At 45.1% G+C, this 72,089-nt stretch overlaps 4 protein-coding genes across 5 annotated transcripts; 1 reads left to right on the top strand and 3 right to left on the bottom strand.

The window, feature by feature from the left end:
- Positions 1–37,762: 37,762 nt before the first annotated feature.
- On the bottom strand, positions 37,763–39,355 carry LOC121005819 (E3 ubiquitin/ISG15 ligase TRIM25-like). The gene has a single exon (XM_040438580.1). It carries the CDS (start codon positions 39,353–39,355, stop codon positions 37,763–37,765), a length of 1,593 nt encoding a protein of 530 aa, XP_040294514.1.
- An 8,825-nt stretch (positions 39,356–48,180) lies between these two features.
- Positions 48,181–50,505, bottom strand: LOC121003874 (E3 ubiquitin/ISG15 ligase TRIM25-like). Its single transcript, XM_040435812.1, has one exon. The coding sequence runs from the start codon at positions 50,470–50,472 to the stop codon at positions 48,892–48,894; it is 1,581 nt and encodes a 526-aa protein (XP_040291746.1). The 5' UTR covers positions 50,473–50,505; the 3' UTR covers positions 48,181–48,891.
- Positions 50,506–50,644: 139 nt separating this feature from the next.
- TMEM220 (transmembrane protein 220) lies at positions 50,645–55,433 on the bottom strand. 2 transcript variants are annotated; one of them, XM_040435813.1, is made up of 6 exons: positions 55,210–55,433; positions 54,124–54,153; positions 53,337–53,397; positions 53,125–53,251; positions 52,387–52,446; positions 50,645–51,259 (listed from the first exon to the last, which is right to left on the bottom strand). In XM_040435813.1, exons 1-6 carry the CDS (start codon positions 55,342–55,344, stop codon positions 51,127–51,129), a joined length of 546 nt encoding a protein of 181 aa, XP_040291747.1. In that variant the 5' UTR covers positions 55,345–55,433; the 3' UTR covers positions 50,645–51,126. The 2 variants fall into 2 exon arrangements, with proteins under 2 accessions (XP_040291747.1, XP_040291748.1); XM_040435814.1 differs by lacking the exon at positions 54,124–54,153.
- Positions 55,434–60,248: 4,815 nt separating this feature from the next.
- ADPRM (ADP-ribose/CDP-alcohol diphosphatase, manganese dependent) lies at positions 60,249–68,125 on the top strand. Its single transcript, XM_040437017.1, has 4 exons — positions 60,249–60,348; positions 65,441–66,040; positions 67,292–67,408; positions 67,575–68,125. Exons 2-4 carry the CDS (start codon positions 65,470–65,472, stop codon positions 67,919–67,921), a joined length of 1,035 nt encoding a protein of 344 aa, XP_040292951.1. The 5' UTR covers positions 60,249–60,348; positions 65,441–65,469; the 3' UTR covers positions 67,922–68,125.
- The last annotated feature ends 3,964 nt before the right edge of the window (positions 68,126–72,089 follow it).

The following is a 72,089-nucleotide window of genomic DNA, read 5'->3' as shown; positions in this document are numbered from 1 at the left end:
CTGCCTTCTAATTTTTAACAGATAGGTTCTCTAAAAGTTGCTTAAGCTACTCCATTTTCTTCTCAAGTGCTTCATTCAATAAAGCCACCCGGTGACCTCTGTGATCTCCAAATGCAAAGCAGGATACACAGATGCAGAGAGATCTTCACAGCAGACATACTTTAAAAGCCCATTATGAGCTAAGCACTTCTGATGGGCCATGGAGGTGGTGGGTTCTGTTAGGACATATTCTCGGGACTTAATGTGGACCTTCAGATGGTCATCACGCAGAGAAGCTTCACACATCAGGCAAGATTTTACAGCAAGCACAGGCAACTGAATACAGTAAGTACAGAGAATTCCAGTTTTCTTTGAAGGGGATGACTCTCAATTGTTGATTCCAGGCTCTTCTTGTGTTGCCATATTACAGTCAGTGCAGTCTTGGTAGAGGTGGCATCCTCATCTCTGCATTGTAGGTTCTGTATGAAAGTTCTGACTGGTGAAGCAGATCACCTCCTCTCTCAGATCAGCAGATGCCATAGAAGAGAAGTTATAGAAAATGTTCAAAAATGTATATGGAGAGCTAGTTCTTCTGTTTTTCACATTGCAAGTTAAATGTCACCATGTAATTGGGCTTGTCGTAGATAAGCAGGTAGATGTAGGCCCTGATTGTAGAGGAACGGTATGCATTGTATGCTCAGAGACATGGGTGTAGGAACCCCCAAAAATCTGGGGGGGACAGCATTTTTGCTCGCCGGGTATATTCTTATTCAGTAAACTGCGAGTTGTTTATATCGTTAAATTTTAAGTGTGTGTGTGGGAACCCCCCCCCCCCCCCCCACACACACACTTACAGTTCTGAAGACTCAGGGGTGCTGGCTTGGCCGGGCAGAAGGAGTGTGGGAGACTGTGAGGCCTTTTTCTCCAAGCTGCTCCGGATCAGTGCTCTGGGCAGCTGGGCTCCGGGCTGGAAGTGGGCACAATAAGAAAATAATATTTTTCATTACACCTCAGGTCAGACCACCAATCAGACCCCCAATGTTAATCAGACCTCAGCTAACAGCCCCAATAAGATCCCCACTGTTAATAAGACCTCAGATCACACCTCAGCTCAGACCCCAATATGAATGTCTGCAATACGCCAGACCTGCAGGGTATTGCGATTGTGAGGTCACGGTGAACAGCAAGCGAGGGTTACTCACAGTTCTGGAGGGAAACCCTGGGCAGCGTACAGCAGTGAAGGAGAGGCTGGCACAGGAGTCCTCTGGGGCACGCTCTGTATTTAGGGACCAGGCCTGGTGGTGGATGAGGTGCCCTGGATGTTGAAGGTGTTTTATGTGCCTGGGGCAAGGTCCCTTTAAGGTTCGTGACGCCAGTGCCTGTAACGGTGGCACACCGGTTGGTAGTATTAATAAGTGAGGTACACAGATGGTATGGTGAACCAAACTTTGCTTTACTGTGATCAATTCAACTTTATACAGTTGGATGTCAACTCAGTTCCACATATCAAGTACACTTCGCAAGCAGGCTTTCACAATTATGGCAGGTATACTGTTTCCTTACAAGATACTCAGAGGGTAAATAACAACACACTCAGAATCAGGCTGTACCTTCTCCTCGGAGAACGTGTACACTGTTCCTTAGAACTCCTGTCTGGTTTCAATCCCAAGGCCCGGATGCCTCAATGCTGGCTTTTATCCTTGGTAACAATCTTCCTCAGGTACTCATCCTTGCTTTACATTACTACCCTTTCTGCCCTTCAGCTTACTTGTACTAGCTGGACATGCTGACTCTGCTTGACTTGGTGGGAACTGCAGGTTTTCTCCCAGGAGGCAAACTCTTCCCCTGGGGTGAATCTTCTGAGCTAACCATGGCTCTCTTGATCAGCAGGTAGGCTAGGATCCCTCTACTAGCCTCCTGATAACAACTAGAAGCCTGGGCTGTCTAGTTGCATGTCAGGAGAAGGCTCTGGCTTGTGCCTTCTAACTTGCCTCTGCAGACTCCTGACCTTGAACTCCCACTCCCTGTCTGGGCCTGGACCTTTATACTAGGGGTTCTCTAACTCCCTCTAACGTCTGGGATGACTACAGTAACTGCATCCAACTAGGCCTGCTATTGCATATTACAGGGGAACATTGCATACAACAATTACATTAGAAAATACAAAAGATGCACAATTAAATATGACATTTCTGTCCCTAGTGAGGATGAGTAACGTACACACCAATTTACCCTTGTGTAGTGCCCACGCCTATCTAGTGGGACACTACATACCACCACGCTATAACGTTGCCCGACCTCGGCGCAACATGGAGGGGCCCTGCCCAGCTGGATACTGCACCTGAAAAAGAGAAAACAACGCAAAGCAGGAAAATTTCATCTACATTTGCAGAAGCACATTATATGCATAAATCAGGCAGTTCCACTGGCTTAGGAACAAGTGACGGTGAAAAGGGGCGTCGTTCTCTTCTCTCAGGATAGTGTGAGGGAACAGGGGCGCTGACCTGGCACAGCGTAACATTATAACCAGGATAGTCCATAAGTGCAAATTGTCCTTAATAGAACAGCAGAAAAATGTAAACAATTTAAAAGTTCTTGGAGGCTCAAGGAACAAATATGAGTCCGTACCCAGGTTCCTTTCTTATTTAGTGTGAGTGTCTGTCACCAGCAAGGTAAGGTAGCAAATCACAGAGGCTCGCTTACAGTGGAGTCCATCTCTGGGCACATTTCTTTAAAAGAGCAAAAATCTCAGAGGCTCAGGTGCTTTTGAGTCTATCACTGGGCACGTTTCTTTAGAATTAGGTTGCACAACAAAATGACAGCACATAAAAGATAGCTCATCCTTTCAAATGGCGCAATATAAAAACAAGTGCTGTAATACCCTTAATCAACCTGAAAAGGGGGTAAAAGGGTTAAAGGTGCAACAAAAACAGGCACAACTTGGTGTGAGATCGTAGAAGCAGGCAGGAGGTCCTGGAAACAAGATGGTTTTGCTGACATTTTTATTTCAGTGGGTGACCACTACTACTGAGCCGTGGGTAACTGGCAGCAGCAACAAAGGACCAAAACAAAGGACTCCTGTCCTGGAAGGGTTAAATTTTCAGAAGTAATCCCTTGGCAAAGAAAATAAATCAAGGGCCTAGCAGGCTAATTCACAGGGGAATATCATAATCACCTGGCTCTGCTGGCAAATGAGGCCGGTAATAATCCTCCACAGGTGGATGTGCCCACAACACGGTGTTAGGGGGCAGCTGCAGCATGAAGGGACCCCTAATAGGTATTGGCCCCATAGGCCTAGGGGTAACGACAGTTTGGGACCACACCGGTCCAGGCATAATTATGGTAGGCTGTGCTGGCCTAGGTACCGCCGCCGCAAGGGGTCCGGTGGGCGCTGCGCAGCAAGTCACAGGGTGAGAGGACCTTCTTGATGGCCTTGATGCAACTGTGGTAGCGGAAGGTGGCCGGCCGGTAGGGACAGGTACCCTTACCTCTTCCTTCTTAGGCGGCGTCTGGATCCTGGCGGTGGCAATCTTGCGTAACTCCCGCAACTTCTCCTCCAGACGGACGATCTGGTCCTCCAGGCTCTCGGTCTCAGGATCGCTGTCCTCCGCTGTCGCCGCCGGCACAGGTACAGTCGATGATGCATCGGACGCAGCCGCTGCAGGCTCCGGTGCCGCATCAGGTCTCTTACCCTTCCGGATATTATCCAGGGTAACGCGGAGTCCTTTCAGCTTCTCCATTTCTTGGATTGTTTTCTCCCGGCGAGGCAGCTCGGGGGATGGATAGGGACTCACCCATTTCTCTAACACTGTTGGCTGCCAAAATACGTTAGGGCCAATGAAAGAGCCCCGCTCTTGGAATGCGTGATGGGCCGGTTCTGGAGAGCGCGCTGGTTTGCACTCGCAGCCAGAGTAGTCCTCATCTGTGTCGGGTATTTATTTCATATAAGATATGAAATCATAAAAATTATGATTTCATATTTTTATGAAATATGAAAAATTAAAAATTTAAATTTTTATTGGCGGACATATAAACGCCAGTTCTTTTATTGATGAGATCTAAAGTTAATTTGTGCAGATAATGAAACAGGGTGCAATTAATTATATAAAATATAATTTATTACAAATAAATACATGCAGTAAAAATGGCATACAAATGAATACAAGGATAATATCAAAATTGACCACAAAATGATGCTCCGCCGTTTACGCCGGGCTTACTTAATTTAGTACACCAAGTACAATACAATGTTATTCAAATTATTATCAAATTATTACCGATTATTAAAATATTATAATGTAACAATAACAACAAAACAATAGAAATGAATCTGTGGAAAATCCCTTATGCTCAATCAAAGAATATGGCAGTAAGAGACATCTTATAAATACGCCCGTTGGCCTAACTACGGATAATAAAATCCGATCAGAGATTCCACTCTGATAGCAATATTACAGGAATTCTAATGATGTGCACGTTCATTAAAATTTCCCATAAAATTATTGTTTTAACACTATTGACCCACTAATAATGGGGTCTTGTTATGTCCCCTGGACACTCTGTGTCTCTCAGGTGCCGCTGGCAATGCTGCCAGTATCTGCTCAGCAAGTTACACGCACAGGCCGATGTACTACTTAACCAGAGCAAGGTTTATTACCCAGAACATTATGGCATTCTTACATGGAGGAGTCTTATTCCAAACAGCTTCTGTCCTTATCAGATGCAATCCCTTCTCAGCCTCATGTGTCTGCTTCCGGTTCCCCTCACACACTGTCTGACTTCCTGGTACAGCTCCTCCTCCCCCATCATGCATCAGGAGAAAGAGGGTAAAGGTCACAGTGATCTATCACAAACATCACACCTCCTTTCCTTCCCAAAAAAAAAACAAAAACATAACAAGAGAACAAATGTTGAACACATAACATAACAAGGCAAGCGAGATCAGTTCAGCAAGTAGTATCTCCAACTCAGTTCTGTGATTTCCGCAGCACTTCATGAGCCCTTTGTCTCTGTTCCCTGACCTCCAATGTGTCCCGTAAGATTTCAGCACTTTGCCAGCGCGGCGTTTGACGTCTTTGACGGGTAGACTTACGCAGAGGCACAGCACCGGGAGGGATAGAGTCAGTCAAAGGTTCTGGAGATGTCAGTGGGCGTCCCACAGACAAATCAGTCTCTGTAACTCCAGGCACATGTCCGGGCTCCTCAGGAATATGGTCACCAACCGGTTCAGGGTTTGGTTGTAAACTTGTGGGATCATGCCAGACACCATGCCATATGTCACCAGCAGAGTTCAGAGTAGACTCTGGTGGGTGGTTAGAAAGAGGGGTCGGTTTTGTCACTAGTGGCCGGCAAATGCGTTTCCTCAATTGTGAAAGGTGTCGCTGAACACAAATGCCTTCCTCCAGGCGGACAAGGTACATTCTTCTGCCAAGAGTTCCATCAATAACGCCAGGAAGCCAAGGAGGCAAAGCTCTGTAATTCCGAGACCATACAAGATCACCGGCACGGAATCCCAGACGGCCCGGCGGAGGAGGCGTTGGTGACTGTTCCTGCGGACGAACTAAATCAAGTTTGGTGCGGAGATGCCTGCCAAACATAAGAAAAGCCGGTGACAGCCCAGTAGTAGCGTGTTTCGTGTTACGGTACATGATCAAGAATTCCAGCAGCTTCTCTTCTGACAGTCCAACCTGGTCCAGAGTGGACAGTAAGTGCTTCTTAAATGTCTGCACAAATCGTTCTGCCAGCCCATTTGAAGCTGGATGATAAGGAGCTGTTTTGTAGTGTTGGACGCCCAAGCCACTAAGGAAGGATTGAAACTCATGCGATGTAAATTGAGTTCCATTGTCGGAGACTATGGCTGTTGGCAAGCCATATTGAGCAAAGAGCTTCCTTAAGACTAGAATGGTAGCAGCTGAGGTAATAGAAGGCATTTGAAAAACCTCCGGCCATTTTGAATGCGCATCTACCACGATCAAATACATTTTACCCTGGATGGGGCCAGCAAAATCAAGATGGAGTCTGGACCACGGTTCTGTTGGCCATGGCCAAGGTTGCAGGGTTCCTCTCTTTTGGGGTCGCTGGGCTTGACAGCACCCAGGACATTGAGCAACATAATCTTCAATTGCTGTATCCATTTGTGGCCACCAAACATAGCTCCGGGCTCGCTGCTTCATGCGCACCACACCAGGATGGCCTTCATGCAGTATCCTTAGCATGGTTGATTGCAAGTACTGGGGTACAATCACTCTATTGCCCCATTGTAGGCAACCAGCATTAGTCACAAGCTCACATTTTCTGGCAAAGTACGGACGAAATTCACCTGAAATTCTCTCTGGCCATCCAGTCTGAACATAAGAGAATATCTGAGACAGGAAAGGATCTGTGGCTGTATGTCTGGCAATCAGGGAGGTGGACATGCAAGATTGTGGCCTGTGTACTTCCACTACACGTACCTCTCTTAGTGGGTGGTCATCTCTTAGTGGCAATCTGGAAAATGCATCTGCATTTCCATGGGTATCATGGGAGCGGTATCTGATAGAATAAGCATAAGCTCCTAAAAATAAAGCGTACCTTTGTAAGCGAGATGCGGTTGTTGTAGAAATTCCTTTCTGAGGGTTCAGTATTGACAACAGAGGTTTGTGGTCAGTGATAAGTGTGAACTCCCGACCATAGATGTACGCGTGAAATTTTTTTGTGGCCCATACAATGGCCAAAGCTTCCTTGTCAATCTGGGAGTAGTTTTGTTCTGCTGAGGTTAAAGACCTGGAGGCAAAAGAAATGGGGCGCTCCGTGCCATCCGGCATGACATGGGAAAGCACGGCACCCAGTCCATAAGGCGAGGCATCACAAGCCAGGATGACGGGTTTCTTTAAATCATAGTGGACCAGAACTCGAGAAGACAGAATGAGTTCTTTAGAAAGCCGAAAAGCTTCTTCACATTTGTCTGTCCATATCCATTTAGCTCTTGCATCCAGTAAGCGATGTAATGGGTAGAGCTGGTGTGCTAGGTTCGGCAAGAAACGGTGGTAGTAATTTAGGAGGCCAAGGTAGGACCTGAGCTGGGTGACATTCCGGGGGGTAGGGGCATGGGTAAGGGCTTTAACCTTTTCTTCAGTAGTGTGTAACACATGTCGGTCCACCGTGTGGGCACAAAACTCCAGTTGAGACTTGAGAAATTCGCATTTTGAAAGATTGACACGCAAACCATACTTTTGGAGTCTCTCTAGCACAGCTTCAACATTCTTTCTGTGTTCTTCATCAGTGGGACCAGTGATGAGCATGTCATCCAGTAGACATTGGGTGAAAGGTATTCCTGCCAGTACCTCATCCATGATCCGCTGCCAGATGGCTGGAGCTGGGGCTATGCCAAAAACCATGCGGTTATACTGGAATAATCCTTTATGAGTGTTAATGGTCAACAGATGGCGTGAATCTGGGTGTACTTGCAGTTGCAGGTAAGCTTGCTTTAAGTCTATTTTTGTAAACTTTTGCCCCCCAGCCAGTGAGCCAAATAAATCTTCAAGTCGAGGCAATGGGTATTGATCCACAAGAAGTTGGTTGTTCAGAGCTACCCTGAAATCACCACAAATCCTAATGTCTCCATTCTTTTTCTTGACAGGCACAATTGGTGATGCCCATTCACTTCTATCCACTTTCGTTATGATCTTTTCAGCCAATAGGTGGTCCAGCTCTGCTTCCACTTTTTTTCGCAAGGCAAAAGGTACTGATCTTGCCTTACAAAAACGAGGTGTAGCACCAGGCTTCAAGAGGAGGTGGGCCATCTTTCCTTTTACGGTGCCCAAAGAGTCCTCAAAAACCTCTTTAAAACGTGACTTCAGGGATTCCACCCAATGGTCTACTTTAGAAAGCAATGTACATTGGGCAATGGTAAAAGGAGGCATGCCCAGGGCTTTGATCCAGTCCCTTCCATACAGCGGAGGACCTCCATTCCTTACAACATAAAGGCGTAGACTTTGACTGCGGTTGCCTAATGTAACAAGGGGTTTTACATAACCCAAGGGCTGTAGTAGTTCCTTGCTGTAGGTTTGTAGTGTGAGCTTTGTAGGTTTTAGCGGCAGGGACAGACCCGATGCCTTTAAATCAGTCCATGAAATGACAGACACAGCTGCCCCTGTATCAACATCCATGGAGACAGGACAGCCATTGAGTGTGACATCCACTTTAATCGCAGGAGTACTCCCAGCTACTTGAAACAGTCCAACATGCTGGACACATGTCTCCTCATCAGAGCTAAAACCGTTATTGTCCATATCCACACGGAATGTCTGTTTACGTCTATCTTTTGTGGTAGTGTTCGGGGAGCGAGAGCTGCGGCAAACGCGCCCAATATGACCAGTCTTTCCACAGCGAAAACAAACGACATCCTTGAACTTGCAAGCAGGCGCACTGTGAGTAGTGTTACCACAACGGTAGCAAGTCGGGGTCCCAGAGACAGAAGAATTAGTGTGGCGAGGTTTAAGCTGAGTGGCAGGGGACGGCCGTCTCGAGCGTTGAGTGATAGCGGTGTGGAATATTTCCTCACACTGGCTTGCAGGAGTTGTAGGTGGTGCCTTCAGTAGGGTGGCGTCCCGTGTTGCCAACTCCATGACCGTAGCAAGGTCAGTGGCTTTCGTCAGAGTCAAGTCGGGTTCTGTGAGTAAACGTTTCTGTATGGCTGGGTCGCAGAGTCCCATGACGAACATGTCACGGAGAGCCGTCTGTAGGTAGTCTCCAAACTGACAAGTGGCAGCTAGTTTACGTAAAGCAATGATATATGTCTTTATATCCTCCCCGGCCTGCTGCCTTCTACTGTAGAATTTAAACCGCTCTGCGATTTCTAACGGCTTCGGGTTGTAGTGTGTATGTAGCGTCTGAAGTAACTCAGGCAGGGACTTAGAGGCTGGCTTGTCTGGAGAAACAAGGTCTCTGAGGGTTCCATATGCAGCTTGACCCAATGCAGTGAGAAAAACTGCAACTTTCTTTTCAACAGTCACATTATTTGCTTCCATATACTGTTCCAGCCTCTCCACCCAGGAGATCCATGACTCAGCTGCAGGATCAAATGGTTGAATAAACCCTATGAAGGCCATGTGTGCTAAAATCCACAATCCTCGTCGCCACTGTTATGTCCCCTGGACACTCTGTGTCTCTCAGGTGCCGCTGGCAATGCTGCCAGTATCTGCTCAGCAAGTTACACGCACAGGCCGATGTACTACTTAACCAGAGCAAGGTTTATTACCCAGAACATTATGGCATTCTTACATGGAGGAGTCTTATTCCAAACAGCTTCTGTCCTTATCAGATGCAATCCCTTCTCAGCCTCATGTGTCTGCTTCCAGTTCCCCTCACACACCGTCTGACTTCCTGGTACAGCTCCTCCTCCCCCATCATGCATCAGGAGAAAGAGGGTAAAGGTCACAGTGATCTATCACAAACATCACAGGTCTCAACTATATGCCAATTGGAGCGATTTATAATTACTGCAAATGAAATAAATTATACATTACCCCTGGCTTTGGGATAAAGAGCTTTTAGAATGGACTCAGCTTTCCAAGGTTCAGATATGTCCCGTCCTATGGTATGTTCCTGACGTGTGAAGTGATGCTGATAAATAAATCTTTGTAAAGAGTTCCGTTGTGAAGAAGTCCTTGTGAAGTCTTTGAAGTGTCCGTGAAGAAGTTTCTTTTTCTCCCAAAAACTGGATCAGATATCCCCCATCCTTATCTATGCCCATCCCCTCTTGGAATAGGGATTACCAATTAGATAAGGTGGGTGTGACGTATGTTAAACATGGGGATGATGTCACTAATTGACATTCCTAAGAAACTTCTGCCCATCTACCACTTGATGGCACTGTTGTATCATATAACAATTTTGAATATTTTAAGAATTAACATATATACAGATTGTTTTATTACTACTTAAACTTTGCCCTTTCACACCTTAAATCAATTAGGAGGGGCTCTTTCTGACACTTTGCTCAGACTGACTGGCGGTATCAGAAGTTTCCCTAATCCCTGAATTTATGGGGCAGATAGGAGTAATGATGGTTTTTCTGGTTTGTGTACCTTAACTGTCTTCAGCTATTGAGTAATGATGTTTGAAATAACATCAGCTCCTCTAAAATAAACCCTATTTAAGAAAATTCTATATCCCCTAGAATATATCCTCTCAATGAGATACAGACACATAAAGATACATTAATAATATTTGGTTATAATACACCAATATTGCATAGTATATATGAATCATTAATAAGTTCAAACGCTAAATAAATGCACACAGGAATATATATCTATATGCAAATATATGAATAGATATCTGTTCCACACCAGATGTGTTTTATGGACGTCTCTTATCAGATCATGGTTTAGCCATGAAACACCCATTGTTCCTCAGACAGACAAGTTTAGAGAAACCTGTGTAGATAAATCCATGTCTCTAAACAATAATAAAAGTATAGTCTTCTCTATATATTCACTTTTAACACATTGAACTTGCTATGAACCCATCTTGGTTTTTTTCAGGTTCATGCTGATCACATGTTGTTAAAGGCAATGATCATCCATATTGAATATGGTATCATCAGATACATTGTACACTTATGAAAATGCACAACAAATCCCCCTTCATTCCAAAATATTCCATAAAATGTGAATGTATTTGGAATGCTTAAAAGGGCTTTTCATATATCTTCTTCGATGCGTAGACTTGGCTTATAATGTTCTAACCAGAGTTTGACTAAAGTTCTTCTGGAGAACCTTATCTAACGCATGACTTGAATGGTCAACAAACTCAACCATCCCATAGATCCTGCAAAACAGGATATAAGTTCGATAAAGGTTTGTTTTGATTTTCCATCTCCACGTGAATGTTTAATAGGTTCCTTTTCAATGAACCAATTTCAAGTTCCAATATCTTGATGGAGATGGAATTGGCAACTGTCATACCGGTAGTAATAACAGTGCCCACTACGCCAAAGATTATGGCGGCTACGACTGCAAAAACATGAATCACTTTGGTTTGTAGAAAACTGTTCTCTGGTCAAAGTCTTCCTTGCTTGCTCCAGGATTTGCGTAATCCGCTCTTGGGAATATCCGATGTGCATCTGGTACCAGGCTTGGATTTCCGGGGACTGGATTTCGGACACGTTGAATTGCCTTTCGACGAAAACGCGTGGATCAAGGCTGATGTAGACCTTCTGGGATAATATCCTCTTGTTCGTCAAGATGAACCCCGCTGTATCTTGTAGCATGATCCCCGATGAAGGACCTGGCACAGCAATCGGCTCAGCATGGAACTCCTTCCCCAAGATCAGGACGACGTAGATAATGGCAATCATCTTTGATGACATCTTACGCCTATAAAATATTATATGACACATATGAGTATATACATTTTTTTTTACTTTATCCTTCAAGAAAAGAGTTACTAATACCATATACCTCTGATTGGCATAAGTTCTTTTCTTGAACAGAGTAAGTTCTGGTTTCAGAGGTGAGTTAGGAGACATTTTGTTACAGAGGAAACATACATCAGGATGGGTTAGTATGCGTTAAAGATGTAGAATAACAGATAACGTTTTTCCGTTCATACGATACCAATCCTTATTTCCGTCTTTAGCTGGAACCATAAAGTCTTTTCACCTCTTTTCATCCAACTCCTTCAATCTCTCGAAGTCGTGCACTGGGATGACAAACACGTAGCTGATTAATGTGCACCCATTTTTCAATAAATTCATCCCCCTTAGGGATTTTGATCTTGTAGACCACTGGAGATAATTTGTCAGTGATGACATAGGGACCTTTCCAGGAAGGTAGGAATTTTCTCTCCTTCACTTGATCCCGAGCGAAGTTATAGAGATATACCCGATCGGAAATTTGATACTCCTTCTGTGTAGTCTTCAGATCATAGTATGTCTTAGCACTCACTGCGGCTTTCTCTATATTTTTCTGGGCGAACGCAAAAGCATGTTGAAGGTGCTTGCGTAAATTTTCCACATACTGATGCGACGTTGTAGCATTGATCAAGTTATGGTCTGTTGTCCTGTAAAGTAAATGCTGGGGTAACACCATCTTCCTTCCCGTGATCATCTCGAAGGGAGAAAGTTTAGTTGCTGCGCTTGGGGTGGCTCTGATGGCCATAAGCACCAAAGGCAACTTGACATCCCAGTCCTTACCAGATTCATTGACAAACTTTTTCAGGATGTTCACAATGGACTGGTTGTAACGTTCTACTCCACCACTAGAGGCTGGTCGATAAGCTATATGTAGCTTCCTCTTTACCCCCAGGATTTCCCACATCTTTGTCATCACCTCACTGGTGAAGTGACTTCCACGATCGGATTCGATGCGCTGGGGAAGACCAAATCTAGAAAATACATGGTTAATGAGTAGAGATGCACATGCGCTTGAACTGCATGTTTTGCACGGCAAACATTCCACCCATTTGGTGAACAAACAAGTTACGGTTAACATATACTTGTTGCCTCTTGATGAGGTTGTTACTGGTCCAATGAAGTCAATTTGGATGTCTGACCATGGCATGGACATCCCCCTTTTCATCAATGGTGCCCGATGAGTGGGTCCTTGTGGCTGGAATTGAGGGCAGATTAGACATCCCTGACAATATGTTCGCACATCTTGCAGCATATGTGGCCAGTAAGCGTAGTCCCGTAGTAACTCGTACGTTATTTTCTCACCTCGATGACCAGCTGTTGGGGCATCATGTGCATGTTGTAACATCAGACCTCGGTATGCTGCAGGTACTATCCATTGTGTGATACCATTCTTAGAGGTTCTTATCAGCAGTTCATCCTGTATTGATAATTGGGACTTACCTTTCATCAAAATTCGTAACTCCTCCTTACCCACACAGTCTTCCGTGGTTATGGGATAGTTGTGTGGATCCTCAATGTGCTTATAAAAGAGACCAATAATTGGATCCCCCTTTTGGCTTGCAATGAGATCCTCACTAGGGGAATTTTGGCTCCACTGCGCCACATTGGCTTCAGCTCCCTTTTGGGCCTGACTCCTTGTCATAGCATCCACTTGGATAGTTCCCATGAGGTCATCAACGTCAAAGACTTCTCCATCAATGGTTGCTTGCTTGGCAAGGGAATCCGCTAGGTCATTCCCTTCTTTATCCATGCCTGGATATTTTGAATGACCTCTTACCTTCTTCCAATAAATAGTAAGACTGTGGGCGGTAATCATCTCATCAATTTTACAAAACATCTTACCATGCTTCACTGGCTTGTTATTACTTCTCATCCAGTCTGACCTTTTCCATCCGGGAAAGTACTCCACAAAGCTGTTACGAATATAGTCAGAATCTGTGATGATTACAAATTCCTTAACATCATATTCGATAGCCATTTGTACGGCTTTGTATACAGCAGTAAGTTCTGCAACTTGGCTGTTTTTGGAACCAATCTTGTATCCAACGGATACATCCAGGAATGTATTATTCCATACGACTCCAATACCTGCAACCAATGTACGTTCGGATCCTTCATCGACATGGAAGGAGCAGCCGTCTACGTACACACATGGTAACAATTTGCAATACTCCTCTTCATAGGATTTATATGGTGATGATGATTGTTCATCCAGGAAATCATTTTCCGTTGATTCACTTTTACGTTCCGTATGGATACAGTCATGGAGGTCTGCTAATCCTTGAGCAACTGGGTTTTTATTATTTTGTTTGTACCTGATTTCCAATGGCCATCCCATTAAGGACATTGTCCAGGCGGTTATCCTGCTGTTTGACAAGTTTCCATCTCTTATACGATCACTCTGCAAGTATTGCAGTGGCTGATGTGCGGTCTCCACAATGATCCTTTCGCCTTGGATGAAACTCCTAAAATATTGTAAAGCCCACACAGTTGACAACAATGCTTTCTCACAATCATTGAATTTTACCTCAACCGGTGACAAGGACTTGCTGGCATAGGCGATGATCTTGTTTCGGTTTTCCTGTTTTTGGAAAAGAACTGCACTTATGCTTTTATCAGTGAAACCTGTTTCCACAAAGAAAGGTTTTCCCCCTTCTGGATAAGCAAGGCATGGAGCCTGGATAAGTTTGGCCTTGAGCTCGGTTACAGCTTGCTCATGACGCTCACTCCATTCCCATTTTACTCCTTTCCTTAGCAACTGTAAAAGAGGTTTTGTAATTTCGGCATAATTATCTATGAACTTACGTGAGTAGTTCATCATGCCCAGGAATGATCTCAACTCCTTGAGATTTGTAGGAGATTTTGTCTTGGTCACTGCTTCCACCTTCTTTTTCTGTGGGTTAATTCCATCCGCAGTGACTTCATGACCTAGGAAATTAACCTTGTTCCGGCACCATTGAGCCTTTTGCAAAGAAAGTTTTACACCTGCTTTCCTCAGCTGGGTTAGTACATGCCTCAACTCCTGAATATGTTCCTCAAAAGTTGTACTTTTTATCAGGATGTCATCCACATATGATAAGGTACCTCGTTCAGTGGCATCAGGCATTGCCTTATGCATGAACACTGCAAACTCATGGCCCGCATTTATGTACCCGAAGGGCAGTCGGGTCCATGCATACTGTCGTTTGCCAAATGTAAAGGCCAGTTTGTACTGATCCCTTTCATCTATCTTAATCGTCCAATATCCTTGTGCACAGTCAAGGGCAGTGAAGATTTTGGATCCTTGTATTTGTGCCAAACACTGGTCAATATATGGCACGGGCCATCCGGACATATAAACACGTTTGTTTAACTGTCTTAGGTCCGAACAGAGACGAAATTGACCGTTAGGTTTGAGGACTCCAAGTATCGGATGATTGAATGAACTGTGTACTGGACGGATGATACCCTTCTTCTCCAAGTTTTTGACGATTTCCGATAGTGACTCATAAGCCGCCAGCGGAAGTCGGTATTGTTTGACAAAAACAGGGGGTGCATCGGGATCTGTCTGGATTCTTGTAACGTGTAGGTCTGTTTCCCCACAGTCATAAGAATCCTTGGCGAACATCTCCTGGAACTCTGTGAAGAGCTCCTTTAGCCGTTGACGCTTTGACTCATCGGAGCATGCATCGGCCATGGAGATTTGTTCTTCCACCCGCTCCTGAAATTCTGGGAACATCTCAGGCTGACTTAACTCGTAAGCTTCTTCAAGCTCACTAGTTAAATCGTTCTGGGTGTAGCATACCTTATCCTTTCCTTGCTGGTACGATTCATACTCTTTTTCATCGATCTCATGGTTGAAAACCAATGATGATTCTTCGATGTGGCATGTACCTTCTTCAGAGCTGAAAGGATAAACAGAGTGGATGTTAAATAACCCCTCAGGGGTTGAGGAAAAATGCTGTTCCACGGTTTGTTCCTCTGTCAGGTATTCATCAGGAATTATTCCAATAACATCATTTTGGAATCCAAATGTGTAGTATTCCGAATCCATAGCCAAACCAATTACGGTGTCCTTTTGTAGGGATATGCTATGGGAAACCATGTTATGAATTACCATATGTAACGGATCCTGATGGATATTGATCAGGGGAGTAGGCTTTACCTTTAGGCCGAGTTGCTGTATTCTGTTGGATAAACAGATCAACGCGTCTGTGTTCTTCAGCTTCTGTCCCTTCTTTATTTTAATGGGTAGAAGAAATGGTTTGCATCCTTCAGGAATTTCAACTTTCTCAGCAACCATGATACTTACGGCATAGGGCATCTGTTGTCCCCATCGTAAGGCGTGTTCTACATCTTGGAATCCCTCTGGGTTTCCCGGCAATCTGGACCATAAGGTGTTATTCACCAGGTCAATCTGTACGGCAAATCGGTGCAGAAGGTCATTACCTATATACATTTGATACCGTGGTTCATTTATCACGATGAAAACGTGCTCCGTAGTTTTGTTTCCTATGGAGATAGACAAAACGCATCTTGCAACCACATTATGACTTTGGGAATCTCCATCCAGATCATGAACCCATTGGTCCTGTGGAGAGAAACTTTTAATCATTTTAGGATTGGTGATCTGTTTCAAAAGTCCTAGGCTTATGTAACTTGCTTCGGATTTCAAATCCAACTTGGCAAATTTCACCCGGGCTATATTGTTTACCTGTACGGGAATCAATAAATTGTCATTGACCCTTTTAATCCGTACCATCGATTGAATGTGCCTTGTCAGGTCCGCGACTTCGTGATTCCCCCTTTCAAGAGAAATGGTTAAAATATCATCATCCAGAGTTACCTTTTTGATTTTATCCCTCTGGATGGTAATGATGTGAGCGGCACCATCGACATCTTCCTCGGGCTTACCATTCTTCAGGATTGTGACCTCCGGTGTTTGATTGTTCCTGAAATGCACTTCAATAGAGCTAGGTTTCTCTTCAATCACATGACAACTGCGTTGTGCTTGTGTGTTGCAAGAGTATTCATAGGCAATGGGTGCCTTCACCTGAGTCCATACTGCTTCATTAATGAAATCAATTATGGGACTCAATCTTTTTAATAAATCGATTCCTATGATCATCCGATCATATGGAAGATCCACAATCAATGTGGGATGTCTAATTGTCTTCTTGCCAATCTTAAATGTCAACCAGGATGTTCCTTTTACCTGTAAGGCATCTCCACCTACACTTATCAAAGATCCATCAAATGACCTTAATCGTGGCTTCTTTGATGTTAAATTCAAAGTCTTTTGGAAATAACTGATAGATAAAATGGTGGCTTGTGATCCAGTGTCTATTAATCCTTTGATTGGTCCGATAAGTTCATTTTGGAGATATATCTCCACAAAGTATCTGCCATCCACCTGGAACAAATCACAGAGAAAGTTAGGATGTTTACCCATCTGCTGTCTGAGAGGTTGACCTCTTTGCAGCTCCGTGACCTCTGCATTCCTGAGTCTCTCAGGACAAGCTGGAGGAGCAGCGTCAGCCCCCCCCTTTGGGACAAGCTGTGTGACACCACAAGTCACAGCTGGCTCACGGCTATATGCTGGAATGATGGGATTACACACTGGAACAGACATCTGGTCATATGAACTGACATCATTAGACTGCAAGACAAATGACATATTAGACATTTCCCCCCTGGCCCTAATTTCAGGGTCAGGGGTACTGCAAGGAAATATTGAATTATGAATCATATCAGATTCTACCACAATCAACTTAATATCCTTACAGTGGCCTGGGTTCTGACCCGGCCCAATTTGCTTTATGATGTTGAGCTGGGACCTGGAGTTGCCCCTAAAAAAGGCTCAGGCTGTTTTCCTGGAGATACCAACTTTCTCACAATGTCACTCAACTGGGCCACTTGTTCTGCCAGCTGATCAAACCTGTTTGGTCTGGGCACATTTTGGTTTTGCTGGGCACCCTGGTTATCGGTAGGTGACCTACTCCTGGGTGAATTTGAGGATTCCTGCCTATCTTCCCTCTGTTGTCTGGGTCTATTATCCCAGCGCCTGTAACCCTGGTAATTCCTATAGTTATAGGGCCCGTACCCCTGGGGGCCTCTATTGTAATAGGGACGGTAGTTAGACCTCCCATTACCTGAATTATTCCCCTCTGATCCATTAGTATTTTGGGGTTTGGTCTGTTTGGGCGGTCCTACCTGTTGTTGCTGGGCTTGTTGAGCAGGTCCTGTAGACTGAGGGAACCTTCGTGGCTGGCTTTCAAATCCCAAACTAGGGTTTACCTTAGTTTCAGCTACCTTTTGCTCTGGGGATTTTTTAAACCTTCTCTCCTCTGTTGCATGGCACTCACTGATATTATACAGCGTGGTGGCAGCAGTCACCAACCAATCCAAGGGGGCATCAATATCCAGATCTCTGGCTAAGTTAAATTTGATCTGGGTTGGCATAGCATCATAGAATAACTGTTTGAATTCTTCAGATTCCCATTTTGGGGATCTATATGCTAACCCATAGGCATTTTTGAGGACAGAGAGGAATTCACGGGGACTCTGATTGGGTCTACACGTAAGGCTATATATGTCCCGTTTTGCAGCGGTGGTGGTTCGGTATGGTCCGAATTCCAATTTAACCTCATGCAAAACACTTGGCCAATCTTGAATGCCTCTCTCCCCAAATGAGGTAAAGTAATGACGATACTTATCATCAAATGCCCATGGAAGGAATCTGATCCTGTCAGCATCAGAGTATAATTTTAAAGAATCCATAGTGGATTCATATAGTTCCAAGTGATTGGCTATCTGAGAAGAACCTTTCTTAGAAAATTTGGATACTGTAGTATTCAAAAACTTAATTATGCTGGCGGAGCTCTGATCCTTATCTGAATATTGGGAATTTTTATTCCTAGAAACCACTTCAGCATATGTTGGTCGCCTGTGATCCTGTGGCAAGGAATAAGTCACATGCTTACCCACACCACTGTCAAACTCACATGCACCTTCACAACTTTCATGAGACTTATACGGCACAGGTGATTTAACCCTAACATCTCTTCTCAGGGGAACATGTGGAGAGGAACTTCTAGGGGCTTCCCTGTTATTGGCATCTAGTAAGGCGGTTGCAGTTTGGAATGCCCGACTCAATTGGGTGAATGCCTCCCGTGTAATCATGCCACTTTCAGGTTGCTGAGTATCTTGGATTGGGTCTGCTTTAAGAGCATTTGATGGCATGTCTGGATAGTGGGGAGTAAGACATGGAGGGTCAGGATATCCCACAGCGTTAGATGGATCCCTTTCAGCATTTACTATATTATGGGCTGATCCATCTGTCTGTTTAATTTTGGAATACTGGAGATATAAATCCTCTAAATCACTTTTTGCCTTTTGGTATGCATCATGGCTGTGACTAAGGTTGTACTCTAAGTCTTTGATCTTCGCTTCTGCGGATTGTAGTTCTGATTCTATCTTGGATACATATATTTTTGTACCCATTATAGACTCATACCTAACTTTTGAGAGAGTACTGACAGCCAACAATGCATACAAAACAGGTGGCAATGCACATAAGAGGTGTTGGTCCCGCTTGGTATTATCAGTTGCCAAATCCATATATGTCAGGTATCTATCAACCATGCCACCTAACTTCCATATATCTCCACGTTCTTCATAGGCTCTTGCCTGCAGCTCATTAGTCCATTCATCTATATTTTTATCTAACTTCAAACGGGAATAAACATATTTGATAACCTTAGAGATTATCTTATCTGGGTCAGATGGACTATCTGCTAAAACCTGGCCATTACCTGGGTCGCTGCCTGTTACACTCATGATTTTGATCAATAATCAATAACAACAACAATTTGACTTGCCAATAAGGATTAAGGAATATTTTCATTAATTGCACAAATTGGTTATAGAAATATCTCAATCAATCTCGGTGGAACCTCCAAATATGTCGGGTATTTATTTCATATAAGATATAAAAATCATAAAAATTATGATTTCATATTTTTATGAAATATGAAAAATTAAAAATTTAAATTTTTATTGGCGGACATATAAACGCCAGTTCTTTTATTGATGAGATCTAAAGTTAATTTGTGCAGATAATGAAACAGGGTGCAATTAATTATATAAAATATAATTTATTACAAATAAATACATGCAGTAAAAATGGCATACAAATGAATACAAGGATAATATCAAAATTGACCACAAGATGATGCTCCGCCGTTTACGCCGGGCTTACTTAATTTAGTACACCAAGTACAATACAATGTTATTCAAATTATTATCAAATTATTACCGATTATTAAAATATTATAATGTAACAATAACAACAAAACAATAGAAATGAATCTGTGGAAAATCCCTTATGCTCAATCAAAGAATATGGCAGTAAGAGACATCTTATAAATACGCCCGTTGGCCTAACTACGGATAATAAAATCCGATCAGAGATTCCACTCTGATAGCAATATTACAGGAATTCTAATGATGTGCACGTTCATTAAAATTTCCCATAAAATTATTGTTTTAACACTATTGACCCACTAATAATGGGGTCTCAACTATATGCCAATTGGAGCAATTTATAATTACTGCAAATGAAATAGATTATACATTACCCCTGGCTTTGGGATAAAGAGCTTTTAGAATGGACTCAGCTTTCCAAGGTTCAGATATGTCCCGTCCTATGGTATGTTCCTGACGTGTGAAGTGATGCTGATAAATAAATCTTTGTAAAGAGTTCCGTTGTGAAGAAGTCCTTGTGAAGTCTTTGAAGTGTCCGTGAAGAAGTTTCTTTTTCTCCCAAAAACTGGATCAGATATCCCCCATCCTTATCTATGCCCATCCCCTCTTGGAATAGGGATTACCAATTAGATAAGGTGGGTGTGACGTATGTTAAACATGGGGATGATGTCACTAATTGACATTCCTAAGAAACTTCTGCCCATCTACCACTTGATGGCACTGTTGTATCATATAACAATTTTGAATATTTTAAGAATTAACATATATACAGATTGTTTTATTACTACTTAAACTTTGCCCTTTCACACCTTAAATCAATTAGGAGGGGCTCTTTCTGACACTTTGCTCAGACTGACTGGCGGTATCAGAAGTTTCCCTAATCCCTGAATTTATGGGGCAGATAGGAGTAATGATGGTTTTTCTGGTTTGTGTACCTTAACTGTCTTCAGCTATTGAGTAATGATGTTTGAAATAACATCAGCTCCTCTAAAATAAACCCTATTTAAGAAAATTCTATATCCCCTAGAATATATCCTCTCAATGAGATACAGACACATAAAGATACATTAATAATATTTGGTTATAATACACCAATATTGCATAGTATATATGAATCATTAATAAGTTCAAACGCTAAATAAATGCACACAGGAATATATATCTATATGCAAATATATGAATAGATATCTGTTCCACACCAGATGTGTTTTATGGACGTCTCTTATCAGATCATGGTTTAGCCATGAAACACCCATTGTTCCTCAGACAGACAAGTTTAGAGAAACCTGTGTAGATAAATCCATGTCTCTAAACAATAATAAAAGTATAGTCTTCTCTATATATTCACTTTTAACACATTGAACTTGCTATGAACCCATCTTGGTTTTTTTCAGGTTCATGCTGATCACATGTTGTTAAAGGCAATGATCATCCATATTGAATATGGTATCATCAGATACATTGTACACTTATGAAAATGCACAACATCTGCCTCCCAGTCCTCCGGTTCTTTCTTGGGACGGGTCACGGCAGTAGCATATGGACCTCGCAGGCTCTCGGCAGGGGTGAATTCCACTTCCTCTCCCTCGCGGAGGTTATGCAGATGCTCGGGGAGGTAACCCCGCTTGACGGATCTCCGGTTTACATATAAGTCTCTGCCGGTAGTATAGTCTTGTATGAACCCGTAGCCACGGTTCTTATCGAAGGACACAACTAACCCCTTCCTCCTTTCCAGGCGGGGTTGGGCGTTAGTGTGGCGCTCGTGAACGGTCTTTGCCAGTTCTTCGTAGTATATCTTGGTCTTGGTATTTTTCTTTATGGCAGCCTCCCGAATCTCTGCCATTAGTGCTGACCACTTGAACGAGGGCTGAAAGAAGTCCCTCCAGGAGCCATAGTAGTTCTCCGGTTGCGTCCCCAGTGGCGGGCAGGCGGGCTTTTCCGGTCCCGGAGAGTAGGCCGGTGGAGCGTCCTCTGGTTCTACACCAACATCATGCATTTCCAGTAAATCAGGCGCAGACATCCCAGCAGAGCAGTCTTCACTCTGCAACATGCTCGATCCTTCTCTGGAGAGAGACAGGGTGGCGCCCATAAGTTCAGACAGATCCTCCCATTGCACTGGGAGGCCGCCCCCCAGGTACTCCAGTATGGGGAGGCGGAGTCCATTTCTGCAGACATGCAAATGTCCAGACAGGGCGGTGGCGCCGACTTTGAGCCTTTTCCCGCTCTTCTCAGCAAAAAGGCGCCAACTTTTACCGCCAATTCAGGATGAAGATGACGCAGCAGTAAACTCAAGCAAGCTCAGCGGCCATCTTTAGTAAAACGCTGTCTATTCACTGACAGCAAGCGGTGGCTTAAACAAGCAGCAAATAGTCCAGAAAACACTATCTTCACACCACTACTTAGGACAGTCCTTTGGGCCCATCAATTTTCAATAAAACAATTAGGGCTTGTCACTTTAAGGTAGTCTTCAGCACACAGTTTTATATCCGCAATGGCGCAGGAATGTTCCGTATCCTGTTCGTGACGCCAATTTATGCAATACGCCAGACCTGCAGGGTATTGCGATTGTGAGGTCACGGTGAACAGCAAGCGAGGGTTACTCACAGTTCTGGAGGGAAACCCTGGGCAGGCGTACAGCAGTGAAGGAGAGGCTGGCACAGGAGTCCTCTGGGGCACGCTCTGTATTTAGGGACCAGGCCTGGTGGTGGATGAGGTGCCCTGGATGTTGCAGGTGTTTTATGTGCCTGGGGCAAGGTCCCTTTAAGGTTCGTGACGCCAGTGCCTGTAACGGTGGCACACCGGTTGGTAGTATTAATAAGTGAGGTACACAGATGGTATGGTGAACCAAACTTTGCTTTACTGTGATCAATTCAACTTTATACAGTTGGATGTCCACTCAGTTCCACATATCAGATACACTTCACAAGCAGGCTTTCACAATTATGGCAGGTATACTGTTTCCTTGCAAGATACTCAGAGGGTAAACAACAACACACTCAGAATCAGGCTGTACCTTCTCCTCGGAGAACGTGTACACTGTTCCTTAGAACTCCTGTCTGGTTTCAATCCCAAGGCCCGGATGCCTCAATGCTGGCTTTTATCCTTGGTAACAATCTTCCTCAGGTACTCATCCTTGCTTTACATTACTACCCTTTCTGCCCTTCAGCTTACTTGTACTAGCTGGACATGCTGACTCTGCTTGACTTGGTGGGAACTGCAGGTTTTCTCCCAGGAGGCAAACTCTTCCCCTGGGGTGAATCTTCTGAGCTAACCATGGCTCTCTTGATCAGCAGGTAGGCTAGGATCCCTCTACTAGCCTCCTGATAACAACTAGAAGCCTGGGCTGTCTAGTTGCATGTCAGGAGAAGGCTCTGGCTTGTGCCTTCTAACTTGCCTCTGCAGACTCCTGACCTTGAACTCCCACTCTCTGTCTGGGCCTGGACCTTTATACCAGGGGTTCTCTAACTCCCTCTAACGTCTGGGATGACTAACTGCATCCAACTAGGCCTGCTATTGCATCATACAGGGGAACATTGCATACAACAATTACATTAGAAAATACAAAAGATGCACAATTAAATATGACATTTCTGTCCCTAGTGAGGATGAGTAACGTACACACCAATTTACCCTTGTGTAGTGCCCACGCCTATCTAGTGGGACACTACATGTCCCCCAATCAGACCTCAGATAAGAGCCCCAGTGCCTCTCATCAGCCCCCCAGTGCCTCTCATCAGCCCCCCAGTGCCTCTCATCAGCCAGTAATAACAGCCCCCCCAATCATGTGCCAGTAATAACAGCCCCCCCAATCATGTGCCAGTAATAACAGCCCCCCCAATCATGTGCCAGTAATAGCCCCCCCAATCATGTGCCAGTAATAACAGCCCCCCCAATCATGTGCCAGTAATAACAGCCCCCCCAATCATGTGCCAGTAATAACAGCCCCCCCAATTATGTGCCAGTAATAACAGCCCCCCCCAATCATGTGCCAGTAATAACAGCCCCCCAATCATGTGCCAGTAATAACAGCCCCCCCAATTAGTTGCCAGTAATAACAGCCCCCCCCAATCATGTGCCAGTAATAACAGCCCCCCCAATCATGTGCCAGTAATAACAGCCCTCCCCCATCATGTGCTAGTAATAACAGCCCCCCCAATCATGTGCCAGTAATAGCCCCCCCAATCATGTGCCAGTAATAGCCCCCCAATCATGTGCCAGTAATAGCCCCCTCAATCATGTGCCAGTAATAGCCCCCTCAATCATGTGCCAGTAATAGCCCCCCCAATCATGTGCCAGTAATAGCCCCCCCAATCATGTGCCTGTAATAGCCCCCCCAATCATGTGCCAGTAATAACAGCCCCCCAATCATGTGCCAGTAATAGCCCCCCCAATCAAGTGGCAGTAATAGCCCCCCTCCCCCCCCAATCATGTGCCAGTAAAACAAAGTATTGTATATATAAAAAAAAAATAATTAACACTTATACTTACCTCTTTGGAGCGATGCGATGCAGGCCTCTTCCGGCCTGTCACTGTGTCCCGACTCCAGCGCTGTACGGCTTAGGCGGATTGCGCCGCCCTTCCGGCCTCTGATAGGCTGCCGGCCTAGTAGTGCCGGCAGCCTATCAGAGGAACAGGAAAGGGACACACCTCCCTGCCCTGCTCCTCCGCAGCCTTCTGTTTGTATCGCTGTCCTGAGGACGGCGATACAAACAGATCAAATCAAATTTTTAGTCGCCAAATCGAAACCGAATCAAAATTTTGGTATCGTGACAACGCTACGCCAATCAGATCGGCGTAGGGTTGTTTTGATACCAAAATTTTGATTCGCTTTCGTCACCATAAAAAAGTATTGCGATACTCAATACCAAAAAAATGTGCAAAAAAAAAAAAAAAACACCAAAAAAACCCACGTGCATTTCGCATTTTATGAAACATTCGGCCCATAATAGAACAGTCCTATCCTATTTTTGGGGTGACAAGGTGACTAAAAAATGGCGAATGCTCACCGCATAGGAGATATTTTTTAATAATTTAATAGTTTGGACAGCGCTATGTAATATGTTTATTTATTGTTTATATATTTTATATGTAAAATTGGGAAAGGGGGGATTTAAACTTAATATTTTGGGTACTTTCAAACTAGCGTTTTTCTTTTCCGGCACTGAGTTCCGTCCTAGGGGCTCTATACCGGAAAACAACTGATCAGGCATATCCCCATGCATTCTGAATGGAGAGCAATCCGTTCAGGATGCATCAGGATGTCTTCAGTTCAGTTATTTTGACTGATCAAGCATTTTTCTCCATAGGAATGTCTTAGCGCCAGATCTGGCATTCAGAATACCGGAATGCACCCGCACTGAATCCGGACCCATTCACTTCAATGGGGCTGTGCACATGAGCGGTGATTTTCACGCATCACTTGTGCATTGCGTGAAAATCGCAGCATGTTCTATGTTGTGCGTTTTTCATGCAACGCAGGCCCCATAGAAGTTAATGGGGCTGCGTGAAAATCGCAAGCAAGTGCGGATGCGGTGCGATTTTCACGCATGGTTGCTAGGAGACAGTCTATTCACTGTATTATTTTCCCTTATAACAACATGGTTACAAGGGAGAATAATAGCATTCTGAATACAGAAGGCTTGGTAGAAGGTCAATATAATAAACATTGGTGGCACAGTGCGCCCCCCTAAAAGAATAAACATTGGTGGCGCAGTGTGCCCCCCCCAACACCCCAGTATGATAAACATTGGTGGCGCAGTGCGCCCCCCCCAACACCCCAGTATAATAAACATTGGTGGCGCAGTGCGCCCCCCCCCAATATAATAAACATTGGTGGCGCAGTGTGCCCCCCCAACACCCCAGTATAATAAACATTGGTGGCGCAGTGCGCCCCCCCAAAAGAATAAACATTGGTGGCGCAGTGTGCCCCCCCCAGTATAATAAACATTGGTGGCGCAGTGCGCCCCCCCCCAACACCCCAGTATAATAAACATTGGTGGCGCAGTGCGCCCCCCCCCAATATAATAAACATTGGTGGCGCAGTGTGCCCCCCCAACACCCCAGTATAATAAACATTGGTGGCGCAGTGCGCCCCCCCAAAAGAATAAACATTGGTGGCGCAGTGTGCCCCCCCCAGTATAATAAACATTGGTGGCGCAGTGCGCCCCCCCCAACACCCCAGTATAATAAACATTGGTGGCGCAGTGCGCCCCCCCCCAATATAATAAACATTGGTGGCGCAGTGTGCCCCCCCAACACCCCAGTATAATAAACATTGGTGGCGCAGTGGGCAGTGCCAATGAGGGTTAAAAAATATAAAAAAATTAACTCACCTCCTCCAATTGATCGTCTCCTGTTCTTTCTTCAGGACCTGTGGTGACATCACTGTGCTCATCACATGATACATCACATGATCCATCACCATGGTAATGGATCATGTGATGAGCTCAGTGACGTCACCACAGGTCCTGAAGAATGAACAGGAGACCGGCAGCTACGCGATCAACTGGAGGAGGTGAGTTAATTTTTTAAATTCTTTTTTAACCCTCATTGGCACTGCCCACTGCGCCACCAATGTTTCTTATACTGGGGTGTTGGGGGTGAAGGGCGCACTGTACCACCAACATTTCTTATACAAATACAGGAGGCGGGTGCCGGAATCAAATAGCCGGCACCCAACCTTTGTGACAGGGAGCTGCGATCAGCTGCAGTTAACCCCTCAGGTACCGCACCTGAAGGGTTAACTCAACTGCCGCTGATCGCAGCTCCCTGTCACAGAGGTCGGGTGCCGGCTATTTGATTCCAGCACCCGCCTCCTGTACTTGTATTACAGGTCAGTTATCTTCATTGGTGGCGCAGTGGCCACAGCCCCTCCCCTCCTCCTCCCGTCTCTCTTCTTATTGGCAGCGGCGGGGCAGCAGCACAGGGGGGAGGGAGAGACTCCTCCTCCACTGCGCTGCTGAGAACATCGGCGGCGGGGCAGAGAACTATCATCTCCAGCCCTGGCTCATCCCAGTGCCTGCCCCGCCGCCGCCGCACACATTGCCCCGTTGCCGCTGGGGGGGATTTGACCATACCTGTCCCCCCCGCATTATTTCCTGGGGGGGATCCGTCCCCCCCGCTTCCTACGCCCATGCTCAGAAATGAGCTATACTGGGTTCAGGCTTGAAGGTCATAGGTTCTACCCTCAGCTACAGGAAAAACTCGCCTCCTACCTACCCACAACATTTAAAGGGGTTTTCCCACCTGCCGGTTTTACCTGCTCTTAGAAAACCAAAACGCAGCTAACACAAGTATAAAGAAATGGGTCATATGTGGAACCAGAATTGCCTAGCCAACCGAATATAGTGAACCACACATGTAGTATGAAAAAATCTACTTTATTATAGACAATATAATAAAGTAATAATATAAAAAACATCAAAATGACATAGTAAAATATTACGAATAAGTGCTATGAGTCATGGTCCCCCAAGAACAAGGGTTGTATGTGTTACATATAAGGGACATCTGTCTACTAAATACCAATACATACAAAAGTATGCAATATCAATTATATCAAATTGTCAAATTTGTACAAGGCATGATACAATAATCCAAACATGGTTACATCATATCAGAAACAGCAAACAATGGCTGTATAATCATTTACTATATATAGTCCGTAAAGGCGGCTCCCAAATCCAACCAGGATAAGAAGACGGGCGACAGCGATAAAAAGACGTCACTGGGCTCGGCGCATGCCCAGTGACACTTTTGAGGCTGTTGCCCTCAGGAGCGGTTGGATCGCACAGGCGCAGGCAGTAGGTGGTACTGCGCCTGCGCGAGATTTCAGACCGACGAATTGAAGATTCCAGGTGCGTGGCTTGAATGAATTAGTTGACGTAGCAGAGGGGGCGGCGCGGTTAAACTAGGCTGTGGGACGATCCTGCATAACGAGGAGGCGTGCTTGAGCTCTAAACTAAGGCGGGCTAGGCACTTCAGGGGGGGGGGGGGGCGTTACTGGGCTCAAAGGGCGATGAATAACGCCCCTCTGGGCACCTTCAGGGTTCATTTGCATAATACAAAAATTGCTTTTTTAACAAAATTAAAGCATGAAAAGAAGAAAGAAAACCACTGCAGGAGAGAAGGTATTTTATTAAACATGTCAATGGTGAGAGCTTAATATGGTCAAACCAGGTGACAGATTCCCTTTAAATTGGCGCGATGTCATTCCTACATAAATCAAATTACATGGGCAAATGGCCCAGTAGACTACCCCAATAGTAGTGCATGTTATTGGATGTGTTATCTTGTACTGTCTCTCATGAGAGGAATCCCAAAAGTATTCGGCCCTGTCCGTGTTGCTGCAAACGACACAATTGCCGCACTCTTTATTACCCCAGGGGGGACCCCTTGTGCCCAAAAATCCCGATTTCTTAATGGTATAATGCCTTTTTACCAAACTATCCCTCAGATTTCTTGCTCTTCGGTACGTTATTCGAGGATATGGTGGAATGATTCTACTAAGTTGTGGGTCAATCCGCAGGATTTCCCAATATTTATTCTGGGGATTACGAACTTCTCTCCAACGTGGGTTGTATCCCATAATGAAACGTATTTCATCCGTCTTATTATTCTTCAATTTTTTATGGAGAAGATCTGATCTCTTTGATTCGCAGGCCTTCCGATATCCCGCTTCAATGAATCTCCTACCATATCCTCTCTCTTGGAATCTCTGACAGAGATTCTCCACTTGAAACTCAAAAAATTGTTCATTTGAACAAATTCTGCTTAGACGTAGGAATTGACCAACTGGAATTCCCTTAATAAGACTACCTGGATGTGCTGATCCCGCATGGAGTAGTGATTCACTGAAGTTTCCTTTCCTGTAGAGGTCCATCATAACATGGCCCGCATCATCCACCTGGAAACACACATCCAGGAAGTCAATCCTAGCACGACTGGTCTTAAAGCTAAGTCTAATATTCAAATAATTTTGATTCAACTGTTGAATAAATGATCCAAACTCTTCTTCTGTCCCCTGCCTGATAAGGACATAATCAATTTAGTGTCCCCAGTATTGGACTCTACTGGCCAATGGCAGGGGATCAGTCGTGAGGATCTCCCTCTCCCAAAGCCCCAGGAACAAATTTGCATATGAGGGTGGACAAGAAGCCCCCATTGCTGTCCCTTTAAGCTGTAGGAAGAAGGATCCCCCGAACAAAAGGAAACTTCAGTGAATCACTACTCCATGCGGGATCAGCACATCCAGGTAGTCTTATTAAGGGAATTCCAGTTGGTCAATTCCTACGTCTACGCAGAATTTGTTCAAATGAACAATTTTCTGGAATTTCAAGTGGAGAATCTTCGTCAGAGATTCCAAGAAAGAGGATATGGTAGGAGGTCATTGAAGCGGGATATCGGAAGGCCTGCGAATCAAAGAGATCAGATCTTCTCCATAAAAAATAGAAGAATAATGAGACGGATGAAATATGTTTAATTACGGGATTCAACTCACGTTGGAGAGAAGTTTGTAGTGTCCTGAATAAATATTGGGAAATCCTGCGGATTGACCCACAACTTAGTAGAATCATTCCACCATATCCTCGAATAACGTACCGAAGAGCAAGAAATCTGAGGGATCGTTTGGTAAAAAGGCATTATACCATTAAGAAATCGGGATTTTTTGACACAAGGGGTCCCCCCTGGGGTAATAAAGAGTGCGGCAATTGTGTCGCTTGCACCAACATGGCCAGGGCCGAATACTTTTGGGATTCCTCTCATGAGAGACAGTACAAGATAACACATCCAATAACATGCACTACTATTGGGGTAGTCTACTGGGCCATTTGCCCATGTAATTTGATTTATGTAGGAATGATATCGCGCCAATTTAAAAGGCGGATCAGAGAACACGTACTGGCGACTAAATCTGCCAGAGAGGGGGAAAATATCCAGAACCTACAGACTATCCCGAGACACTTTAAAGAACTACATAACTCTGATGGTTCCCATCTACGTTTCAGGGGTATCGACCATGTGATCATCCCTCCCCGAGGGGGTAATTGGAAAAAAACTCTTGGTCAGAAAGAGACAAGATGGATATTGATGGACTCAATGAGGGTAATAGTTTTGCGCCATTTCTATAGCTCTCAGCTCTTGCTCCTCTGATGTTCTGGGTCGCCACCATGAGTAAGTATTTGTATTCTTATTTTAACAGTTATTTTTACAACTATGGTTTTAACTGGTTGTTGTTTATCCCTGATCTATCTATATCATTTTTACCCATTTTTACCTATATAATGAATTCATCTGCATTTTGACATGGGCGAGTGTGACCTAGAAGGAGATGATGGCTACACAGAAGTTAATGGACATGGACGTATATTATCTGTTTGTGAAAGTGCAGCGTACTCAAGTTAGGTTTAGAAATGTTCCTGGGTGTTGTAGTGCAATAGACACTAACCTGAGACGGCTGACTCTCTGCAAGGGCAGGTGATGATGAGAAATGTTCGTGACGCCAGTGCCAATTAAACAGTGGCACGCCGTTTGCTGATAGCAGGAATAACTGAGGAACCACGTGATGTTAAAACAGAATTCAAACTTTAGTAGTCATCATTTAGGGACATTAACGGAAGCGCAGTTCCTTTGAAGACAGTTGATTTTCAATACAGTTGATGCAGGCAATATATATATATATAGCAAGGTGACTTTAGAGTGTTAAACACAGGACTTGCAGTACAGGCAGCTTGCACTCTATTCCTGACTGATCCTGGAACATAGAAACTCTTCTCCAAGGTCCAATGCCCTAGCTCTGGCGTATATCCTTGGTTTTATCTCTATCAAGTACCTCCTCTGTTGTCTTGAGTACCTCTTGCTTTTCTTGACTTGCCTCTGTCTCTCTCAGCACAGACTCTGGAAACTTCTGAACTCTCTCAGTGTCCTCAGGCTGATTAGCGGTGGTGTTCCTGCTTCTGCATATATATCTTCAGGAGGGGAACCTTTTCCTTGGATCTGGAACCCGGTTACAGGGACTGCATTACCCTCTCCTGGTCCGCAGGCTTCAGGCCTGGACTTGACTCTGACATAGCCTAATCTCTGGTTAGACTAGACTACAGACTTCAACCACAACTTTAGACTGCTCTCTTCTTCCCTGACTGGGCCTTATATAAACTAGGGCTCCCTAGCTCCCTCTAGTGACTAAGAGCTGGAATGACACCCCTAGCAGGCCTGTACATGCACATTTTACAGCAACAGGGAAATACATAGCATTACATTACATTAAATTTTATAAAGACGACTTATACCAACTTCCCCATAAATAAGGGGGACGACAGCACACAAGTGACCCTTCTGTAGTGACGGGCATTACAGTCCCCGTACACTACATACCCCACTGCTTTAAGCTGAGTACGACCTCGTACTCCATCAGGGCTCGCCCAACTGGAATCTTTACCTGAAACAGAAAAAGAGACATGCAGGCATACATATATGTAGTTCATCTGCATTTACATTCACATCAGGTCCAATTGGCAAAGGTGAAGGGCGGTGACAAGGGGCGTCGTTCTCTTCTCTCAGGATAGTGAATGGAACTGGGGCGCTGACCTGGCACAGCGTGACATTAACACCAGGATAGTCCATGACAATGAATAAGTCCATAATAGAACAGCAAAATAGATAAAACAGTATAAAAGTTCTTGGAGGCTCAAAGAACAAACATGAGTCCGTACCCAGGTTATTTTCCTATAAATCACAGAGGCTCTCATGCGGTGGAGTCCATCTCTGGGCACATTTCCTTTTAAAAGAGCAAAAATCTCAGAGGCTCAGGTTCTTTTGAGTCTATCTCCGGGCACGGTTCCTTAGTATCAAGTTGCACAATATAAAACAAGTGCTGTAATACCCCTGATCAACCTGAAAAGGGGGTTAAGGGTAAGAGGTGCAACAAAGGAACAGGCACAACTTGGCGTGGGATAGCAAAAGCAGGCAGGAGGTCCTGGAAACAAACTTGGCTTTGTCGACTTTGATATTTCAGTGGTCAACACCTACCACTGAGCCGTGGATAAACTGGCAGCAGCAACAAACGACCAGGAAACATAGGACTCCTGTCCTGGAAGGGTTAACAACATCATTCTTTGGTGAAATAAAGCAAAGGCCTAGCAGGCTGATTCACAGTGGCATGTCATAATTACCCGGCTCTGCTGGCAAGTACGGCCTGTAGTAGTCCTCTACAGGAGGATGTGCCCACATTACAGTGTTAGGGGGCAGCTGCAAAGTGAAGGGACCCCTAATCGGTATTGGCCCCATAGGCCCAGGGGCAAACACTCTTGTGGACCGTACCGGTCCCGGCACAATGATTGTGGGTTGTGCTGCATTGGGTACCGCCGCCGCAAGCGGTCCGGTGGGCTCAGTACAGCAGTTCACAGCACTAGCGGGTCCTCTTTGGGGCCGCAACGGAGCGGGGGTGACAGAAGGTGGTCTACGGGTGGTGACAGGCACCCTTACATCGTCCTTCTTTGGCGGCGTCCGGATCCTGGCGGTCGCGATCTTGCGCAGCTCCCGCAACTTTTCCTCCAGCCGGACGATCTGGTCACCAATGCTCTCTGTGTCAGAATCGCTGTTCTCTGCTGGCGCCGCCGGCGCAGGTACAGTCAACGATACGTCGGACGCGGCCGCGTCAGGCTCCGGTGGCGCATCGGGTCTCCTACCCTTCCGGATATTCTCCAAGGTAACCCGAAGTCCTTTTAAGTTCTCCATGTCCTGTACGGTCTTCTCCCGACGAGGCAGCTCGGGGGAAGGATAGGGGCTCACCCATTTTTCCAACACGGTTGGCTGCCAGAAGACGTTAGGCCCAATGAAGGAGCTCCGCTCCTGGAAGGCGTGATGGGCCGGCTCTGGAGAGCGTTCAGGTTCCCGCTCGCAGCCAGAGTAGTCTTCTTCTGCCTCCCAGTCCTCCGGTTCTCGCTTGGGACGGGTCACGGCAGTTGCATAAGGGCCTCTCAGGCTCTCGGCAGGGGTGAACTCCACTTCCTCTCCCTCGCGGAGGCTGTGCTGATAGGAAGGGAGGTAGTCTCTCTTGACAGATCTTCTGTTAACATACAAGTCTCTGCCAGTTAGATAATCTTGGATGAACCCGTAGCCACGGGTTTTGTCAAAGGACACCACCAACCCCTTTCTCCTTTCCAGGCGGGGTTGGGTGTTGGTGTGTCGTTCATGGATTGTCTTGGTCAGTTCCTCATAATATATTTTAGTCTTGGTATTCCGCTTTATAGCGGCCTCCCGGATCTCTGCCATTAATGAGGACCATTTGAAAGAGGGCTGAAAGAAGTCTCTCCAAGAGCCATAGCAGGGCTCTGGTTCTTTCTCCCGTGGCGGGCAGGCGGGTCTCTCCGGTCCCGGAGAGTAGGCCGGTGGAGCCTCCTCTGGCTCGACACCAACATTCTCCATTTTTGATGTTTCAGGCGCGGACGTTGCAGCAACGCAGTGCTCACTCTCCAACATGCTCGATCCTTCTCTGGAGAGCGATAGGGTGGCGCCAATAAGATCAGCCAGCTCCTCCCATTGCACTGGGAGGCCGCCCCCCAGGTATTCCAGTATGGGGAAGGCGGAGTCCATGCTGGCCGACATGCAAATGTCCAGATAAGCAGTGGCGCCTGACCTTGAACTCCTTCCCGCTTTTTCATCAGAAGGGCGCCAACTTTTCCCGCTTTTTCGGGATGAAGATGACGCAGCAGCAAATTCGGCAAGCTCAGCGGCCATCTTTAGTAGAAACGCTGTCTATTCACTGACAGCAAGCAGGATGATAAAAAGTCCATAAAACCACACTCCGATGTGGCGATTTCTTTCCTCTTGATAGCGCAACACTGCACAGCGCTTTTTGGAGGTTTTAGGCACACTTTAGGTATGTTTTTCAGTCCACAAAGTCCACTTTAATAAAACAGGCAATTTGTCACTTTGGTCACAGGGCAACTGTATAAGGCACAAAGTTCACGCTTCTTGCACTAGAAAGCGTGCGTATCCTGTTCGTGACGCCAAAAGAGAGGTGCAGCGTACTCAAGTTAGGTTTAGAAATGTTCCTGGGTGTTGTAGTGCAATAGACACTAACCTGAGACGGCTGACTCTCTGCAAGGGCAGGTGATGATGAGAAATGTTCGTGACGCCAGTGCCAATTAAACGGTGGCACGCCGTTTGCTGACAGCAGGAATAACTGAGGAACCACGTGATGTTAAAACAGAATTCAAACTTTAGTAGTCATCATTTAGGGACATTAACGGAAGCGCAGTTCCTTTGAAGACAGTTGATTTTCAATACAGTTGATGCAGGCAATATATATATATATATAGCAAGGTGACTTTAGAGTGTTAAACACAGGACTTGCAGTACAGGCGGCTTGCACTCTATTCCTGACTGATCCTGGAACATAGAAACTCTTCTCCAAGGTCCAATGCCCTAGCTCTGGCGTATATCCTTGGTTTTATCTCTATCAAGTACCTCCTCTGTTGTCTTGAGTACCTCTTGCTTTTCTTGACTTGCCTCTGTCTCTCTCAGCACAGACTCTGGAAACTTCTGAACTCTCTCAGTGTCCTCAGGCTGATTAGCGGTGGTGTTCCTGCTTCTGCATATATATCTTCAGGAGGGGAACCTTTTCCTTGGATCTGGAACCCGGTTACAGGGACTGCATTACCCTCTCCTGGTCCGCAGGCTTCAGGCCTGGACTTGACTCTGACATAGCCTAATCTCTGGTTAGACTAGACTACAGACTTCAACCACAACTTTAGACTGCTCTCTTCTTCCCTGACTGGGCCTTATATAAACTAGGGCTCCCTAGCTCCCTCTAGTGACTACGAGCTGGAATGACACCCCTAGCAGGCCTGTACATGCACATTTTACAGCAACAGGGAAATACATAGCATTACATTACATTAAATTTTATAAAGACGACTTATACCAACTTCCCCATAAATAAGGGGGACGACAGCACACAAGTGACCCTTCTGTAGTGACGGGCATTACAGTCCCCGTACACTACAAAAGGAGATAATAAATATATTCTACTTTTTCCCTTATATATTGGAAGTATGCAAGCCGTATTGGGTTAGCAAAAGGATATTTCAAATTGACCTCTAGATGGACATCATGGGGGATAGCTGACTATTTATGTCCAGGACATTTTATATTACTTCAATGTGTTTGCTATATGGTAATGTTGATGGTTCACATTGATGATTATGTTTTGCACTTTGTCACTTTCTTCACTATTATGATCACAGTCATTGCTTGTTTAGTTTTGATGTTTTCCCCATATATTCATCTTGAATGATATTTTGCGTTTTACACAGGATTGGGTTTCTATCATATTATTATATTTATTTGCACATGAATTTTCTGTGTGCTGTTTTTGATATGTCACATTTAATTACTATTCAATACTGCATTATGAGGTGTTTTAATATCACATTTATTTATTGTATAGCATTTTTTAATACATAATTTTAATTTGATTTTAGTCCATGTTGTGATCAATTGCTATTGTGCTTAATAACCCAATGAATGTTTCCAATATAAGTGTAAATAACTTCTTGCAATTTTTTTGGAAAAGAGGGAATACAGTATATGGTGTATATTTTATTTCTATCATGCTAATAGTATGACATATATTGGTTATATTACATTATTATTATTTTTTTTACATATGCCTTTAATAGGTGTTTTTCTCCAAATTATTATTGTCCTTCTAGATCATGATTATTCCCATGGATTGTAGTCACTTGGATAGATATGGGCAATTGGCCCTCTTCAAAGATGGCGTCGGGGATACCCAGTTAGGACGTTAGGTGGCGCATGTGTCCGCCCTTTGTTTATGGGCGGAGATCGGGCCTTGTTGTAGCGCAGATTGATCTTGTTGCTATCTCCACGTCATGTGATTTGATCGCATGATCGGAACCTGGGATGTGATCCCGCTGATTATTGCGGGATCCCGCCGTCTTTACGAGGAATGTGATGTGATGCGCAGTGTGTTATGTGGCGTCCCACCACTCGTCTTCTATTGGAGATAGTATGATTAGACAGGTGTGGGAATGATTGTCAGCTGGGTATGGTGTATAAAGGGTGTGGGAATAATTCAGAGGCACAAACCCCTGTTTTGTTTTTCTAAGAGCAGGTAAAACCGGCAGAAGGGAAAACCCCTTTAAATGCTGTGGGTAGGTAGGAGGTGAGTTGAGTTTTTCCTGTAGCTGAGGGTAGAACCTCTCACTGTGATTTTGTAGTAAAAAGATCACAGAGAGGCACGGAGCGATATCAATCATGTTACTGCTCCGTGTCTCTGCTGTCCGGAACGGGGCTTGGCTGTCCTTCACGCAGCGGATTACACGCACGGGATCCGCTCGTGTGGAAGAGCCCTTATCTATACCTACGTGCTCTTTGATCAGTGGAGGATGGTGCGGCAGGCAGATCTAGATCTCTTTCTATGGAACAGCGCATTCCCCGAAGCCTTCCATAGACATCGAGGTGGCCGGGCAGAAAGCTCTGACGTGCGCGCTCCCAAGGTGCCGTCCACCCATGGAAAACAGCACAGCTACAAGAAACTGCGCAATCGCTGCCACCACTGCTGTATCGCTGTGGTGGCCATGACTGTATGCTACCAAGTGTAAACACAACAAAGATCAGAGTCCAGATATCTGAAACAGGATCGAAGACTGAAAATTGAATATATTAAGTTATCATTTATGCTATTTGGAATTTAATTACACCTGATTCACAAGATGGGAATATACATTAGAGCATTGTAGTCCGAACCTGCTGAGAATGGCGGGTTCAGCCGACAATTTAATGTGTGGGTGACTCTCCACCGACAGGTGAGAAGGATCGGTCAAAATTAATATTTTCACTCAATCCTTTTGTTCTCCTGGGAGAAATGTCACCACCAGAAATGTCTAAAACAGATTTCTCTCCTCTCCCCATTGGGAAATACATGTTCGACCGGGCTGGGAGGGCGTCAGGGAAGAGAGTTGTCAGCTGGATGATCCAACGTTCCACTGACAGCTATTGAATGTGTACAGCCGCCCTTAGTTCCTAGCAGCTCAGTTGTATGACTCTTGGAATCTCTTTGGTATAACGGGCACATTTTGCAAAGTCCATAGAAAAGTGGAAATGAAGAAATTCATTGTCACCACTTGTCCTTCACCAGCATCAGGTTGGAGAATAACAGGTGAATCTGTGCACCCACTGGAGGCTATGGGCGTTGAGACATTGATTTCTACTAGTGGTTAAAGGTGTTCTCAAGGGAACAATTTAAAATGGCCTCTAGCAACCTGTACTAGAATATGAGCAGAGATGTCTCGAGTGGTCAGGGGGTGAGGCTTCACTGCACGCTGGCACTTGCATACACAACATATTGGTGAGCGTTCCTGTCAGGCTGCTCAGCCATGATGGCGTATCATAGGCAGGATTGCATTATTATTATTATCTATTGTAGTGAGGCCTCAACCCCTAACCACCATAGGCAGATCTGCAAGTGGAGGCAACCGATCCTTCTCACATTCTAGGGGTAATTTTAATTCATTCCCGGAGAACCTCTTTGATAATAGTAATGGTTGTCCTAATATACGTCCCCTGTGCCCAATGGCCTTTGGATTGAAAGGTGGGATAAAAAGTTCCCTTGCAGCCACCACCGTCCAGTTATAGTGCGAGGAACAGGGTGTCCAGCAGCACAGAGTATTTTAGGAACATCATTGACACTGCTGTATCATTATTACATTACTGCTAGACATAGGTTTTTGGACAAATGTCCGATTTATTGATATTTAAATGAAATTGATTAAAGTATGTACAGAATCCAGACTTTATCCAATCACAGAGGGGGCACAGACCTGCACAAGAGCTGACAATCTAGAGTTCCACCCTATCATTGTACATGTTTCTGCTTATAATCTACATTTCTCAGCATCTTCCCGGCAGGATTACCTCCAGGACTGGCTTTATACATTACCCTCCATTCTGCGCAACTTTTACTTGGGGCGAACACATTTACAACGTAATAAACACCTACCAGTCTCTCTCTATATCCAAGAGTTTCCTGGATGGGCCACCTGGTTTAATACTTTAGGGCATTGCAGAACTATTCATACCCCAGTAGTAGGTTATTACATAGGCAATGCGCTCATGTTATTTTACCTTCTTGCAAAGTTTTATTCTCACCACACAATCTTCCTGGTTTTTATTTCCACTCACCCAAAACACAGCATGAAGAGGCTCGGTGAAGTTGGCCTTGAAGGTGTGGAGGTGTCTCACTGAGTCATCCCTCTCACTGAAGGACAACTGACCGTCCTCATAATCTAGATCTATCCTCAGTCTGCAGCAGGAGCCGTTCTGTGGTGATACTACCATCTGTTTACCGTCATGCCTCAAGAAGAACTTATTAATAAACCCCAATAAACCCCAGGACTTACTATCGGCCCCAATAGCCGAGAGGTCCCCCTTCCGCTCTATGCTAGGATAACACATCCCGACCGCCCAACCTCCTGATTTACTCATCTCCACTTCCCAGTGATGGCGTCCTGATGAGAAACACTTGATGCTCAAGACTTGAAAGCTCTGGAATCTCTGTGGTGTCTCTGGACGGTTCCAGTTTTCTTTTGACCAGGAGACAGTCTTCAGGTCCTCCGATACGTGCAGATAATTACCTGCCGTGTCTATGTCCAGCAGTAGGTCTGTATATTCCCGCCAGTCTTTGATTTCCTGTGCAACTTTCATCACATTAGATAAACCCTCATGCAGTGTCTGTGAGATCAGACTCTCATCCAGATCACCCATGACATACGGCTCTTTATCATACTCGTCATCTTCCTCTTCATCTTCATTACAAAAGTAATTTCCTTTTGATTCCTGTATGACCATTACTGGATCAGAAACATTAAACAACTGTCCGACATGGTCCATCTTACTGTACAGCTCATCCTTCTCAATTTCCAAGTGTTTGATTAGGTCCAAGAGTGTGAGAGACATTTGTTCTGCTTGTCTGGAGACCTCCTTCAGGACGTCGTTGAACAGAACAGTCAACTGTTCCTTCATGTCTATATGCATAGTGTTCAGTCTTCTGGTGATACCTATTGCTTTTGCATTAATCTTTTTGTCATGCCACTTCAGACTCTGGATCTTCTCCTCAGCCCTTCCCCTCTTAGAAGACAATTTATCATAGATGTTTCTCAATGTCTTCTTCTTACTCTTGGCTGCATCATCTAGTGACTGTAAGTCATGACCATGGAGCTCACAATCTTGCTTGCATAACACACACAGACAAGCAGAGTCCACAGAGCAGAAATACTCTAGGGGCTTCTTGTGGACAGAGCATCGTTTGTGCTCTGGTAATGTTGTGGGCTCAGAGAAGACATGTTTTGATGACTTGCTGTGGAATCTTAGATGGTGGTCACAAAGAAAAGCTTCGCAGTGCTGACAGCAAATAACAGCAGGTACTTCATCTGGAAGACAGAAGGCACAGACATTGGCTTCCGCTGGTGGTAAAGATTGGAAACGTTGGGCTATGTTGCTCAGGACTGAGTTCTTCCTCAGTGCAGGACGTTCTGGTAGATGTTCTCTACAGTTGGGGCAGCTGTAGACCCCATTTCCCTCCTGAGAATTCAGCACAGGATCAATACACTCCTGGCAGAAGTTGTGTCCACACATAAGGGTGACTGGGTCTTTATAGATGCTCAGGCAGAGGGAGCAATTCAGTTCTTCTCTCAGATCAGCAGCTGCCATCTCGGAGTATAAGGGGAAACAAGCTGAAGAAGTAAGTGTATGTACAATACTACTATATGTAGTCCTCACTGAGATGACGTTAGTGAAATTTGCATAGTCTGAGAACTTTGATGCTGTTACAAGGAAACTTTACAATGTGAGATTACTGATAATTCACTTCTCTTCCTGACCAAGGGTGTGAAAACAAATGGAGAACTCCTGGCCCATCATATTTGGTTAAAGTATAACTGTCATATTTTTATTATTTGTTAGTTTATTAGAGCTAGGCTAGAGCTGTATACCTGAGTTAGTCTGTCAATGATTGACAAAAGATCTGTAGTTACCTTATAATTACAGCTTTCATTAATGTCCTCTGTCCCTTTCCACTGCTCCCTTAAAAGACCGTTGCTAGGGCTTGTCTGTCTTCCCTTTAGTGTAAACAAAAGACAGAGGGGCGGTCCTTCACACTGCATGCCTGCATTAGGCTTCAGGGTGAGGAGGCGTCTCTCTCAGTAATCCAATCTGATTGGCTGGCAGGGAGCTGCTGGCTACAGCAAGTGTGTATGGGAAGTGAGGGGAAGCAGTTTTGGCCTCAGAGAACTGGCAGAGGAGCCATCTTGAGAAGGTCCTCATATTGTAAATGTTTAAACAGCCGTAACTAAGGGAAAAACTCAAGGAAAACAGTGGCATGTGAAGAAACGAAAGATTGCCTTATGCATAATGCCGCTGCAGCAGTAACATATGCTAAAATAGATTTTTTTTTATGAAAACATAACGGTTAGACTTTAAATAAGGTCCTAAATTTAGGGGCTGTGTCATGATTTGGCTATGTTAGTCTCTCTGCCCAGCCATTCCAGGCCTTGCAATGGTGATCAGGAGCAGCGCAACCTCTCTCTGGTATTCCTATTGGAGAGATGGGATGCCAAGCCAATCAGGGCTTTGTCATGGCGTCCAGAGAGCTAGGTAGGGGATTTAAGTCAGACACTGATGGTGTCCTGGCTCCTGTTCTTCAATGAACAGCAAGATGATCCAAGGCTTCAGACTTGAGGGTTTGTGGCCCAGTAGTGATGTGAGGACTCATAGACTAAGGGGAAGCAGCGTTCCTCATGTGGGTTGAGTGGCTGATTTTATATAAGGGGCTGTTTTTCCCACCACCGGATAGAAGGGCTTATGCCAAAGATTTGGACAAGACCCCAGTCAAGGTCTGTTTTATCCACAGCAGAGAAGGACTGCTGAATCCTCCACTAATCATGAGAACACCATTCAAACTTTGGGCATAGGACCCCTGATCTCATGACCAGAGAGGGTCCCAGGGGCTGCATCCCCTCAGATCTAACAGTTATTCAGTGGATAGGGGATAATGTGTACTAACTGGAATGCCCTTTTAAGATTATTTTCTCCCTTAATAACAGCTGAAGAGGAGCCAAACTACAACCATAGGGACCATAGTAACGGACCACTCCAAGTCTAGTAGAACATAGGTTTCCTTTGGTGGGTAAAAGCAGTTGATAGATGCCACCAAAGTGGATGACACTGGGGAGTCTCTCACTGGACTTGGTGGGCAACATATGGGATCTGTAATATGTTCTCATTCAATGATGGTTCCAAACATCATTATAAATGAAGGACAAACCTGTTCTACAGGGGAAAACAGCAGTTGGTTGGAGAGATGGCATCCACATCCAGAAATTGAAGCGTGTAGATCAGGGATGGGCAAACTCGGCTCTCCAGCTGTTGTAAAACTACAAATCTTACCATTCCCAGTCTGCCTACAGCAGGGCATGATGGGATTTGTAGTTTTAAAACAGCTGGAGGGCCGAGTTTGCCCATCCCTGGTGTAGATTGTAGAGGAACGGTATGCATTGTATGCTCAGAGATGAGCTATACTGGGTTCAGGCTCAAAGGTCATAGGTTCTACCCACAGCTACAGGAAAAACTCAACTCACCTCCTACCTACCCACAACATTTATTGTCCCAATATACATTAGAGCATTGTTGGCCGAACCTGCTGAGAATGGCGGGTTCACTGGACAATTTAATGTGTGGGTGGCTCTCCACCAACAGGTGATATTTGGGGTGAGAAGGATCTGTAGAAATTAATATTTTCACCCAATCTGTTTGTCCTTCTGGGAGAAATGTCACCACCAGAAATGTCTAAAACAGCTTTCTCTCCTCTCCCCATTGGGCAATATATATTCGACCGGGCTGGGAGGGCGTCAGGGAAGAGAGTTGTCAGCAAAAAGATCGTTCCACTGACAGCTATTGAATGTGTATAGCTGCCCTTAGTCCCCAGCAGCTCAGTTGTATGACTCTTGGAATTTCTTTGGTATAACGGGCACCGGTAATGTCCTTCACCAGCATCAGGTTGGAGAACAACAGGTGAATCTGTGCACCCACTGGAGGCTATGGGCGTTAAGACATTGAATTCTACTAGTGGTTAAAGGTGTTCTCAAGGGAATAATTTAAAATGGCCTCTAGCAACCTGTACTAGAATATGAGCAGGGGTGGATGCCACCCCATGCAGAGATGTCTTGGGTGGTCAGGGGGTGAGGCTTCACTGCACGCTGGCACTTGCATACACAACATATTGGTGAGCGTTCCTGTCAGGCTGCTCAGCCATGATGGCGTATCATAGGCAGGATTGCATTATTATTGTCTATTGTAAAGCAGCATAGTGTGTAGTGAGGCCCCAACCCCTAACCACCATAGGCAGATCTGCAAGTGGAGGCAACCGATCCTTCTCACAATCTAGGACAGGTTGCTAGCGGTAATTTTAATTCATTCCCGGAGAACCTCTTTGATAATAGTAATGGTTGTCCTAATATACGTCCCCTGTGCCCAATGGCCTTTGGATTGAAAGGTGGGATAAAAAGCTCCCTTGCAGCCACCACCGTCCAGTTATACACTGCGTGCAGAATTATTAGGCAAATGAGTATTTTGACCACATCATCCTCTTTATGCATGTTATCTTACTCCAAGCTGTATAGGCTCGAAAGCCTACTACCGATTAAGCATATTAGGTGATGTGCAACTCTGTAATGAGAAGGGGTGTGGTCTAATGACATCAACACCCTATATTAGGTGTGCATAATTATTAGGCAACTTCCTTTCCTTTGGCAAAATGGGTCAAAAGAAGGACTTGACAGGCTCAGAAAAGTCAAAAATAGTGAGATATCTTGCAGAAGGATGCAGCACTCTTAAAATTGCAAAGCTTCTGAAGCGTGATCATCGAACAATCAAGCGTTTCATTCAAAATAGTCAACAGGGTCGCAAGAAGCGTGTGGAAAAACCAAGGCGCAAAATAACTGCCCATGAACTGAGAAAAGTCAAGCGTGCAGCTGCCAAGATGCCACTTGCCACCAGTTTGGCCATATTTCAGAGCTGCAACATCACTGGAGTGCCCAAAAGCACAAGGTGTGCAATACTCAGAGACATGGACAAGGTAAGAAAGGCTGAAAGACGACCACCACTGAACAAGACACACAAGCTGAAACGTCAAGACTGGGCCAAGAAATATCTCAAGACTGATTTTTCTATGGTTTTATGGACTGATGAAATGAGAGTGAGTCTTGATGGGCCAGATGGATGGGCCCGTGGCTGGATTGGTAAAGGGCAGAGAGCTCCAGTCCGACTCAGACGCCAGCAAGGTGGAGGTGGAGTACTGGTTTGGGCTGGTATCATCAAAGATGAGCTTGTGGGGCCTTTTCGGGTTGAGGATGGAGTCAAGCTCAACTCCCAGTCCTACTGCCAGTTTCTGGAAGACACCTTCTTCAAGCAGTGGTACAGGAAGAAGTCTGCATCCTTCAAGAAAAACATGATTTTCATGCAGGACAATGCTCCATCACACGCGTCCAAGTACTCCACAGCGTGGCTGGCAAGAAAGGGTATAAAAGAAGAAAATCTAATGACATGGCCTCCTTGTTCACCTGATCTGAACCCCATTGAGAACCTGTGGTCCATCATCAAATGTGAGATTTACAAGGAGGGAAAACAGTACACCTCTCTGAACAGTGTCTGGGAGGCTGTGGTTGCTGCTGCACGCAATGTTGATGGTGAACAGATCAAAACACTGACAGAATCCATGGATGGCAGGCTTTTGAGTGTCCTTGCAAAGAAAGGTGGCTATATTGGTCACTCATTTGTTTTTGTTTTGTTTTTGAATGTCAGAAATGTATATTTGTGAATGTTGAGATGTTATATTGGTTTCACTGGTAAAAATAAATAATTGAAATGGGTATATATTTGTTTTTTGTTAAGTTGCCTAATAATTATGCACAGTAATAGTCACCTGCACACACAGATATCCCCCTAAAATAGCTAAAACTAAAAACAAACTAAAAACTACTTCCAAAAATATTCAGCTTTGATATTAATGAGTTTTTTGGGTTCATTGAGAACATGGTTGTTGTTCAATAATAAAATTAATCCTCAAAAATACAACTTGCCTAATAATTCTGCACTCCCTGTAGTGCGAGGAACAGGGTGTCCAGCAGCCCAGATGTTTAGGAACATCATTGACACTGCTGTATCTGACCATAATTACATTACTGCTAGACATAGGTTTTTGGACAAGTGTCTGATTTATTGATATTTAAATGAAATTGATTAAAGTATGTACAGAATCCAGACTTTATCCAATCACAGAGGGGGCACAGACCTGCACAAGAGCTGACAATCTAGAGTTCCACCCTATCATTGTACATGTTTCTGCTTATAATCTACATTTCTCAGCATCTTCCCGGCAGGATTACCCCGAGGACTGGCTTTATACATTACCTGTCAGGTCCTTTCCCTCCATTCTGCACAACTTTTACTTGGGGCGAACACATTTACAACGTAATAAGCACCTACCAGTCTCTCTCTATATCCAAGAGTTTCCTGGATGGGCCACCTGGAGCAATAATTTAGGGAATTGCAGAATTATTCATACCCCAGTAGTCTTATTCTCACCACACAATCTTCCTGGTCTTTATTTCCACTCACCCAAAATGCAGCATGGAGAGGCTCGGTGAAGTTGGCCTTGAAGGTGTGGAGGTGTCTCACTGAGTCATCCCTCTCACTGAAGGACAACTGGCCGTCCTCATAATCTAGATCTATCCTCAGTCTGCGGCAGGAGCCGTTCTGTGGTGATACTACTATCTGTTTACCGTCATGCCTCAAGAAGAACTTATTAATAACCCTGCATAAACCCCAGGACTTACTATTGGCCCCAATGACCGAGAGGTCCCCCTTCCGCTCTATGCTAGGATAACACATCCCGACCGACCAACCTACTGATTTAGTTATCTCCACCTCCCAGTCTGGACGGTTCCAGTTTTCTTCTGACCAGGAGACGGTCTTCAGGTCCTCCGATACATCTAGATAATTACCTGCCGTGTCTATGTCCAGCAGTAGGTCTGTATATTCCCGCCAATCTTTGATTTCAGGTGCAGCTTTCATCACATTAGATAAACCCTCATGCAGTGTCTGTGAGATCAGACTCTCATCCAGATCACCCATGACATACGGCTCTTTATCATACTCGTCATCTTCCTCTTCATCTTCATTACAAAAATAATTTATTTTTGATTCCTGTATGACCATTACTGGATCAGAAACATTAAACAACTGTCCGACATGGTCCATCTTACTGTACAGCTCATCCTTCTCAATTTCCAAGTGTTTAATTAGGTCCAAGACTTGTGAGAGACATTTGTTCTGCTTGTCTGGAGACCTCGCTCAGGGTGGCGTTGAACAGAACATTCAACTGTTCCCTCATGTCTATATGCATGGTGATACCTATTTGCTTTTGCATTAATCTTTTCGTCATGCCACTTCAGACTCTGGATCTTCTCCTCAGCCCTTCCCCTCTTAGAAGACAATTTATCATAGGTGCTTCTGAATGTCTTCTTTTTACTCTTGGCCGCATCATCTAAGTCATGACCACTGAGCTCACAATCTTGCTTGCATAACACACACAGACATGCAGAGTCCACAGAGCAGAAATACTCTAGGGCAGGGATGCCCAACCTGCGGCCCTCCAGCTGTTGCAAAACTACAACTCCCTAATAGCTGTAGGCTGTCCAGGCATGTTGGGAGTTGTAGTTTTGCAACAGCCGGAGGGTCACAGGTTGGGCATCCCTGCTCTAGGGGCTTCTTGCGGACAGAGCATCGCATGTTCTCTGGGAATGATGTGGGCTCAAGAAGACATGTTTTGGTGACATGTTGTGGAATCTTAGATTGGGTCACAAAGAAAAGCTTTGCAGTGTTGGCAGCAAATAACAGCACATACTTCATCTGTAAGACAGAAGGCACAGACATTGGCTTCCGCTGGTGTTGAAGATTGGAAACGTTGGGCTATGTTGCTCAGGGTTGAGTTCTTCCTCAGTGCAGGACATTCTGGTAGATGTTCTCTACAGTTGGGGCAGATGTAGACCCCATTTCCCTCCTGAGAATTCAGCACAGGATCAATACACTCCTGGCAGAAGTTGTGTCCACACATAAGGGTGACTGGGTCTTTATAGATGCTCAGGCAGAGGGAGCAATTCAGTTAGGGTTAGGATCAGCAGCTACCGTCTTGGAGTATAATGGGAAACAAGCTGAAGAAGTGTATGTACAATACTACTATATGTAGTCCTCACTGAGATGACGTTAGTGAAGTTTGCATGGTTGTAGAGTCTGAGAAATTTGTTGCTGTGACAAGGAAACTTTACAATGTGAGATTACTGATAATTCACTTCTCTTCCCGACCAAGGGTGTGAAGACAGATGGTGAACTCCTTGTTTGGTTAAATAAGGTTCTGAATTTTGGGGCTGTGTCATGAACTTACCTAACCATGATTTGGCGACGTCAGTCTCTCTGCCCAGCAGCCACTGTTCCAGGCCTTGCAATGGTGCTGCAAGAGATCAGGAGCAGCGTATTCCTATTGGAGAGACGGGCTTCCAAGCCAATCAGCGCTCTGTCATGGCGTCCAGAGAGCTAGGTAGGGGATTTAAATCAGGCACTGATGGTGTCCTGGCTCCTGTTCTTCCATGAAGAGGGAGATGATCCAAGGCTTCAGACTTCAGGCTTTGCGCCCCAGAAGTGATGTGAGGACTCAGACGTAGGGGGAGCAGCGTCCTTATGTGGCTCGAGTGACTGATTGATTTTATATAAGAGGCTGTTTTTCCCACCACCAGATAAATGGGCTTATGCCAAAGATGTGGACAGGACCCCAGTCCACAACCTGTCTTCTCCATTCACCTGTGATCTAATCTCCTGATATTTCCTCACATCTCTGACCTGGCCTCTCCATACATGTCTGAGCTAATCTTCTGATACCTCTCCACATGAAATCTCCAGTCCACAACCCAGGGGCGTAGCGATAGGGGGCGGGGGAGACCGTTGGCTCCCTGCTTCACCCTTCTGCTGGGCTCCGGTGCTCCCACGTAAGCCACACATCGCGTTGCCGTCTGTGGGGGAGAAGCGGTGAAAGCCCAGGAACCAGCCTCCTGCACAGTCACTGGTGCGTTGTGGTGTGTGAAGGCGCGTCCTGTTGTTGGATGTGCCGATCATCCGGGAAGCAGGTAAGTATTTGTGTTTTTTTTTTTTTTTTTCACAAGGTGGGCATAGCTACAGTGAAGGGGTACAAAGGTGGGCATTAGTACTGTGTATCATTAACCCTATAGTGTGTTGTTCAGGGGTGGGAGTGATTTTTGTTCAGTTGCAACCAAGTGATCTACCAACCCCCGACCAACTAGGCCTCCCCCCAAGAGTGAAAGAGATAAGCAATGCATAGCACAACACAACCAGTGGTTTACCTCCCATGGAGGCAGACCACGTGACTGCTATGGGGCCCAGCACTGAACTCCTTCTTCGGTTCCTGACATGAAAACACTTCTTTTTCATCACTCCTAGAGATTTCACAGCTTCCATTGCGTTCAATAGTAACTGTATAAATTGTTAGTCAGTGAGCTCCCCCTAGTGGTGGCTTCACTGCTATAATTCACTTTATGGAGCAGCAGACATAGAGCTGTACGTGGAGGTTTATCAATGTATTTATGACAGTTGTTCTGGTTCAGAATGAGCACAGTATTTATGAAGCACCTATTCTACTTTTTCCAACAATGTTGGACTTTATCAAGTCGGATAAGGTGGAGGAGGCAGAGGGTGCCTTTTTTAATTAAAATTTCTTCTGTTATATGACACGCATGTACGGAGAAATGTGCTGGAGCGGGGAAGTTTTGCTCTGGGGTCTTATAAGATTTGTGTGCACCCCTAAGCACAAGAACTTACTGGAAAGGACATTATATGCACTGCGAATTGCTTTAGTTTGTTATTAAAATGTCAGTGCACCAGCCTTAGGTGCCCCCTTTACAGCCTGTACTGGTCACAGATGCCCCCACTATACCTTGGCCCATTCACAAGAGCTCCTGGTGTAGCCGACCATAGGTCAGGTGTGGTACCAAGCCTTTAGGTTTTAAGAATGGTGGGAATGAAACATTGTGGGTGTCTGAAATAATGATCTACTGGACAATAAAAATCAGTCACCCATCAGATCACGATGGACTTGGAGGCCATCCACGGTGTAGATCCAGATCACTATCCACGTCAATGTCCAAATATGAGCAAGATTGAATGGAATAAACTTGGTTGTGGACATCAATATTGAATCCATGCAATATTTCTATTATAACGCAGAACAACCCTGCACTGAGGTCTCTAGGAGGAACCAAATGGAAGATGATCCAACATGGACCATCTTCAGGGCAGCAATCAGGCATTTGGCAGCCATATATGCTTGATATGTTCCACTGAGGCAACCATCATATTAGTCTTAATATGACAAAGATAAATAATACTGAGATGAAGAAGAACCAAGGAGAACGTACAAGAGATGAAGACATTTAATGTCTAGATTACAGAGGAAGTTTCTGTATTGCTCAGACTTCATCAAAGTTCATTTGAAAGAGAAATGTCTGACTAGCGCCAACTTTTGGAGGTGGCTCCCTATGAGTCAAAGCCTAACCTTTTGTTTAGCAAGCCATGGAACATGATGGGAAAATAGCCAAGCCAAATATCCATCCTCAGACAGCTGTTTCAGGGTACTTGCAGATGGATATTTGGCTTGGCTATTTTCCCTCGGCATGTTCCAAGGCTTGATAAAAAGTCAGACTTTGACTCCTAGGGAGCTACTTCCAAAAAGGTGACACTAGTGAGACGTTTCTCCCCCTCTATGAGATACCAGTAAACCCCTCTTTCCTCCCCCAAATGAAGTTAATTTGAAAAATAAAGGGTTGAAGAGCATCATGTGACCCCAGAGCAAGTCATGGATGTTGTGCGATCTCGGAATGTGGTTTGAAGTACTGATAGGGCTCCAAAGTAATAACTCTCCCGTAGGCCATGGGTAGATGGCAAAATATGATGCCATCTGTGGTGGAGCCAGTAGATTTCCCATAAATATTGATAAGGAACAATTTTAATTTAAAAACAACCAATACGACTTTGAAGCACCATATGAATAAACCAAAACCTACATGATGATTACAGGAGATCTTCAAAATAAGAGGCCCCTTTTATTATCACAAGAGTCAAATTTTTTACAAGGTTTTCAGTTTTACCCAGATGTCCTTTGATGACCCATCCCAGCCTACCCATAGTGCAGCATGGAGGGGCTCGGTGAAGGTAGCAGTGAAGGTATACAAGTGTCTGATGGGGTCACCAAGCTCATAAAACAACAACTTGCCAGCCTCATAGTCCAGGTACACTCTTATCTTATTACAGGACATTCTTGAAGGTAGCTGGATCACTTTGCCGTCATGTGACATGGAATATTCACAAAACCAGCACAAACTCCATGACTTCTGGTTATTCCCAATCCATGAGCGGTCTCCTGTTCTTTCTATACTGGGGTAACTCATCCCAATCATCCACCACCCAAAGTTGCTGGTTTCTACATCCCAGTAGTGTTTACCTGAGGAGAAGCTTCTGGTGCTTAGAACCTGGTTATACTGGAACCTCTCAGATGTTTTGGGGAGATTCTGGGCAATATTTGAGCAGGATACCCTTTTGAAGTCATATGAAATGTGGACATGTTTACCGGCCGTGTTCACATCTAGGAATAGCTCAGCCGGTTTCACGGTATAGAACCATATGTTGGCACTTGTCATAATGTGAGATAAGCCTGTGTGTAACATTTCTGAGATCAGACCGATATCCAGATCACCTGCATCATAGACTATTTTATTGTAGCTCTCTCCTTCCTCCTTCTTGCTCTCCTTGGTACAACAGAAGTCACCTTGCTCGGACTCTTCTTCTTGTATGACTCTTACTGTATCCGTCACTTGACTCAACTCCTCAGCGTAACACATTTTACTGTACAACTCATCCATTTTTATTTCCAGCCGCTGGATCAAATTGGAGACCAAGACTGACAGCCTATCCCCCTGTTTGGCAACCTCCTTGAGAACTTGGTTTTCTAGGTCATCCAGTTGTTTCCTGAGGTCGCCAAACAGAGCCATTACCTTCTCTGCACCTGCAGATATTTTCTTGGCCCCTTCTGTGTGATACTGCTTCAGATGTTGGACTCTTTCCTCCGTTTCTTTTCTACTTAAAGTAAGAGTCCTATAAATGGTCCTCAAAGTCTCTCTCTTTTTCTTGAAGGCTCCATCCAACAACTCCACTTGATGTCCTCTATGTTCTCCAACCTGGTAACAGGTAATGCAGGTAGGGACTGAGTCCTGAAAGCAGTAGTACTCCAAGAACTTGTTGTGGACTGGACATTTTGTGATGGGCTCCACCAGCATGTGCTCCACTGAATGGTTATGTTTCTTTAAGTGCTTTTCACACATGGAGGTTTTACACTGAAGACAAGACTTCACAGCAGCTGCGGGCAGGTCACAATATGTACAGTAGATACACCCCACCACGTGGTTTGGCCTACCAGACATGAAGTTCTGAGCTATGTTACTCAGGGTGGTGTTCTTCCGCAGCATGGGACGTTCCATGAATTCCTCCCGGCAGTCTGGGCAGGTGTAGACTCCAGCTCCATCCTGGGTGTCCAGCACGTCTTTAATACACTTCTGGCAGAAGTTGTGGCCACATCTGAGGGTGACGGGATCAATATAGATGCTTAGGCAGATGGAGCAGTTTAGCTCCTCTCTCAGATCAGCAGATGACATGTCTGACGGTCAGAGCGGGAAATGAAACCTAACAGTACAGACCGTTATCTGATTAGCTCTTAAAGGGTCAGACCCATTTTTTAAACATATTCTGTATATTCTTAAACATTGCAATTGATTGTCAATTATTTTTGACAATTATTTTCAAAAACATGAAATCCTTGTTTTCAAAAAAGTTCAAGTCATCTTCTGCCTGTATTCTCTGGTGGTCCAGCCCTTACACGAGTCTTAGCCCAACCTTTCCCCCTACACCCCCTTCCCAAAACAAAAATGGGGAAATCTCTTCAAAAATGTAATTCAGGTTTTGCTAATGCTGGATCCTAATCCATTGAAGAGAACTTATGATGAGGATAGACACCATTGCATGTTGGTCCCAAAGAAGAACGGATTAGTGGGGGCCTGTTCTATAACACCTTCACTGAAATAGACCAGTTCAAGGTACTGAGGTCCAAAAACATCAAATACACGATCTGTCCTCGACTCTTGGGCTTTACGTTGGCCTTTGAAGGAGGTGGAAGCATTTACTCAATTCCAGCTTTGATGGCACAATGATAAGAGCCACACGCAGTAAATAGACAACTGTCCCAGGCCCAGTGGGCTCCATGGTAAGACTCTATCCATCTGTAGACCCATCAAAACTTCGATGTTCTGATCTCATATGAAGGTTTTGCAGTGCTGAGGCCAAGATGTCCTCATCTCCTTGTTAATGTAGATGTAGAGCCAAGTCAAGAAGGGAAAAACTGAAATGGATGTGGCCACCAATAATCTGAACGCACCAACCGAGGCTCTGTAACAACCAGCGAAAATTATTATAGTAGTTGTAATATAGTACACTGAAAGCAGTATTATAGTAGTTATATTCTTGTACATAGGAGCAGTATTATAGTAGTTATATTCTTGTACATAGGAGCAGTATTATAGTAGTTATATTCTTGTACATAGGAGCAGTATTATAGTAGTTATATTCTTGTACATAGGAGCAGTATTATAGTAGTGATATTCTTGTACATAGGAGCAGTATTATAGTAGTTATATTCTTGTACATAGGAGGCAGTATTATAGTATTTATATTCTTGTACATAGGAGCAGTATTATAGTAGTTATATTCTTGTACATAGGAGCAGTATTATAGTAGTTATATTCTTGTACATAGCAGCAGTATTATAGTAGTTATAGTCTTGTACATAGGAGCAGTATTATAGTAGTTATATTCCTGTACATAGGAGCAGTATTATAGTAGTTATATTCTTGTACATAGGAGCAGTATTATAGTAGTTATATTCTTGTACATAGGGGGCAGTATTATAGTAGTTATATTCTTGTACATAGGAGCAGTATTATAGTAGTTATATTCTTGTACATAGGGGGCAGTATTATAGTAGTTATATTCTTATACATAGGAGCAGTATTATAGTAGTTATATTCTTGTACATAGGAGGCAGTATTATAGTAGTTATATTCTTGTACATAGGAGCAGTATTATAGTAGTTATATTCTTGTACATAGGGGGCAGTATTATAGTAGTTATATTCCTGTACATAGGAGGCAGTATTATAGTAGTTATATTCCTGTACATAGGAGGCAGTATTATAGTAGTTATATTCTTGTACATAGGAGGTAGTATTATAGTAGTTATATTCTTGTACATAGGAGGCAGTATTATAGTAGTTATATTCTTGTACATAGGAGCAGTATTATAGTAGTTCTATTCTTGTACATAGGAGCAGTATTATAGTAGTTATATTCTTGTACATAGGAGCAGTATTATAGTAGTTATATTCTTGTACATAGGAGCAGTATTATAGTAGTCATGTTCTTGTACATAGGAGCAGTATTATAGTAGTTATACTCTTGTACATAGGAGCAGTATAATAGTAGTTATATTCCTTTATGTAGGGACAGATGTAGACTTACCTTCTGGAATCTTTACAGAGGAACATCCACAGTGCAATGATTAGTAATCCAGATAGCTCTCTAGAAGACAATGACAGTTAGACCTGTATTACATTTGCCGATTGTCGGATACTATATCGTTAACGGGCGCTCGGAGTAAGGCTTGTAGCGATGATCTGGCAGTGTCATAACGCCATCGATTACCCAATGAACGATCACAATCTGCTGCCAGCAAACAATGAGGCAGTATAGCAGCGATGGCCAACCTGCGGCTCTCCAGCCGTTGCAAAACTGCAACTCCCACCATCCCCTGCTGTAGGCTGATAGCTGCAGGCAGTGTGGGCATGCTGGGAGTTGTAGTTTTGCAACAGCTAGAGATCCACAGGTTGGCCATCCCTGCAGTATAGGGAGGAGCAGGGGCATAGTGATCGCTCCTCTCCATCCCATAGGTCAATGGTGCTGGATGTGTTTTCTAGGGCACAAAAGAAAACGGATCTGGCGCCCACTGACTTACAATGGTTTTAGGCCCGTCATGGCCATTTTAGAGATAATACAACCTGATCCGTTTATAACGGACGCAGACGGTTGCATTATCATGATGGATCCAGCAAAAACGCAGATGGAAAAGAAGGCTAATACAGCCCTTACTTTCCACCTCCACTCCCTTTTTCTAGGACTGTCTGTGTGTCAGTCTTCACTGTCATTCTACAATTCTATTCATAAACCACAGACATGACATCATGCGGTCATTCCTCTTACCTGCCCTCTTCCTCATGTAAAATGCTTCTTATATTACCAGAAACGAGCAACGGCACCAGTAGATAAGACGCTCCGATCAAACAGACGCCGCTGTGGAGACCGGACAAAGTCCTCCAGATCACATGACCTACGAGTTCAAATGACGACGTTTATTAGTAACTGTGGAACGATCTGGGTGTCAGATATGGGTGGCCCTGGTCTTTATCACTCACCCGTTATGTCTGGGTTCACACTGAGGAGGAAGATCAGGGCGGCCGGGATCATATAGATCACCTGGAGATGATATCGAAACACGTAATGGAGTGTGCGCCCCGAAAATATGATAATCAGCCTCAATGGACACCAGGGCGCGAGTCGCCCCCTACTGACAAGTTGTCATTCATGTATCTGTATCTGGGAAAGATGGGTGACAACCACCATGGCCGCTATTACAAGGGCGTATTGGTTTGTGGTGACATCCATATCGTCACCCAGCTTTCCCAGTACACATCTAATATACCATATCTGCTCCAGGAAATAATGAGGCAAGCAATATGGTCGCCTTAATGGCTTCTTCAGGGGTTGTTACTCAGCTTTCCTGGAGTCCAGAACGGCAAATCTGCCTGGTTATATAATGATACATTCATCATGACCCCCTATAAACCACACGACACACGTCCACCACTACCGGGGGTCTGCCTTCCCTCCATAACAGCGCCACACTTCTCCATAGGCTGGGTCTGGTATTGAAATCTAAAAGACTAATGGGGTCATTTATCAAACTGGTGTAAAGTAGAACTGGCTTAGTTGCCCGTAACAACCAATCAGATTCCTGCTTTCATTTTCCAAAAGAGCTGTAAAAAATGAAAGGAGAAATCTGATTGGTTGCTATGGGCAACTAAGCCAGTTCTCCTTTACACCAGTTTGATAAGTGACCCAATAAATTTATATTTTTAAAAAAAAACTTTTTTGACATGGCCCATTTAACAGAATTAAACATGTTTGCTCGGAGATACTCACAATCCACATTTCAGCGTCTGGATCATTGATCTGTAGAAAAGAAAGCGGAGACTGAAATGAGAGCGACACACAGAATAGTGTCCATTAACAGCACTGTATCACTGCATAAATCCTCTGTGCTGCTGGGAGGACCCTGCCCCTTCCTCTATGTAACTCTCATCCTGTGACCTCCACAAGATCTGCACACCCCACTCCTGAAATCCTCTGTGCTGCTGGGAGGATCCTGCTCCTTCCACTATGTAACTCTCAGCCTGTGACCTCCACTAGTTCAGCACACTCCTCTCCTGAAATCCTCTGTGCTGCTGGGAGGACCCTGCTCCTTCCACTATGTAACTCTCATCCTGTGACCTCCACTAGATCAGCACACTCCTCTCCTAAAATCCTCTGTGCTGCTGGGAGAACCCTGCTCCTTCCTCTATGTAACTCTCATCCTGTGACCTCCACTAGATCAGCGCACTCCTCTCCTGACATCCTCTGTGCTGCTGGGAGGACCCTGCTCCTTCCTCTATGTAACGCTCATCCTGTGACCTCCACTAGATCAGCACACTCCTCTCCTGAAATCCTCTGTGCTGCTGGGAGGATCCTGCTCCTTCCACTGTGTAACTCTCATCCTGTGACCTCCACAAGATCAGCACACTCCTCTCCTGAAATCCTCTGTGCTGCTGGGAGGACCCTGCTCCTTCCTCTATGTAACTCTCATCCTGCGACCTCCACAAGATCAGCACACTCCTCTCCTGAAATCCTCTGTGCTGCTGGGAGGACCCTGCTCCTTCCTCTATGTAACTCTCAGTCTGTGATCTCCACAAGATCAGCACACTCCTCTCCTGAAATCCTCTGTGCTGCTGGGAGAACCCTGCTCCTTCCACTATGTAACTCTCAGTCTGTGACCTCCACAAGATCAGCACACTCCTCTCCTGAAATCCTCTGTGCTGCTGGGAGGATCCTGCTCCTTCCACTGTGTAACTCTCAGTCTGTGACCTCCACAAGATCAGCACACTCCTCTCCTGAAATCCTCTGTGCTGCTATGCACATGCTATCATTGCACCCAGCTTCAGTTCGCTCCAGCAGATGCAGGGTTAATCTTACTTGCACATAAGCAGCCAGAGCAAAAAATGCCGCCATCAGTCCGTTGCAGACCCTCCATAGTCTCTGCTGATATTGGGGGCTGAGGACTGGGTCGGCCTTTAGACTGGAGCCCGAGTCTCTATCTGCTCGTTCCATGTTCCCAGGGCTCCTGCAGGGTGATGTGGCCCCTCAGTCCTCCATGCAGATTCTGTGTCCCCCTGGATCTCACTCCCATTTGTCCAATCACTTCCTGCTCTGTGAGTAAACTCCGCCTATAACTACAGAGAAAACGCCCATAGCCTTAACCCCTTCCCTGCCAGTCCTCTGTAACCCCTGCAGTTTCTGCATGGACGCCCCCCTCAGGTTTATCTGGACACATATGGCTATTACTTCTCACAGCTGAGGGTTTGTTACAGTTTGTCAGGATAATCCCCTGTGCAGTGATCACTCTGTCCTCCTCGTTACAATGTATCAGTGCATGTAATATGTATCAGTCTGTTCAGCTGCCAGAGTATTGTCCATACTGGATACAGCTGTAACAAACCCACACCTGTGATAAATACTAGGCTTGACCAAGCATATTCCTGTTCACTGACAGCAAGCAGAGGAATTAGAACACAGTGCATTAGAAAGGCGTGGATCTGTTCAGCCGCCTATCAGATGTAGCAGAGCTGTGTCTTCCCGCAGCCCCATGTAAACCAGCAGGTCCTGTGCATCTGTAACATTGGACCACAGCTCCCATCTTGTGTCTGTGAGGGAATGCTTCTCTCCTGAAATCCTCTGTGCTGCAGGGAGTACCCTACTCCTTCCGCTATGTAACTCTCAGCCTGTGACCGCCACAAGATCAGCACACTCCTCTCCTGACATCCTCTGTGCTGCTGGGAGGACCCTGCTCCTTCACTATGTAACTCTCATCCTGTGACCTCCACAAGATCAGCACACTCCTCTCCTGAAATCCTCTGTGCTGCTGGGAGGACCCTGCTCCTTCCACTATGTAACTCTCAGCCTGTGACCTCCACAAGATCAGCACACTCCTCTCCTGAAATCCTCTGTGCTGCTGGGGGGACCCTGCTCCTTCCACTATGTAACCCTCAGCCTGTGACCTCCACAAGATCAGCCCACTCCTCTCCTGAAATCATCTGTGCTGCTGGGAGGACCCTGCTCCTTCCTCTATGTAACTCTCAGCCTGTGACCTCCACAAGATCAGCACACTCCTCTCCTGGAATCCTCTGTGCTGCTGGGGGGACCCCGCTCCTTCCACTATGTAACCCTCAGTCTGTGACCTCCACAAGATCAGCACACTCCTCTCCTGAAATCCTCTGTGCTGCTGGGGGGACCCCGCTCCTTCCACTATGTAACCCTCAGTCTGTGACCTCCACAAGATCAGCCCACTCCTCTCCTGAAATCCTCTGTGCTGCTGGGAGGACCCTGCTCCTTCCACTATGTAACTCTCAGCCTGTGACCTCCACAAGATCAGCACACTCCTCTCCTGAAATCCTCTGTGCTGCTGGGAGGACCCTGCTCCTTCCTCTATGTAACGCTCATCCTGTGACCTCCACTAGATCAGCACACTCCTCTCCTGAAATCCTCTGTGCTGCTGGGAGGACCCTGCTCCTTCCTCTATGTAACTCTCATCCTGTGACCTCCACAAGATCAGCACACTCCTCTCCTGACATCCTCTGTGCTGCTGGGAGGACCCCGCTCCTTCCACTATGTAACTCTCAGTCTGTGACCTCCACAAGATCAGCACACCCCTATCCTGACATCCTCTGTGCTGCTGGGAGGACCCTGCTCCTTCCACTATGTAACTCTCATCCTGTGACCTCCACAAGATCAGCACACTCCTCTCCTGAAATCCTCTGTGCTGCTGGGAGGACCCTGCTCCTTCCTCTATGTAACTCTCAGCCTGTGACCTCCACAAGATCAGCACACTCCTCTCCTGGAATCCTCTGTGCTGCTGGGGGGACCCCGCTCCTTCCACTATGTAACCCTCAGTCTGTGACCTCCACAAGATCAGCACACTCCTCTCCTGAAATCCTCTGTGCTGCTGGGGGGACCCCGCTCCTTCCACTATGTAACCCTCAGTCTGTGACCTCCACAAGATCAGCCCACTCCTCTCCTGAAATCCTCTGTGCTGCTGGGAGGACCCTGCTCCTTCCACTATGTAACTCTCAGCCTGTGACCTCCACAAGATCAGCACACTCCTCTCCTGAAATCCTCTGTGCTGCTGGGAGGACCCTGCTCCTTCCTCTATGTAACTCTCATCCTGTGACCTCCACAAGATCAGCACACTCCTCTCCTGACATCCTCTGTGCTGCTGGGAGGACCCCGCTCCTTCCACTATGTAACTCTCAGTCTGTGACCTCCACAAGATCAGCACACCCCTATCCTGACATCCTCTGTGCTGCTGGGAGGACCCTGCTCCTTCCACTATGTAACTCTCAGCCTGTGACCTCCACAAGATCAGCACACTCCTCTCCTGAAATCCTCTGTGCTGCTGGGAGGACCCTGCTCCTTCCACTATGTAACTCTCATCCTGTGACCTCCACTAGATCAGCACACTCCTCTCCTGAAATCCTCTGTGCTGCTGGGAGGACCCCGCTCCTTCCACTATGTAACTCTCAGTCTGTGACCTCCACAAGATCAGCACACTCCTCTCCTGAAATCCTCTGTGCTGCTGGGAGGACCCTGCTCCTTCCACTATGTAACTCTCATCCTATGACCTCCACAAGATCAGCACACTCCTCTCCTGAAATCCTCTGTGCTGCTGGGAAGACCCTGCTCCTTCCACTATGTAACTCATCCTGTGACCTCCACAAGATCAGCACACTCCTCTCCTGAAATCCTCTGTGCTGCTGGGAGGACCCTACTCCTTCCGCTATGTAACTCTCAGTCTGTGACCTCTACAGGATCAGCATACTCCTCTCCTGAAATCCTCTGTGCTGCTGGGAGGACCCTGCTCCTTCCTCTATGTAACTCTCATCCTGTGACCTCCACAAGATCAGCACACTCCTCTCCTGAAATCCTCTGTGCTGCTGGGAGGACCCTGCTCCTTCACTATGTAACTCTCATCCTGTGACCTCCACAAGATCAGCACACTCCTCTCCTGAAATCCTCTGTGCTGCTGGGGGGACCCCGCTCCTTCCACTATGTAACCCTCAGTCTGTGACCTCCACAAGATCAGCCCACTCCTCTCCTGAAATCCTCTGTGCTGCTGGGAGGACCCTGCTCCTTCCATTATGTAACTCTCAGCCTGTGACCTCCACAAGATCAGCACACTCCTCTCCTGAAATCCTCTGTGCTGCTGGGAGGACCCCGCTCCTTCCACTATGTAACTCTCAGTCTGTGACCTCCACAAGATCAGCACACTCCTCTCCTGAAATCCTCTGTGCTGCTGGGAGGACCCCGCTCCTTCCACTATGTAACTCTCAGTCTGTGACCTCCACAAGATCAGCACACCCCTCTCCTGACATCCTCTGTGCTGCTGGGAGGACCCTGCTCCTTCCACTATGTAACTCTCAGCCTGTGACCTCCACAAGATCAGCACACTCCTCTCCTGAAATCCTCTGTGCTGCTGGGAGGACCCTGCTCCTTCCACTATGTAACTCTCATCCTGTGACCTCCACTAGATCAGCACACTCCTCTCCTGAAATGCTCTGTGCTGCTGGGAGGACCCCGCTCCTTCCACTATGTAACTCTCAGTCTGTGACCTCCACAAGATCAGCACACTCCTCTCCTGAAATCCTCTGTGCTGCTGGGAGGACCCTGCTCCTTCCACTATGTAACTCTCATCCTATGACCTCCACAAGATCAGCACACTCCTCTCCTGAAATCCTCTGTGCTGCTGGGAAGACCCTGCTCCTTCCACTATGTAACTCTCAGTCTGTGACCTCTACAGGATCAGCATACTCCTCTCCTGAAATCCTCTGTGCTGCTGGGAGGACCCTGCTCCTTCCACTATGTAACTCTCATCCTGTGACCTCCACAAGATCAGCACACTCCTCTCCTGAAATCCTCTGTGCTGCAGGGAGGATCCTGCTCCTTCCACTATGTAACTCTCAGCCTGTGACCTCCACTAGATCAGCACACTCCTCTCCTGAAATCCTCTGTGCTGCTGGGAGGACCCTGCTCCTTCCTCTATGTAACTCTCATCCTGTGACCTCCACAAGATCAGCACACTCCTCTCCTGAAATCATCTGTGCTGCTGGGAGGACCCTGCTCCTTCAACTATGTAACTCTCATCCTGTGACCTCCACTAGATCAGCACACTCCTCTCCTGACATCCTCTGTGCTGCTGGGAGGACCCTGCTCCTTCCTCTATGTAACTCTCAGCCTGTGACCTCCACAAGATCAGCACACTCCTCTCCTGAAATCATCTGTGCTGCTGGGAGGACCCTGCTCCTTCGACTATGTAACTCTCAGCCTGTGACCTCTACAGGATCAGCATACTCCTCTCCTGAAATCCTCTGTGCTGCTGGGAGGACCCTGCTCCTTCCACTATGTAACTCTCTGCCTATGTCCTCCACAAGATCAGCACACTCCTTTCCTGAAATCCTCTGTGCTGCTGGGAGGACCCTGCTCCTTCCACTATGTAACTCTCTGCCTATGTCCTCCACAAGATCAGCACACTCCTCTCCTGAAATCCTCTGTGCTGCTGGGAGGACCCTGCTCCTTCACTATAACTCTCATCCTGTGACCTCCACAAGATCAGCACACTCCTCTCCTGAAATCCTCTGTGCTGCTGGGAGGACCCTGCTCCTTCCTCTATGTAACTCTCAGCCTGTGACCTCTACAGGATCAGCATACTCCTCTCCTGAAATCCTCTGTGCTGCTGGGAGGACCCTGCTCCTACCACTATGTAACTCTCAGCCTATGACCTCCACAAGATCAGCACACTCCTCTCCTGACATCCTCTGTGCTGCTGGGAGGACCCTGCTCCTTCCTCTATGCGGTTGCAGTATTGGAGCCCAGGAGCTTGACGTTACATCACACTGACTGTGCCAGCTCAGGGCTGGGGGCGTGTCCTCACGTGTCACTGTGGGTGGAGCCTGGACTCATGTGGGGGCGGCCTGTGAATAGGAAGGACTTCCCTGTGTGAGCAGACAGTCCCTGCAATGCAGCCGTGTGTGGTAGCCCCCCTGACGTCGGGCAGCATGCTGGGTAAGAGAGACCCTCGTACCCCTTGGCCCTCCAGGCAGGGTTAACCCTTTCAGTGCTGTGCACGGCTCTACCTGAAGCACCTTTGTATCACATTCTGCTCAGTCCTGAATGGGTTAATGTTTAGCCCATTGCCCTGTAGCCGGGTCAGATGTCGGTTCTCCTGGGGGTCAGACTAAATGCCCACGGGCTGGTGACTTGAACATGCCGGAGAATGTGCCCAGGGTGACATCGGGCAGAGCTCTGGGGGTGGCACATACACTTTTGGTAGGGGGACCATGCCCACCAAGTGGCCCCCAAAAGCCAGGACTGAAGAGTGGTAGGAACGAGACAGGACATCCCATGTCTTGGCAGCAGCGCCCCGGGGGGCATCACTAGCTGGAGATTTGACGGTTCGGTGCCCCCGTTCCACATGGGAAGACATCACCCCAGATAGAGAAGAGACGGGTCACGTCCCCGTGGATTGCACGCCCGCTAGAGCACTCGGGTCTGTGCTAGAGACCGACGCCCTAGATATATTAGGGGGCTGTATCTCTTGGGGTACACCTCATCCTGAAATCACCTCCAGCTGTAGGGAGCGGGGCCCAGGGAAAACCGGGAGGAAGGTCCAAAAAGAGAAAAATGCCTACAAGTTGTATGTCTAAGTACGAGAAGAGGACATGTCATAGAATACCTGGGAGGAACTGAAAACGCTTCACCCTGAGCTTCATGGTTCATGAATGGAATGCCGGAACGACAGTAAAGACTGACACACGCATAGCATGATGGGTGAGGACCTAACTGCATAGCATTTCATTCGTTCCTATGCCATTCTCTAACAATGTGATGGCTCCTGGGTCCAGATGCCAAATCTGTGCCAGCTTTCCCCCAACCATCAAAGTTATAGCACTCAGAGGACAGGGGGCACCCCTATCTTCACTAGTGTACCCCAGCCTTCCTAGTGGTTCACAATTCCTACAGTCCATCACCTCACTAACATGTGATGATGCCCACGTCCATGTGCCCTGAGCTGGGGCATTGGTATACCTCGCCCCTCCTCATCCCACCCATGTAGACTCCGCACCTGTGGCCATGACACCGAGGCCCCCCCCACCCCTTACACCGAGTTTATAGGGTGTCCACCCGGTGCTGAGTATATGACTGTGCCCACCACAGGGCCCTGAAATGTACCAGGCCATTCCAACCAGAAGACATCTTGTCGGGGCGTGAGGCACAACGCGGGTCAGCGCTCTGGTGGTTCCCATGCTTCATATGAACATCATACCATGTACATGTATGTTGGGATCCTGGTTCCAGACATGACACGGCGGCGATCACTACACGTATATCACATCATGCCGCCATCATCTACTCTTACACACCTTCTTCTGGTTTTCTGTATGGAGCCTGATGAAGGGTTTTCTGTCACCTGAAATGTGCTCGGAAACAGTGGGGCCATATGGATTTTCCGTTAGGTTCTCCAGTCTGATGTCCGGAGTTGTCTACAGCAGTGACCCCAACTTCTGTTCCCTCTGGGACCCCCAAAAGGAAGCTTTTCTGCTTGGAATGGCCTTATACATTTGGGGAGCAATGTGGTGAGCACAGTATTTCCTGTACCCAGAGCGGTGTTAGGGGATGACCTTGATGTCATGGACACAAGTGCAGAGTCTATATGGTATGTGGAGGTGACCTCGGTGTCATGGACACAAGCAGAGTCTACATGGTGTGCGGCCGTGACCTCAGTGTCATAACTACAAGTGCAGAGTCTACATGGTGTGTGGAGGTGACCTCAGTGTCATAACTACAAGTGCAGAGTCTACATGGTGTGTGGAGGTGACCTCAGTGTCATGGCCACAAGTGCAGAGTCTACATGGTGTGTGGAGGTGACCTCAGTGTCATGGACACAAGTACAGAGTCTAAATGGTGTGTAGAGGTGACCTCAGTGTCATGGCCACAAGTACAGAGTCTACATGGTATGTGGAGGTGACCTCGGTGTCATGGCCACAAGTGCAGAGTCTACATGGTGTGCGGCCGTGACCTCGGTGTCATAACTACAAGTGCAGAATCTACATGGTGTGTGGAGGTGACCTCAGTGTCATGGCCACAAGTACAGAGTCTAAATGGTGTGTAGAGGTGACCTCAGTGTCATAACTACAAGTGCAGAGTCTACATGGTGTGTGGAGGTGACCTCAGTGTCATGGCCACAAGTACAGAGTCTACATGGTATGTGGAGGTGACCTCGGTGTCATGGCCACAAGTGCAGAGTCTACATGGTGTGCGGCCGTGACCTCGGTGTCATAACTACAAGTGCAGAATCTACATGGTGTGTGGAGGTGACCTCAGTGTCATGGACACAAGTACAGAGTCTAAATGGTGTGTAGAGGTGACCTCAGTGTCATAACTACAAGTGCAGATTCTACATGGTGTGCGGCCGTGACCTCGGTGTCATAACTACAAGTGCAGAGTCTACATGGTGTGTGGAGGTGACCTCAGTGTAGAGTCTACATGGTGTGCGGGGGTGACCTCAGTGTCATGGCCACAAGTACAGAGTCTACATGTTATGTGGAGATGACCTCGGTGTCATGGCCACAAGTGCAGAGTCTGTATGGTATGTGGAGGTGACCTCGGTGTCATGGCCACAAGTGCAGAGTCTACATGGTGTGTGGAGGTGACCTCGGTGTCATGGACACAAGTGCAGAGTCTACATGGTGTGTGGAGGTGACCTCGGTGTCATGGACACAAGTACAGAGTCTAAATGGTGTGTAGAGGTGACCTCAGTGTCATGGACACAAGTACAGAGTCTACATGTTATGTGGAGATGACCTCGGTGTCATGGACACAAGCAGAGTCTACATACTGTGCGGCCGTGACCTCAGTGTCATGGACAGAAGTGCAGAGTCTACATGGTGTGTGGAGGTGACCTCAGTGTCATGGACACAAGTACAGAGTCTACATGTTATGTGGAGATGACCTCGGTGTCATGGACACAAGCAGAGTCTACATACTGTGCGGCCGTGACCTCAGTGTCATGGACAGAAGTGCAGAGTCTACATGGTGTGTAGAGGTGACCGCAGTGTAGAGTCTACATGGTGTGCAGGGGTGAACTTAGCGTCATGGACACAAGTGCAGAGTCTACATGGCGTGCGGAGGTGACCTCGGTGTCATGGACACAAGTACAGAGTCTACATGGTGTGCGGCCGTGACCTCGGTGTCATAACTACAAGTACAGAGTCTATATGGTGTGCGGCGGTAACCTCGGTGTCATGGCCACAAGTACAGAGTCTACATGGTATGTGGAGGTGACCTCAGTGTCATGGCCACAAGTACAGAGTCTACATGGTGTGTGGAGGTGACCTCTGTGTCATGGCCACAAGTACAGAGTCTATATGGTGTGCGGCGGTAACCTCGGTGTCATAACTACAAGTGCAGAGTCTATATGGTGTGTGGAGATGACCTCGGTGTCATGGACACAAGTACAGAGTCTATATGGTGTGTAGAGGTGACTGCTGTGCAGAGTCTACATGGTGTGCAGGGGTGAACTTAGCGTCATGGCCACAAGTGCAGAATCTACATGGTGTGTGGAGGTGACCTCAGTGTCATGGACAGAAGTGCAGAGTCTACATGGTGTGCAGGGGTGAACTTAGCGTCATGGCCACAAGTGCAGAGTCTACATGGTGTGTAGGGGTGAACTTAGCGTCATGGCCACAAGTGCAGAGTCTACATGGTGTGAGGAGGTGACCTCAGTGTCATGGCCACAAGTACAGAGTCTACATGGTGTGTGGAGGTGACCTCAGTGTCATGGACAGAAGTGCATAGTCTACATGGTGTGTGGAGGTGACCTCGGTGTCATGGCCACAAGTACAGAGTCTACATACTGTGCAGCGGTAACATCGTGTCAGGGCCACAAGGGCAGAGTCTACATGGCGTTCGGAGGGTTACCTCGGGGTCATGGCCACAAGGGCGGAGTCTACATGGTATGTGGAGGTGACCTCGGTGTCATGGCCACAAGTGCAGAGTCTACATGGTGTGCGGAGGTGACCTTGTGTCATAGCCACAAGTGCAGAGTCTACATGGTGTGTGGAGGTGACCTCAGGGTCATGGTCACAAGGGCATCGTCTACATGGTGTGCGGGGGTGACCACAGTGTCATGGTTACAAGTACATAGTCTACATGGTGTGCGGGGGTGACCACAGTGTCATGGTTACAAGTCTACATGGTGTGCGGAGGTGACCTCTGTGTCATGGCCATAAGTGTGGAGTCTACATGGTGTGCGGGGGTGACCACAGTGCCATGGCCACAAGTACATGGTGTGTCGGGGTGACATTGGTGTCATAGCCACAAGTGTGGAGGCTACATGGTGTGTGGAAGCGACCTCAGTGTCATGGCCACAAGTGTGGAGTCTACATGGTGTGTGGGGTGGCCATGACACCAAGGTCACCAAGTGCAGAGTCTACATGGTGTGCGGAGGTAACCACAGTGTGAGGGCCACAAGTACAAAGTCTATATGGTGTACGGGGTGACCTCGGTGTGACGGACAGAAGTGCAGAGTCTTCATACTGGGTGGGGGTGACCACAGTGTAGAGATGTAGATGGGTGAATTATACTAATGCCCCAGGGGGAATTTAACGCTTCTCCGCTCAGGGCAACAATACACCTTCACCGGTCACCGCAGATCGGACCAACATGGTTCCTCCTAGATACGATATGATGCCTTAGGGATATGGATTTTATAAAGCTTTGAAATTTCAATTCAAGGGAACACATGACCCCTATTTCTGACCCTTCGCCAAAGCTTTCCTGCCATCAGCACCCCAAAACTAGAAGTAATGGATGAGGTGTACCCCAAAGGGATGCAGCTCCCTGATGAACCGGGTGTTTATCTATTGCATCTGTCTCTAGCATAGACCACAGAAGGGTCAACCTCAGGGTATATTTTTTACACCTTCCAACTGGTCTCAAGGGCAATCAGGTTACAGGGCGCCATTTGGGGGCGTGCCCCCTAGTTCACCCATCTAGTGTCCTCCTATCATCAGTGGGTGCCATCGATTCTCATTAAATCTTAGTTTGAATCATCTCACTGCATTACTTCTGACCCTTCTATGATCTTGTTTTCCAGAAGATGAGCTGTTGTATCCCCTGTAAAGAATGGATGACCCCTTATTTACATTTGGCATCATCGCCGATATCCAGTACGCCGATATGGACGATGGGTACAACTACACCAAGACAAGAGTGAGATTCTACAGGAATAGTCTATCACTGCTTCAAGGAGCCGTACGAGAGTGGGCTTCAGAAGGAGTCACCCCTCAGTTCATCCTCCAACTCGGGGACCTCATAGACGGTTTCAATGTCTTGCACAAGTCGTCGGAGGCGTCACTAAAGAAGGTCTTGACAGAGATCGATAAACTGAAGACCCCCGTCCATCATATCTGGGGGAACCATGAGTTCTACAACTTCAGTAGGAAGCAGCTGATGGAGTCAAGGCTGAACAGTTCAACAGTCCAGGCCACACTGACTACAGTCCCTGAAGATGGTGGTGACCCCCTAGACTGGTTTTACGCGTATCACTTCAGTCCTTCCTCCAAATTTCGACTTCTTCTAATTGACTCATATGACTTCAGTGTAATCGGAAGAGATCCGTCCAGTGAGAAGCATATCAAGTCCTCGAAGCTCCTGAGACAGAAAAACCCAAATGAGGATAAGAACAGTCCGAAAGGTATCGAAAGGGGAACATGACAGTAACAGGACAGGGGATTACAGAGCGCATCATGTGACTCACTCATTATAATGAACTATCACCTGGAGGAACAAGGTCAACTTCTGAGGAACATCTACCATCCTCCTCCTGTAACCCTCAGAAGGACTGGGTAATAGAAACCTTGGGTGGTGCCTTAAATCAGCGTACGGTGCTGTCTAGTGTCCACTCTTAAAAGATGGGCAGAGCTCTGACAACTTCTCAGTATTTTTCAGGGTTCAGGGTGTCATAAGAGTTAGGCCTCTTTCACACGGGCGTCGCGTGTGAGGGCTGGATGCGGGTGCGTTACGGAAAAATGCACAATCTTTCCACGCGAGTGCAAAGTGTTTTAATGTGTTTCACACGCGCATGTTTGGTACCCAGACCCAAACCTGGACTTCTCCACAGAAGTTCGGGTTTAGGATCGGTGTTGTGTAGATTTTAATATTTTCCCTTATAACATGGTTATAAGGGAAAATAATAGCATTCTTCATACAGAATGCTAAGTAAATTAGGGATGGAGGGGTTAAAAAAATAAAATAAAAAAATAAACTCGCCTCATCCACTTGTTCGCGCAGCTCGGCTCGTCTTCATTCTTCTTCTTTGAGGAACTGGGAGAAAAGGACATTTGGTGACGTCACTGCGCTCATCACATGGTCCGTCACTGCGCTCATCACATGGTCCATCACCATGGTGATGGACCATGTGATGAGCACTGTGACGTCACCAAAGGTCCTTTCCTCCCAGTTCCTCAAAGAAGAAGAAAGAAGACGAGCCGAGCTGCGCGAACAAGTGGATGAGGTGAGTTTATTTTTTTATTTTATTTTTTAACCCCTCCATTCCTAATTTACTTCTGTATTCAGAATGCTATTATTTTCCCTTATAACCATGTTATAATTGCAAATAATAAAGATCGGCTACCCATCCCGATCATCACCAAGCAACCATGTGTGAAAATCGCACCGCATCCGCACTTGCTTGCGGATTTCACGCAGCCCCATTCACTTCTATGGGGCCTGCGTTGCGTGAAAAACACACAATGTAGAACCTGCTGCGATTTTTCACGCAACGCACAAGTGATGCGAGTAAATCACCGCTCATGTGCACAGCCCCATTGAAGTGAATGGGTCCGGATTTAGTGCGGGTGCAATGCGTTCACCTCACGCATCACACCCGCGCGGAATACTCGCCCGCGTGAAAGAGGCCTAATTGTTTTTATGTTTAATTTTTTAGATCTCGCAGAAACTCGGTTTGTTCAGTTTAATGGAGGGATCAGCGCCGCTCAGCTCAGCTGGATAAAGGCTGTTCTCGAGACCGCCGATAAAAATAAGGAAAAAGTAATTGTGGCAGGTAAGTTACCTTGTGAGGAGACCACACACATGGCAGATGTATCAGGTACCAGCCGAATTAGTGTGTAATGCCTCCAGAGGGTGTTGCATTATATGAAGATGTGGCCATCTGGTGGCTTCTCCTCGGATGAAGCACAATTATAATAAACATATATTGTCCTTTCCAGGTCACCTCCCTGTCCACCCCAGCTCCACAGATCCAGTATGTCTGACTTGGAACTATCAGGAGGTCCTAGATCTTTTACAGTCCCATCCCTGTGTGGTGGCCTACTTTTCGGGGCACGATCACGATGGTGGTTACCACCAGGACGAGTGCGGAATCCACCACTTAACCTTCAACGGCATCATTGAAACTCCCCCGGAGAGCCAGGCTTTTGGCACCATGTATGTCTACCAGGACAAGATGGTCCTAAAAGGCCGAGGACTCGTCCCAGACAGAACACTACTCTACCGGGAGAAACAGAGGATGGCGGGAAAGAGCTGCAGGCAATCTGCTGGGAAGACGGAGAAATGAAGCTGGAGCACAGGATGAACAAAAGGAAACAGCAAGGCGGACCCAGAATGTCAGAGCTCCGTCCAAAGGAAAGAATACTACACGATCTGTGCAACATGCTGTCTACTGCTCATACATGTAACATGTAAACCTGTATAATACCTAATGTGACATAGGAGACATTATTTTCAACGTGTAATACTTAATAAATTATTTTAGAATTGGTGTAATGTGTCATTCTTCTCTATACAGTATAAGCAGTATTATAGTAGTTATATTCTTGTACATAGGAGCAGTATTATAGTAGTTATATTCTTGTACATAGGATCAGTATTATAGTAGTTATATTCTTGTATATAGGAGCAGTATCATAGTAGTTATATTCTTGTACAGAGGAGCAGTATTATAGTAGTTATATTCTTGTACATAGGAGCAGTATTATAGTAGTTATATTCTTGTACATAGGAGCAGTATTATAGTAGTTATATTCTTGTACATAGGAGCAGTATTATAGTAGTTATATTCTTGTACATAGGAACAGTATTATAGTAGTTATATTCTTGTACATAGGAGCAGTATTATAGTAGTTATATTCTTGTACATAGGAGCAGTATTATAGTAGTTATATTCTTGTACATAGGAGCAGTATTATAGTAGTTATATTCTTGTACATAGGAGGTAGTATTATAGTAGTTATATTCTTGTACATAGGAGCAGTATTATAGTAGTTATATTCTTGTACATAGGAGCAGTATTATAGTAGTTATATTCTTGTACATAGGAGGCAGTATTATAGTAGTTATATTCTTGTACATGGGAGCAGTATTATAGTAGTTATATTCTTGTACATAGGATCAGTATTATAGTAGTTATATTCTTGTACATAGGAGGTAGTATTATAGTAGTTATATTCTTGTACATAGGAGCAGTATTATAGTAGTTATATTCTTGTACATAGGAGCAGTATTATAGTAGTTATATTCTTGTACATAGGAGGTAGTATTATAGTAGTTATATTCTTGTACATAGGAGCAGTATTATAGTAGTTATATTCTTGTACATAGGAGCAGTATTATAGTAGTTATATTCTTGTACATAGGAGGCAGTATTATAGTAGTTATATTCTTGTACATGGGAGCAGTATTATAGTAGTTATATTCTTGTACATAGGAGCAGTATTATAGTAGTTATATTCTTGTACATAGGAGCAGTATTATAGTAGTTATATTCTTGTACATAGGAGCAGTATTATAGTAGTTATATTCTTGTACATAGGAGCAATATTATAGTAGTTATATTCTTGTACATAGGAGCAATATTATAGTAGTTATATTCTTGTACATAGGAGCAGTATTATAGTAGTTATATTCTTGTACATAGGAGCAGTATTATAGTAGTTATATTCTTATACATAGGAGCAGTATTATAGTAGTTATATTCTTGTACATAGGAGGCAGTATTATAGTAGTTATATTCTTGTATATAGGAGCAGTATCATAGTAGTTATATTCTTGTACATAGGAGGTAGTATTATAGTAGTTATATTCTTGTACATAGGAGCAGTATTATAGTAGTTATATTCTTGTACATAGGAGCAGTATTATAGTAGTTATATTCTTGTACATAGGAGCAGTATTATAGTAGTTATATTCTTGTACAGAGGAGCAGTATTATAGTAGTTATATTCTTGTACATAGGAGCAGTATTATAGTAGTTATAGTCTTGTACATAGGAGCAGTATTATAGTAGTTATATTCTTGTACATAGGAGCAGTATTATAGTAGTTATATTCTTGTACATAGGAGCAGTATTATAGTAGTTATATTCTTGTACATAGGAGGCAGTATTATAGTAGTTATACTCTTGTACATAGGAATAGTATTATAGCAGTTATATTCTTGTACATAGGAATAGTATTATAGTAGTTATATTCTTGTACATAGGAGGCAGTATTATAGTAGTTATACTCTTGTACATAGGAATAGTATTATAGTAGTTATATTCTTGTACATAGGAGGCAGTATTGTAGTAGTTATATTCTTGTACATAGGAGCAGTATTATAGTAGTTATATTCTTGTACACATGAGCAGTATTATAGTAGTTATATTCTTGTACATAGGAGCAGTATTATAGTAGTTATATTCTTGTACATAGGAACGATATTATTGTAGGTATATTCCTGTACATAGGAGCAGTATTATAGTAGTTATATTCTTGTACATAGGAGCAGTATTATAGTAGTAATATTCTTGTACATAGGAGCAGTATTATAGTAGTTATATTCTTGTACATAGGAGCAGTATTATAGTAGTTATATTCTTGTACATAGGAGCAGTATTATAGTAGTTATATTCTTGTACATAGGAGCAGTATTATAGTAGTTATATTCTTGTACATAGGAGCAGTATTATAGTAGTTATATTCTTGTACATAGGAGGCAGTATTATAGTAGTTATATTCTTGTACATAGGAGGCAGTATTATAGTAGTTATAGTCTTGTACATAGGAGCAGTATTATAGTAGTTATAGTCTTGTACATAGAAGGCAGTATTATAGTAGTTATATTCTTGTACATAGGTGCAGTATTATAGTAGTTATATTCTTGTACATAGGAGCAGTATTATAGTAGTTATATTCCTGTACATAGGAGCAGTATTATAGTAGTTATATTCATGTACATAGGAGGCAGTATTATAGTAGTTATATTCCTGTACATAGGAGCAGTATTATAGTAGTTATATCTTGTACATAGGAGCAGTATTATAGTTGTTATATTCTTGTACATAGGGAGCAGTATTATAGTAGTTATATTCTTGTACATAGGAGCAGTAGTATAGTAGTTATATTCTTGTACTTAGGAGCAGTATTATAGTAGTTATATTCTTGTACATAGGAGCAGTATTATAGTAGTTATATTCTTGTACATAGGAGCAGTATTGTAGTAGTTATATTCTTGTACATAGGAGCAGTATTATAGTAGTTATATTCTTATACATAGGAGCAGTATTATAGTAGTTATATTCTTGTACATAGGAGCAGTAATATAGTAGTTATATTCTTGTACATAGGAGCAGTATTATAGTAGTTATATTTTTGTACATAGGAGCAGTATTATAGTAGTTATATCCTTGTATATAGGAGCAGTTTTATAGTAGTTATATTCTTGTACATAGGAGCAGTATTATAGTAGTTATATTCTTGTACATAGGAGCAGTATTATAGTAGTTATATTCTTATACATAGGAGCAGTATTATAGTAGGTATATTCCTGTACATAGGAGCAGTATTATAGTAGTTATATTCTTGTACATAGGAGCAGTATTATAGTAGTTATATTCTTGTACATAGGAGGCAGTATTATAGTAGATATATTCTTGTACATAGGAGCAGTATTATAGTAGTTATATTCTTGTACATAGGAGGCAGTATTATAGTAGTTATATTCTTATACATAGGAGCAGTATTATAGTAGTTATATTCTTGTACATAGGAGCAGTATTATAGTAGTTATATTCTTATACATAGGAGCAGTATTATAGTAGTTATATTCTTGTACATAGGAGCAGTATTATAGTAGTTATATTCCTGTACATAGGAGCAGTATTATAGTAGTTATATTCTTGTACATAGGAGGCAGTATTATAGTGGTTATATTCTTGTACATAGGAGCAGTAATATAGTGGTTATATTCTTGTACATAGGAGCAGTATTATAGTAGTTATATTCTTGTACATAGGAGGCAGTATTATAGTAGTTATATTCTTGTACATAGGAGCAGTATTATAGTAGTTATATCCTTGTATATAGGAGCAGTTTTATAGTAGTTATATTCTTGTACATAGGAGCAGTATTATAGTAGTTATATTCTTGTACATAGGAGGCAGTATTATAGTAGTTATATTCTTGTGCATAGGAGCAGTATTATAGTAGTTATATTCTTGTACATAGGAGGCAGTATTATATTAGTTATATTCTTGTACATAGGAGCAGTATTATAGTAGTTATATTCTTGTACATAGGAGCAGGAGCAGTATTATAGTAGTTATATTCTTGTACATAGGAGGCAGTATTATAGTAGTTATATACTTGTACATAGGAGCAGTATTATAGTAGTTATATTCTTGTACATAGGAGGCAGTATTATAGTAGTTATATCTTGTACATAGGAGCAGTATTATAGTAGTTATA

The sequence above is a fragment of the Bufo bufo genome, chromosome 6, assembly GCF_905171765.1.
Source record: "Bufo bufo chromosome 6, aBufBuf1.1, whole genome shotgun sequence".
Lineage (NCBI taxonomy): Eukaryota > Metazoa > Chordata > Amphibia > Anura > Bufonidae > Bufo > Bufo bufo.
Note: the sequence above shows the minus strand (reverse complement) of the source record. Positions and strands in the feature narration are given on the sequence as shown.

What these genes read in the sequence shown, in the direction of transcription:
- LOC121005819 (XM_040438580.1), bottom strand. Translation starts at nt 39,355, where the DNA reads ATGGCAGCTGCTGATCTGAGAGAAGAACTGAATTGCTCCCTCTGCCTG.
- LOC121003874 (XM_040435812.1), bottom strand. Translation starts at nt 50,472, where the DNA reads ATGTCATCTGCTGATCTGAGAGAGGAGCTAAACTGCTCCATCTGCCTA.
- TMEM220 (XM_040435813.1), bottom strand. Translation starts at nt 55,344, where the DNA reads ATGGAACGAGCAGATAGAGACTCGGGCTCCAGTCTAAAGGCCGACCCA. An exon ending in TGTGAACCCAGACATAACGG is followed by an intron (nt 53,252 to 53,336) that starts GTGAGTGATAAA and finishes TTGAACTCGTAG; the next exon opens with GTCATGTGATCTGGAGGACT. An exon ending in CTCTGTAAAGATTCCAGAAG is followed by an intron (nt 51,260 to 52,386) that starts GTAAGTCTACAT and finishes TGGTTGTTACAG; the next exon opens with AGCCTCGGTTGGTGCGTTCA.
- ADPRM (XM_040437017.1), top strand. Translation starts at nt 65,470, where the DNA reads ATGGATGACCCCTTATTTACATTTGGCATCATCGCCGATATCCAGTAC. An exon ending in GGATAAGAACAGTCCGAAAG is followed by an intron (nt 66,041 to 67,291) that starts GTATCGAAAGGG and finishes TTAATTTTTTAG; the next exon opens with ATCTCGCAGAAACTCGGTTT. An exon ending in GGAAAAAGTAATTGTGGCAG is followed by an intron (nt 67,409 to 67,574) that starts GTAAGTTACCTT and finishes TGTCCTTTCCAG; the next exon opens with GTCACCTCCCTGTCCACCCC.